Here is a 72,089-nt window from a genome sequence, read left to right on the forward strand (position 1 = left end):
ATTTGTTTGGTACATGAAATGAACCTGACAAGACGTTCCTGTGCTGCACAGTATTCTAGGATTGGATACAGAAGTTTATGTTCACAAGAAGGCCCTCCACCAGTGAGTTTGTATTCTTCAGTCTGATATAGAATAGTTTTGATGCGAATCAGAAGTATTTCTTGTGTTTAGATAATTTATGAGAAGAAGATAAGGCACTGTGTTCATCAAATGAGATCTAGTTAAAACATAAATTAGGCTCTTGTTCTATGAAAACGATAGATGATGTGTTTTCTGTATCTTTTCAGCATTGACAATGTAATCTATATATGATGGATTATAGAGATACTGAACTATTCAATGAGTACAGAACATCAGGCTGAGGAAAGAGTTCAATGGTTGAGGATTTTTTACCATTCACAGGTTCTGGGTTTAATCCCTCAAAAGCAAACAAGCAAAAAATAAAACATAAAAATCCTACAGGAAGTTAACCAAAATGAACCCCAAGATAGGGACACAATTTTTTTTTTCTTTCTTGCTATTGTTTCTAACGTATTTATAAGGTACCATGTGATTTTTTTTGTTGCTCTGTATGCCCCTCCCCCACGGTATAACCCCTGTTTTCACTGTGTTTGATGTCGGTCTAATATGGGGAGGGGAAAAGAAAAAACAAAATGTTTAAATAGGGATACAGGTTGACCCATCGTAACAATGAGATGTATGAGACACAATGCTGAAGAAAGAACTTTACAATTTAGGTTGGGGGGGGGAGTGTTGCCGATTAGTTGTGGAGGTGGGAGGGTAGGGATGGTAGGGGAAAAACAAAGGAGGAGGCAACAATGCTGGATAAGAAATGTACTCATTACCTTGCTCATGTAACTGTAAACCCTCTGTACAGTAACTTCACAATAAAAAACTTATTTTAAAAATCCTACAGGACCTTGACTTTCATAAACATACACTAACCATGATACCATCAAGGAATATTTTGTTGACTGATTTAGGAAGTGCTTTATGTAAGGTATATTAAATAGGTAGGTTTCATTAAGTAGCCGATGAAGAGAATACCACGTGCTATTCAGGAAGGAAAAGAAGTTTATTTATCGAACTGCTGCCCCTGCCATGCATGGTAGAGAGGCATGGCTGAAAAGGAAGGGGTGACCCACCCCTGGGCCAGGACTTATCTAGGCCAGGGATGGGAAGAGGTATGGCCAGGTGGGGGAAGGTATGGCCACATTGGATCTGGTTGTGACCTCAGGGTCTGAGACCCTCCTAAGTTCAGATGGGAGGCATGTGACCAGAGGTGGCCCAGGATGTGACCTAGCAGGAGGGGAAAGTGACTGCTTCCGGGTCTGCCAGTTACTTAGGTAACAGATACTGGGTGGAAACTTAGCTGAGGTATGGAGGTGTCCCTGTGCAGACCTTACACTTTAGAAACAAGATATGAATCACAAAAGAAAATTAGCTTCTTTACTCTATATTCACACTTTGAAAAAAATAAATGGATAACATTTTTTATGCATAGAGGAGACACTGAGGTAAAAGCCAGAAAATTATTCTGTAACTTAAATTTACAACAAGTGCTAAAAATTAGTCACCTGCCAAGGTAGCACCAATCAGAAATATGCTTCAGATGGATGAATAATGTAATGAGATGGACAGTTGCTTTTGATAGTCTTAAAAATCTTTTTGAATCCTAAGATTCTTTAATGATTTTTTTTCAGATTTCAGGTTAATTTACCTATTATGCTTCTGCAATAGATCATATCCCAGAGTAAAGTCACTGCTCCAAAACAAGATAGTCTTGATCCACTGCCAAATACACACATGTGCAGACATGCTGCTGGCTGGCCTGATAGTATTCTCTGTTCCTGAAAACTGAGTGAGCATGGATCAAAGTGGCCACAATCCAGAAGATTACAGTCCAAAGTCATCCCAGTCAGCAAAGTCTGTCAGATTCTAGCTTTAAAATAACCAGGAGAAGAGGGATTTTATGGCTCAAGTGATGGAGCACCAGCCAAACAAGCAAACACAAGTCCCTGAGCTCTAACAAAGGAAAACAAGAATAAGATGAAACAATGAGTGTTAAAAAGAAAAAAAAAAAAAACTGGCATGAAGGAACTCCTGGAGTATTTGGGGAGGACGCATTCACTGATCTCGTGTACTCTGTGCATAATATTTCATATCCCATTTATCAGAAAACATATTCTATTTCATTCTAGTGAGCACTCTTCAAGCTTTTTCTATTACAGATCTCAACTTTCTATGTCTTCTATATATCATTGATTTGTTTTTATTTAAAATTCTTCCAATAGCAGTGAGTTCCATGATTTTTTATTTGAAACATACATGCCATAAGAGTAGTCCAATTCACACTCCAATATCACACGTTCTAGGAACAGAGCTAAACTCTATCTTTACATTTCCCAGGCAAATGAGAGCCCTAAGAATCACTCTTACGTTATACATTTGATTGCTTAATGTTTCATTAGTCATGACGTGAAAAGAGTGGGAAAGTTTTGTATTTGATCAACTTATTTTTTCCATACTTTTCTATTGAAATTTACTGAACAAGGATTACTAATACAGACATCATCTCTGTAAACCAGGCAAAGCATACAAAGAACAGCATAATAAAGAGGTTAAAAACTTGGCCAACTTTGTCATTTGTGTCTGCCCAATAACAATGTTACTATTGCTTACCACTGCTAGGTCTCACTACATTAAACATTTATAAATTCATTAGTTAGTACTTAAAAACTTTCATTTATATTTTCTTACATTATGCACTTAGCAGCTTTTATTCATTTGAAAAAGTTCCACCACATTAGTCTTCAAAGGGATCTCCAAAGAGTTCAATTACTCCTTCTAACTGTGGCTTTTTCTGTTGTTTTGGAAGAGAGCCAGGTTCTCAGTCTTTGCCTTTCCACTCTAACTCTCTTCATCCACTTATTTTAGGGGTTGTGAAAAGAGGTTTTCTTCCCTGACCACCTCAACAGTGAGAGTTCCTTTCTAGCTTTAAAATATTCCAGCTTTTTAAAAAAAAATGTAGACTGGCATCATTATAATGCGTAGCTTTTACTTAGAGAGGAATTGGGTCCACTGAACAATGAATGTTTGTCTAAAGCAACTATTCACAGAAGGTGCTGCCCTTCTGTAGAATGGGGAAAGTTGTACCTACTGACAAACCAGAGAAGCAGAACAGAACAGAACAGAACTATGTCCAGCCCAAGGTGCTTTGCCATTCCAGCTCTGAAACAGGAGCTCAGTGATGGCCCCTCTACTATTGATCTATTATAAAAAGACAGACACCAAGACTATCAAACAAGATCAAAGGGAAATCCAGATGATATCACAGAACTTTATAAAAATATTTTTAATTTACAGATTTTTATAAAAATATTTAAAGATGTTTGAGGCTTAATCCATTGAACAACAGAGATTTATGACTCCCAATTTAACTGCCAGTTTCTGCCAGGTTTAACTTCCCCAAACTCTTCCTCTCTCGATTTGCCCACTCTACTAGGTCAAAGTATGCCTTCTCTAAAGTATATTGAATTAGAAAATTCTGAAACCTATGAACTTGTTTCTGTACATGGAGTAATAGACTGTGTGACTAACTAAAAACTTTAGAAGCAAATGATAACTTAGAATTTTCTGGTGAGCCCAGAATAACCAGATTGTCCTCTGAAAAGTGGGGCTTGTCACTTACAGTGGTCAGAGATATCAATGGCTACAAAAATATGAATGATATACAGTTTTATGCTTTTGTGGCTGGAGGAAATGGTCATAAGGCAAAGCAAGCAGACATCTTCTAAAAGATAGAAAAGATGATGGGCACCGGTGGGTCGTGTTTGTAATCCTAACTACTCAGGAGGCTGAGGTCTGAGGATCATGGTTCAAATCCAGATTAAGAAAGAAAGTCTGAGAGACTCTTATCTCCAATAAACTACCAGAAAAAAAAATTAAAGCTGGAAGTGGAGCTCTGTCTCAATTGTAGAGTGCTAACCCTGAGCAAAAGAAGCTGAGGGACAGCTCCCAAATCCTGAATTCCAGCCACAGGACTAGCTTGCATGTGTACACACACACACACACACACACACACACACACACACACACTCCAAGATGGAAAAGATAATAAAACAGATTTTCCCTGAGAGCTTCCAAGAAGGGCCACAGAACTAAAATCATCTGGAATTTAACCCAGTGGAACTCTTCAGGTACTTCTTAGTTCTAGACTTCTTTTTTTTTATTTTTTAATTGTGAAAATACTGTAGAGAGGGGTTACAATTACATGGGTAAGATAATGAGTACATTTCTTATCAAGCGTTGTAGCCTCCTCCTTTGTTTCCCCTTCCCATCCCTTCCCAGCCTCCTCCCCTCTCCCCCCACACCCAATCCCCCCCCCCCCCCCAAGTTGTAAAGTTCCTTTTCCACAGGACAACTTGTACTTCTCATTGTTGCAAGGGAGCTCACACATTCCTGTGGAGGCTGGAAGAATGGAGGAAGTTTAGCCTGGAGGGAGGAGCAGGAAGGCCTATTGTTGAGGAAGAACACAAGTTAGCCACTTGAGGGACAAGTAGTTATTGGAAAAACCAGTTCTTGGAAGGTTTTCGGAAAACCCACAATCGAAACTGCAATTATACCCCCTAGCAGCTGCCAGTTAGGCAAAGGGTTGAGAAACACCACCCCAGTTCCTGGAAAATGGACAGGTGGGTCAAGTTCCTGTAAAAAGCAGCTGTAGGGTCAAAAATAGTTAAAAAATATATTGTTTCCTAAAAATATATTGTTTCCTACATTCTTATGGTTAGCCTTATATCCTAACCAATGATCTGCTTGCTATGTATGATTTAACCAATCTTGTAATCACTAAATTGGAAAACCCCTACCCTTACTGGAAATGATTATGCCCCTAACCAATGAGCCTACCCTGAAATTTGTCCACGAAATGCTGACCAATTGCTGACCAATTATGTAGAAGCCCATGAACCTTAAACCCCCTCCTATTTGCTGGAAACCCTAAAGAACCATACTGAACCTGTGTTGGGGGCTCACAACTCGGACCTGCTGTGTCAGTGAAGACTTTGAGTCCAGGCTTGACCTTGCGAATAAACGATTCTTTTGCTGTTTGCACTAGTCGTAGTCTCTGGGCATTGCTGGGGGTCTCGAGTTCAAGCCTAACGCTATGTCAGATGTAAATGAGAAGTACATTTTCTTTGTGAAACTAAAATCAAAGAGCATATATATGATTAATGTAATTAAGCTCAGGCATGAAGCCAAAGTTTTAATATTTTCAGAATAAGAATGAAGACTTGGGAAATAAACCACTGTTCTTGTTAGCAATTTGTAAGTAATCTCGAGAGGAAACAAGATGTGATTGCAACTCAGCAAATGGAAATTACACAACTTTTACTTCTCTGGTGGGAGAAAAAGATTTTTAAACTATGTTCTAGAAACAGAAGTGGATATCCTACGGGGTAAATATAGCTTAAATATTTTTGATCTCTTCATTTGTAGGACCCCTTTTGCCCCTTTTCTGTTTTTATTATAAAGGTGATGTACACAGGGATTATAGTTATGTAAGCTAGATAATGAGCACATTTCTTTTGGGACAATATCACCCCTTCTTTTGCAGTCTCTTTGCTTTTCCCTGCAGGCCCACACACAAGTTGTATAGTTCATTTTCTACATAATGTCTTGTGAGTAGCACTGCTGCATTTGTTTATCCTTTGTTTCTCCATTTCTGTGCCTCACCCTAACCACACCCTCACAAAGACCAATAAACAAAAAAGACAAAAAACAGAGCACAAATGACAAAGTAAAAATCTCATCTCCATGTTGGAGTTCATTTTGATAAATATTATTTTATATGATCTGAGGCAGATAGGCATTGCACCTTTCTGTTCCTCCTCTAAGGGGATTGTCCTTTGGTTTCACTGTGCATTAATACCTAGAGTCTCTTCTTTTGTCTGTAACATTTTCTTTTCTGATGAAAAGCAGCAGGAAGATGTGTATTTGTAATTTTTTATTCTTGAAGGGGATTGTCTGTATGCATAAGCTTCAGACCATGGCTCTCTCTGCTTAATGAAAAGTGAAGATCAAAGGAGGTGAACTTTACGTAGAAAGTTGGAAATTAGACCCTAATCCATGGTGTCTGTTGTATTTAAAATGGCCTTTGTGAGGTTTAATTTACCATTCTCTTCCTCACACTTGATTCTAGAACCAAGTAGCTGTACAGATTTTTTTTTAAAAAGGCTCATAATCCCTTGTTGTACTGTAAGGGAAGAAGACAATGAAATAGTATACAAAAGTGTGATGTATAAGAACAGAATGATCAGTTTTAGCATATATCTGAGTTTTTTCTCTTTATTTTTCTAAACTCAAGTGAAGTTAAGCATGGTGGAATACAATGCCAGTACTAAAAAATGAGACAGGAGTATAGAAAACCCGATGCCAAACATGGCTAAATGGCAAGACCCTGTTGGGAGAAGGGGGAGAGGAAGAGAAGAAAAGGAAAAGGAAAGAAGTGGAAGGAAGGAAAGGGGAGTGGAGGGGAAGGAAGAGAAGGGACAGGGAAAGAAGGAGAAGTGAGGAGAGGGGAAGGAAAGGGAGAGAAGAAAGGGAGGGAGAGATGAGAGGGAGGGAGAGAAGGAAGGAAGGAAGGACGGAAGGAAGGAAGGAAGGAAGGAAAGAAGGAAGGAAGGAAGGAAGGAAGGAAGGAAGGAAGGAAGGAAGGAAGGAAGAAAAATAGATGTAAATAATGTGGAAAACAAAAATAAAAGAAAAATTTAAAAATACCTGGGACAGGATCTGAGTGCCCAGCTAACCTGTGCTCACCAGTTTGGAATTCTCTTGTCCTACTTCAATTTGCTGTTGCTCAATTTTTACTCTTGATATTTTCTAATACTCACTTTTGTCTTAATTTGATTATTGCTAGCTCTTAACACTTTTCCCAGCACTTATAGAAATCATTTTATTCTGAGTTTCTTTGCCTGAGATGTCTTTGTCTCATACAATGATGGTGATGGACCACTCTGACTGATCTGACTGATCATATCCAGTGGAAAAATCTATCTTCCCTCTTCTGTGGCCCTGCATCCCAGTGCTCACCTCCAGTGAGCCTGATTCATGTCCATCCTTCCACTGTCACCCAATTACTATGACTCGGCAGTTTGACTTAGCTTATCAAGCGAGAAAGCTCTGAGATTGTGTTCAGTCTTCACCAATGATAATTACATCAACATAAATACGAAATTGAAACTAGTAATATTTGTAAAACAATGCCATCATATTTGTTTGTGCAAGGGGCTCCTCAGCCCAATACCAGAATATTAAACCACTTATTGAAATTTCATGTGTGTAGTTGTACTCGGAAAATAAAAAAAGATTGCTGTGTCTAGCCCAAGAACTTTAATTGATTCTTGTTTGTTAGTTGAGAGATTTTGTATAAACACAAATATCAAACAATATAAGAAAGATCTCACATATTGAGTTCAATGGCACTGAAGGAAAAAAAAATGTTCATTTGTATGCTTGATTTTTACTTTAATTTACCAGGTATGATTGAGCTTTTTAAGAGACAGGGATCTTTTGAATACTTCCCCTGAAACCTAAGCAATTATAAATGTAAGTGTCTGCTACAGAATATCTGTCTCACTCAACAAGTGTTAAGTGATTAAATTTAAAACATTCTAAGTCGAATCAAACCAGGTTTAAAGACAATTATTTAGGTCACAGTGTCTTCGTTCAAGGAATCATCATTTTAATTTAGAAGCACATTATGTATAATAGGAAAATCACCAAGATTCAAGACTTTCAATATTATTTGAACATAGAACATCTAAAAACATGAGTTACAATATTTCCAGTACTTTTGCTCTTCCTACTCTCAGTAATATGTGTTTGTGTGTGTATGTAGGTAAACACAATTACTATTATTCTTTTAAAAATAAAAGTGTTACTTTCAAATGTACACACCCAAGTTAATGGTATTAAAATAGATAAACTCAGTGGAGTCTGCACAATGAGACCAAGACTTATCTTAAGGAGCTTGAACCTAGACAGGGAAAGGTTCATCAAATTTACAAATAGGAGCAATGTTAATTTTTCAGACATTATCTTGAAGAAACCAATGTCAATTCTCCTTACCATTTAAAAATACATCCCCAGCTTCTCTATATTGTAATCTTAAACAAAAATCTCTTGGATGGAAGAAAGTCAAGTGTCAGAGCAGATCCCCTGGAAACTATTTGACCTATGTCTCACAAGGTTAAAGTTGTCACTCTGAGAGTATTCTTTTAGACTGTTAGAATATGGTACTCACAAAAGATCAATCATTACTACCAGTTATGATCTTGAATAGCTAATAATCAAAATATTATCTTTCATTTAAAAAAATAAAATAAAAATACAAGAATTGCTTATAAATTTACTTCCATTCTAAATAAAGTATTTTCAGCTTAGAGCTTTTATGGTCAGGAAATGCTCAAACAAAATAATACTTATAGTTTCCCAGTGAGAGAGATAAAACAAACAACAAAAGGAGAGGGTGAAAGATGAATGAATATGATTGAATGCTTTATAAAATAATGAAACCTATAAAAATTGTTTGAAAGGGAGGTGGGGCAGAAAAAAAAGTAACAGTAGTAGAAGGGAAGAATTAGACCAAAATACATTAGATGAATGCATGGAACACAACAAAACTCCTTTTTACCATTAATAAATGCTAATAAAATAGCAACCTACTAAGCAAATATAACTGCCCTTCATTGAAACTAAAACTTGTTTAACAAAGCATTATAATTTGCCATCAACCAACTGAATAAAAATTTTACCATGTAATAAAGGGAGACTGTATGAACTGATATAATGTAGGTTTATGAAAAATATACTGTTCATATGTGTTTCATTTTTCTATATCCATAAAAACTTAGGAAGAGACAGTTAAATAACCACATTTATAGAAGCCTGTAGACTGTAAAATGCATTATTTTTGTCGAAAGAAACTGTAATAAGTTACGCCTTAATAATTACCTGCTCCAGGCTTTAATTTCCTTCAGTGTGAAATGGTAATACTAATAGCAATGACCTCACAAAGGTGTTATAAGAAATTGATTTGTTAATTCACCTAAAATCCAGTGGATTTATATGCCTAAAACAAACTGGCTTATACATTTAAAGACCAAAAAAGTGGAGTTTGAGAACCCATTAAATCTAAGATTTGATTCATCTCTGAAATGAATAATTTCCACAGTAAAAAAAAATTCTCTAATTCTGTTGAACTGCAGTGTATGATGTGCATGTGGGCAAAGAATGCTGAAAACATGGGGTGATTCTTGTGATTATTATGGGTAAAAAAATATAGGCACTGAGACAGACAAGTATAGAGGATATTCAAGTGAAATCAAATGTAATATAAACCTAATTGTTGAATCTAGGCACTTATCATATATAGCTTTTTAAATATTTTGTGCTTAAAATTTTAATAAGAAAATGAAAATTTGGAGTGTCTACAACTATAAAGAAACAAGTAACAATCTTTGCATGTATTTAGAAAAAACAGTTATAATTATATATTATAACTATATAGCAGATGGTTATAATAACAATAACAGTTAAAATAACAAGCATCTAGGCACCTGTGTCTCACACCTCCAATCCTAGTTAATCAGGAAACTGAGATCAGAAGAATGAGGTTTGAAAGCCTGCCAGGGAAGGAAAGACCATGTGTCTCTTATTTCTGAACAGTCACCAAAAAAGTCAGAAATAGAGCTGTGGCTTACGTGGTAGAGTGCTATCCTTGAGCAAAACAGCTCAGGAACGGCACCCGGGGCTTGAGTTCAAGCCCCAAGACAGGCACACAAATAAATAGCAATCAGTTATACACATAGTTCCAAACTTCTGTCAGGAATTCCTGGTGGGGTTTCTGCTCTTTTATTTCATATCCACAGTAAGTAGTTGTGATGGTAGCTCTATAGTCGTACCTGTGCTTGTCCTGACTCCTGTTTGGACATCTACCAGACACTGCAGGAGGCTCTGATGCCTATGGGCACAACTTGGACTCCAGTTCTGACATATTTAACTAAGCCACAGCTTAGGTTGTGTCACATGCAGTTACTGTGGTGTGGTATTTACTCAGAAGTACAAGTTTGTTTCTAATCAAAAATCACATTCTCTTGAAAAGCAGAACTTTTGAAATGTGTCAGTGATACAATTTGAAAACCATATCCCAGAGAAATAGAACATTTGTTACAAAAATAAAGCCACAAGAATGGGCTGACTATGTGACTTACCAAAAAAATAGTTGGAATGGTCATTTTATTCCTGTTTATATATAAATATACACACACACACACATATACACATACATGCATGCATATATGTATATATACACCTTATACACATACGCATATATACTTAGATACAAATATATATATTCTGGAACTTTTATGACACTATACAACTGAAAAGAGTTTTTATAAGATGATATTAATTTACATAATCCTTCTGTTCTCCTTTTAATCTCAAAGAAAACAGAATTGTGAAATTTTATGGCAATGAAAACCAAAATAATAACTCAGTGTGAAATCAGTTAGTCATTTTGAAAATGACTGTAATATGATTTTATTTTAGAAATAAAAAATTGAGATATTTAAACAATAGCATTTTAAAAGAGAAGATAAAATGAATCCTAGCAACATCTGGCATTCTGGAGAGGAAGTTCCTAGAGGTTTTAGTGATGTCTTCTCCTGGCTGACAACTGTTTTTAATGAGTAGAAAATCAAAATAGGTACCTCAACTGTGTAGTCATTTCTTCCTGTGCAGAGATAAAAATAGTAAATATTTAATTCAGACAAAATAAATTGTCATGTTTTGAATTATACATATCAAAATTTCCATCTGCTGAGTGCTGGTGGATCATGCCTATAATCCTAAATACTCAAGAAACTGAGAACTGAGGATCTTCTTTCAAAGCCAGCCCAGGCAGAAAAGTTCAAAAGACTCATCTCCAATTCACCACCAAAAATCCAGAAGTAGAGCTATTGCTCAAGTGGACAAAGCCCAGACATGGGATCAAGCCCTAGGTCTGGTACACACACACACACACACACACACACACACACACACACACACACACACACACACACGTGCCACTTACTTTGTATTTTCTATATAAACATTACAGAAAAAAAGAATATTTTATTGAATAATGTTTTTGTGCAAAGTTCTTCAGTAGCAAGGAGATTTATTAGGACTAGTAGTCTATATGGGGAATGAATAAATGTTTGTCAATGGAACTATTTTATGTCCTAAATGGTCTCCATAAGTATAGATGATAGAATTTTGGACCCTGGAGTGATCTTAAAACCATACTTTTATGAATGAGAATATGAATTTCCAACAGTTAAGTGGGCCACCCTCTCCAGTCAACCTCCTGGTCACTTGGTTAAATGGCAAAGCTGGTTGATTTGCGTCACTTTCTACCACTTGAAGCTATCAAAGCCTGTGCAGGTTTTCCATTATTTTGCTACCTAGAAGCAAGATGTTGGAAGGAAATCCATACAGAAAATCATTTATTTCAATATAGCTAGAGGTCTATTTACACGTGGGGAATACTAAGTGATTATATTAATTTTGAATTACTTACATGAGTTTTATGCAATTTACATATAGATTACAAATCATATAGTCTATCAAGCACAATAGAGAATAATTAAGAGTGATGCAGTTTCCATCAGCCTGATTTTCTTGGTGTAAAAACACTTAAATAAGAATGTGATAGGTAAAATATGTGTGTCAGGCATTCTTCTGGTTAAAAACTGTCCACAAGAAGTTGGTTGAGATGAAGAAAGCACTGATACTTAAATACATAATATTTACCAAGTTGTGTTTAGTAACATGGATCAGAAGAGAGAACATGGATCCAAGGAAGTCATGCTAGCCACCTACAGGAAAGAACATCAAAAAAAGACGATTTATAACCTCTATGTAACATTATATATACATTATAATACTCAGGAAATTTTTTAAATTAAAAGCATTTTACTTAAGGTCACAATCTACATGCTGTGTATGATGCATGTCATCTTTAATGAAAATGAGAGCCAAATAAATTCGAGAAGGAAGGAGAGAAGCAAGTAAAGAAAAAGAAAGGAAGAGTACCGGTTTGAACTTAGTTTCAGAGGTAAGATGTTCTCACATATTTTAACCCCACAATTATTGTGTAAACACTATTTTATTAATAAATCTAACATAGAAAGAAAGTATATTGTTTGTTCTATAAGATTTGTACACATTTTTGAATGGTTCTAGATGCCTGTGCTGAGGAAGGTGACACAGACTCAGGCAAGTGTAAGAAGGATAAAATCCCTGTCCTCAGAGAGCTTTAATCCTAACAAGGAACAAGAAAAATAAAGACATTTTTGGATGGTGTGTTGTGACCATAGCAGATCAGGATGGTAGAGTGGACTACGGCAGAGAGGTAGCTTGGATAATTTGATAGGTGATTGGGATAGCCTATGTGAGGAAAACGGGAACACCTGGGTTAAGAGCTGGTAAGTAAAGGGTGATGTAGGAAGGGAAAGAAACCATTAATGGTCCCCTTACAATGGGGACAAAGTTTTCATGTTCAAGAAATGGAATGAAAGAAATTGAGGAAGAGGATGGATGAGTGCCTAAAATGAATAAATAGTAATGGGCTTGGTGATGCAAAAAGGAATAGTCACTTTCATGAGCTGATAGGCAGTAATGGACAGTAAATAGCACACATGGTCATTGCAGTGAAGTATCATCATAGACGTACTGCGTACACTCAGAAGGTCGCCTTCTGTATCTCATGTCTGTAATTCACATATCCAGCACTAATCAGATTTTTTCCCCTTGTTTCTTATGACGTCTATAATTGAATGGTAGTCAGTCCATTTAAATTAACATTTCAAGAATACCAGATGAAAAGAAGGATGGCCAATAGACACATGAAGAAATGCTCAACTTCCCTAGCCATAAAAGAAATGCAAATCAAAACAACATTAAGATACCAGCTCACCCCAGTTAGAATGGCAAAAATCAAAAACTCTAATAACAACAGATGCTGGAGGGGATGTGGACAGAAGGGAACCTTACTGCATTGTTGGTGAGAGTGTAAACTTATTCAACCACTTTGGAAAGTAGTATGGAGGTTCCTCAAAAGACTCCACAGAGAGCTCCCCTATGACCTGGCAATTCCACTTTTGGGCATTTACCCAAATGTTCAGAAACAAGACCACACTAAAGCTACCAGCACAACTATGTTTATTGCGGCCTTATTTACTATAGTTAAGATATGGAACCAACCCAGATGCCCCTCAGTAGATGAATGGATCAAGAAAATGTGATATATATACACAATGGAATTCTATGCCTCCATCAGAAAGAATGACATTGCCCCATTAGTTAGGAAATGGAAAGGCTTGGAAAAATTATATTAAGTGAAGAAAGCCAGGCCCAAAGAAACATAGGTCCCATGGTTTCCCTTATTTGCAATATCTAGTATATGTCTGAGTCAAGCAGAAAAGGTCAGGTAAGGTGATGTTAGGGAAATGAACCCTAAGATATGTATTCAAATGTTTTTTTTTCTTTCATGCAATTGTTTCTAACACATTTATAAGATTATTTCTTTGTTGCTTTGTATGTCCCTTCCCCACAGTATAACCCCTGATTTCTCTGTATTTGATGTTGGTATAATTTGTGGAGGGGAAGGGGAAAAACAAATCATTTAAATAGGGGTACAGGTGGACCCATTGCAACCATGAGATGTACAAGTCCTTATGTCGAAAACGAACTTTACAACTTTGGTGCGGGGGCGGGGGGGGGGGGGGATATTGGGGGAGGAGGGTGGGAAGGGGTGGGAAGGGGAAACAAAGGAGGACGCTACAATGCTTGATAAGAAATGTACTCATTATCTTGCCCATGTAATTGTAACCCCTCTGTACAGTATTTTCACAGAACAAAAAGAATACCTACTAGAGTAGGTATCAAACAATATCTACTTTGTGTTCTGAATGAGAACGTTGCAAAGTAGAAAGCCATGATTTGTGCATAAGAAATCATACAATGTAGAAGGAAAGGCAGACATGCTACAATAATGTTGAGTCATATGTTAAATATTAACACAGTTACTGGAAGAAAATTAATTACACTTGGCTAGTGTTTGCAAGAGTTTCCTAGAAAAGGTAGCACAGATCTCTGGGTTAACTAACCAGGAAAGAAACTGTAGTCCATGTAGAAGGAAATTACAAGCCAAAGATAGTCTTTTTTTTTAATCCAGATGGTGCCAAAATCTTTCAAGTCTGTACATCTAAAGCTTGAAGTATGAACTGGTCCCTAGTGAGAAATAAGATTTGGGACATAAACCAGAAACAGAGCAAAAAAAGTTTTAAAGACATTTCTAGATGTTCAAACACTATTCTGAGGTCAGTTAAAAGCCATTGATGGATACTGAAGAATTGATTGGATCCAGTCACAATTATATTTTTAGTCAATTTCTGGCAGGTGGTAGGAATCCTCCAGATACTATTTTGGAAGAGAATATTTATTCAGCTATGCCAAACTTCTTTGAAATTCTTTAAATGCTTCAATTCTTAAATATTATATGCTTAAATTGTTTTAGTAGCTTAAATGATTAAATTCTTTAATCATGTTGGAACAGTTTTAGAAGGGAGTTACCTAAAATTTTCTGTGATATTTCAACAATTTTGTCAAATTTATTTCATACTCTAAATACACAATGGCAAAATGGAAGAATAGAAAGTTGGCTTGGGGTTTGTCTTGTCAGCCAGATATTCTGATAACTAAGCATGATATAATTTTTGTATCTAGCATTGCTCTTGTCTTCCATTCAATATTTGCATGAATTCATTTGGCAGGGATATGACAGGGATCCTCAGCGATTAATATTTGTAACCCTCCTTCATCTCTTGGCTCCTCTGATTTGATTCTATAATTGTAACTAAATTGAAAAACATACCTTTTAAAACCTCATGATTGCCAGATTTTCATTTCTTTTAGTGGAGGGTGTCTAAGGACTTTTTTTAAAATCTGACTTATGCTCCATTTACCTAGGGACCATACTCTGAATCATTCCTCTCTGCTGAAGGCAGGAACATTGGAAGAGAAGATTTGCATTTTAGGCCTTAAGTAGCCTAAGTAGCTACTTTGTCTGGAAATTCTAATACTTTTAGAACCAAAGTCAAGCTTAAATTTTTAGCAGTTTTTATATGCATGTTCCCCTGGTATTACAAATCAACTGATGTTTCATTAATTTCACGCATCACTAGAGTAATTCTATTAGGATCCTCTTTGCTGTTGACGTTTTGTCTTCACAATTAGGTGGGTTAAGTGGCTAATGAAAACAAATGTGGTATTGTTGGTGAGTATATTTCTCTGCAAAGATGATGTGTTACTTTTAAACCCTTCTTCAGAGGTGGTGAATTCTTTCCACAAGAGAATATGAATGAGTGTTTATACAATTTTATCCAGATGGACAAAGCTCATTTGAGGAGTCCATTCTTTATTATGTTTCTTTTGAGTTTCTTGAGCTATGTCCCAAGTTACAGATATCATCTTTAAATATTATCTTTGTTTTCTCCATTCTTTGTTCTTTACTATGCCTAAGGTTTCCTATTTTCCTCCCATACCCACGTGGTTAAATGTCATTGACGTTTTGACCATCAGTTTCTTACACAGTCTAGACCAAGTATTTTAATGACTCCAATGACTTACTTGTGTGTGTGTGTGTGTGTGTGTGTGTGTGTGTGTGTGTGTGTTATGTTCACTTATTTATATGTCCATTATTTTACTTATTTACTGTATTAATACACTTTTTTTCTATGTAACCAAACATTGAAAGACAATCTACTTCTGAATGGACTCCAAACACCTGGATGCAAATACCAGCTACGGACCAACTTTGGCAGATAACGAGACCTATTTGGACCTTAGTTTATGCATCTAAAATACAATTGCTTGAGGATGCTGGTAACCCTAACTACTCAGGAGGCTAAGAACTGAAGATCATGGTTTAAAGTCAGCCACAGCAAGGAAGTCCATGAAACTCAGCTATCCAATTACCTACGAAAGTGGAATTGGAGCTGTTGCTCATTGGTAGAGCAGTAGCCTTGAATAAAAGTACTCAGGGACAGCACCTAAGCCCTGAGTTCAAGCCACAGGACCAATATCATACACACAGATATCACCCAACCCCCCGCTGACAAATAATACAATTTATTTAATCAGTAGCCATTTTTCTTAGTTAAGTTACAAACCTTTTATATAACTGTCAGTTTTACTCTTCAGAAGAAAAATATGCTTCTATCCATATGAAATCTTAAAATGTTTGCGTTTAGGACACATTGTGTTTGTAAGGACAAAGATAATGCACATGTGGATAGATAGATGTATGCCTTCCTGGTTAAAAGCCAGGTTACAAACCATTATAATTCAAAGTTCAGTTCACAGAACAGCAGTTCACATGAGAGTTTGTCAGAAATCCAATGTCTCCTCTAAGATTTGCTGAATAAATATTTGCATTTTAACAGTATCTTCAGGTAATTTGTATGGATATTAAGGTTTGAGAAGCAAAACTACCAAGTTTTGCTTAAATGTTGTTCATGTAAATGCATAAAAGAAGGCCTCACAATGTAGACAAAGTATAGCAAGAATGACTGAGCTGGATGGGATTCAGGCTTTGTGGTTGGAATAAAAAGCCTTCGAAGGAAAGCATACTGAAGGTTCTGGAAGGACAAAGCCTTTCTTTTCCTGATGTTACATTTCAATTAGTGTTAATCATGATTAAATAGGCTGCTAGAACTAACTGGTCATATTACAAAATGGCAATAAAATAACAAAACTCCAAAGTTAGTTTTGATATGAAATACTTCTGACAGTAATTTTTGTCAACCACTTAGCATTTAAGTATGTAGTGAGTAATACTTATGTAATTCATGAGTAAATTCAATTTATCCAATTAACATTGATGTAGCTTTTATTTAATTATTATGAGAAATTTCAGACATAATTAATCTTCATAATTTGTTTCTTTTGCAGTGTGGAATTACGCTGAGGACATTTCATAATTAGGACAAATAAATTCTGTATTAAATGGACATCTTGATGAGAGAAAATAAGATTTTAGATATTAAGGTACTTGTTGCTTAATATCTAAAGTATCTTTATGTCTTGGTACCTTAACATCTATACAGTATAAAATGTATAAGTTCTGGCTCAAAACATAGAAAGGAAATTTCAAAATATAAATATTTTTGATGTTAGTGCCCTTCATCCTGTATATACACTTCTCTAATTCAGGGAGGGGAAAGGAAAAAACAAAATGGGACACAGGTGGACCCATTGTAACAATGAGATGTACAAGATATGTTGAAAACAAACTTTACAACTTTGGCTAGGGGGCAGGTAGTTGTGGAGATGGGAGGAAAGGCTTAGTGGGGGGGAGGGACAAAGGAGGAGGCAACAATACTTGATAGGAAATGTACTCATTACCTTGCTCATGTAACTGTAACCCCTCTGTACAGTGTTTTTACAATGAAAAAGTACCCAAAAAAAGATATTCATTCACTGATGTTAGGCTTCAACTTTCATATTTAACCTACTTAAAATAGTTAACTACTAAGCATTCCTGAGAAAATGCTCTGTAAATCTACAAATCATGTGTCTACATTTTTAAAGTAATCTTGTAAAAGTGGAAGAAACTAAATATACTAGAAGTATGGGATATGCTTATTCTTTATTAAGGAATAAATAGAAATCAAGTAAATCAGAAGAGAAAATAAGATTCTGGGCAGCAAAGAAAGTGTAAATAAGATAAGACTATGAATGTTCATGTGTAAATACCATGTGACAATTATTGATCCAAGGAAAGAACAAAATAATGTGGCTATATATTTTTTAAAGTGCCCCGATACTCTCAATATTGCTCCATCATAAACAAGTAGCGTGTCCCCTCTCCTCTCCTTTACCTTCTTTTTTATATTTTGTATTATAGCACATTATGTTATGCTGGAAACAGCATAATTTATTACAGAAGATGACTTCCTTTCAAATGAGTCTTTAGGACCTTAGTGAGTTTAACTGAATTGATAGTTGTTTAGAAATCTCTGACAAAAAGCTTTTTAAAAAAATGTAGCTCATTTGCCTGTGTTCTCTTTTTTTAAGTGGTTTGCTCATCTCCTGTCATTTAAACCAATGGTATCTTCTATCCCCATCCATTTATCTTAAGCTTCTCTTTTTAAATAGGCAGTTGCTTAAAAGTTGAAAAACACGAAAGAAATCATGGTTAGTTGTTCTTCCTATACTTCCTGTTAAGGGGGGGGGGGGGCTGGGAGGATTGAGTGGGGGGTGGAGGGAGGATGGGAAGGGATGGGAAGGGGAAACAAAGGAGGAGGCTACAATGCTTGATAAGAAGTATACTCATTATCTTGCCCATGTAATTGTAACCCCTCTGTACAGTATTTTCACAATAAAAAAACAAAATAAAAAGAATTTAAAAAAAGAGTTTTGCTTAGTTTCTTCTAACTTTTTTTTTTTAAATCACTGGATTCTTTTAAGCACCACGTTGGGGTACAGGGAGGCATGATTTAAGGTGTGATGCTGATCATTTCTATTCAAATAACTAAACTTCCGTGATAACAGTGTGTTTAAAAAAGGACCATTTTATTCTGTTGTATCTCATATTGATTCATGTTAGTTGATTCATTTGCTAATCTAACTCATTTATCCCACACTGAAATGTTCATAAAGTAGATGAATAGATCGTTGCTGAATAAGGACAATAATTCAACAACGTACACTGTTCCTTACATGATTTACAGTTTCCAGCCCATTTAGATCTTTTATTCTTTAATTTTTTTCTGCCATTTTACTCTCTAGGCAAAATGATTTGATATTGGATCTCATGTACTAGCTTAATCAGGGAGTGCCACAGGCAACTATCTTTTTTTTTTTCTTCTATGTGTGTACCAACACTGGAGCTTGAACTCAAGACCTGGGCACTGTCCCTTAACATTTTCGGTAAAGGATAACACTCTACCATTTGTGGCACAGCTGTAATTTCAACATTATAGTCATTAATTGGAGACAAGAATCTCAGAGACTTTCCTGCCTGGGCTGGCTTTGAACCACAATCATCAAATTTCAGTCTCCTGTATAGCTAGTATTACAGGCATGAGTTACAATCCATCAGTTTCTGGCTCACCATTATTGCTTAATAACAATTTTAATTATAACTTACTTCTTATAATCACAATGTAGTTCTGCCCTTTGCCATGTTGGTATGTGTCTATACTCTGTGTCTGCTTCAGGCTAATATGTTTAGAGGAAAAAACAAACAACAACAACAACAGAAAAACAACCACGAAGAATCCACAGTATCAGGAACTAAGAAAGAAATAAAATACTAGAAAAGTGCTATGTACAGAAGGTGGAAGGCCTTACTTATCTAGGTTTGAATAGTTTTTTTTCTGTCTCCTATTGAGTTTGTTCCTAAATTGAAAACCTTATTTGTATTTTTAGTAAATTTAGAGTTAGTTTTTCTAAATTTAGAATAATTAAATAAATTTTATATATGCATGTACATATATATATATATGTGTGTGTATTTGTGGATATATCACAAGCATGTTTATAATATATAACTATATGTATGTATTTGTGCATTTGCATCTAAGTATATATATGTGTGTGTGCTCCTATTCATCTGGCAGTTTTATACATATGTATATAATTATAAATATTCATATACAGTTAAATATATATATATACATACATGTGTGTTTATATTTGGTATATCAAAAGATGAAATTAAGAAAGTAGATAGTTTTTCTGTTTGGTCAAAAAAATAACACTAATATTCTATATCCTATTACTAGTCTACATTAGTAAAAGAGTGTGTGTGTGTGTGTGTGTGTGTGTGTGTGTGTGTGTGTGTGTGTGTGTGCTTCATGATAATAATTTGAGGATAAAGGCAAATAGACCTTGGAAGATTTGGACAACTTTAAGACTGTGTAATTAATTGTAACCAGTATGTTTTTCTGAATCATGCTGCTTCAACTGAATGTAGAGTTATTTCTCTTTATATGCTAATGTATTCTGTGAATTGCTGTATGCTATCTTAGAGGAGGCTCTGTCTTACCAGGTAAGAAAATGTTCCTATTCAATATGAGTTCACTCTTAGCTGCTTCGACTGATGATTTTAAAAAAAAAAAAAGAATTTCTCTGTGAATCTTGTTTTTTTGTTATGTTTTGTTTTTCGTGCTGGTCTTGAGGCTTGAATACAGGTTTGGGTGCTGTCCCTGAGTAGTTTTCCTCAAAGCTAGTGCTCTACCACTTGAGCCACAGATCTACTTCTGGCCTTTTGGGTAGTTAATTATAGTTAAAAGTCTCATGATTACAATCATGAACTGAGTTACACATATTGAGAAGGAAGAGATTGGTCACTTTTTTAAATGAATGAAATAGTTGAAAAAATATGTAACATATTCTTAAAAGAGAACAATCTCACAGACTTTCTTACTTGGGCTGGCTTTGAACTACCATTCTCAAATCTCAGCCTTCTGAGTAGCTAAGATTACAGCATGAGTCCCTAGAACCCTGCTTCTCTGTGAATCTTAGACATAAAGTGACATAAGTTAGAAAATATTTTGATTACTTTTTCTTTAGTAAAATGTACCATCATATATTCGGAATCTCAGAACAAAGCCTAATACTGCTTTTGAAATTACTAATAATGTGAGCTTCCGTCCTTTTTTTTATTGTGAAAATACCATACAGAGGGGTTACAATTACATGGGCAAGGTAATGAGTACGTTTCTTATCAAGCATTGTTGCCTCCTCCTTTGTTTCCCCTTCCCATCCCTTCCCATCTCCCTGTCCCCTGTCTCCCCCACCCATGTCACAGTTGTAAAGTTCATTTTTCCACATAACGTCTTGTACATCTATTGTTGCAATGGGTCCACCTGTATCCCTATTTAAACCATTGTTTCTTCCCTTCACCTCCACAAATTATACCAACATCAAATACAGTGAAAGCAGGGCTTATACCTTGGGGGAGGGACATACAAAGCAACAAAGAAATCATCGTATAAATATGTTAAAAACAATCGCAAGAAAGAAAAGAACATTTGAATCCTTATCTTGGGGTTCATTTCGCCTAACAGAACAGAGTATTTTGCTATTAAATTTCTTTTCTGTTTTCCTGCATAAAATGTAATCAATTATAGAGAATTTCAATTCCCGCTATTGAGAGCTGAAAACCACATGTAATTGTTCTTAATAGGTTGGGTTCTTTTGCTAGCTACTAGCATAGAATCTTCTTTCTGGGAATCAAAAAACTGTCATGCCGAGTTGAACAGGATGCAAATCTAGCCTCAAGTTTTCCTACAATTACTCTAATAATATGTACTCTGCACCTTCTCCTCAGGTTGCCATTAGGAATAAAAGCATATTATCTCAGTGGGATGCTGTTATCTCTCTGGTTACTCAGCCTGCCTACAGACAGGGCCTGGCTTCAAGCAGAAACCTGAAACAGTGTAAGAACACATGGACACAGAGATAATAGTGCAGTGACCCCTAGTTTTCATAACCTGGTTCATACCAGACAGTTCTGAATGCAGAAATCCTGGGTAAATTATACTGTCTATTCCCATACAAAAAGTTATATTAAATTTCCACTTACAAGATTTACTTTTACTATTAAAATTTCCAAACTGATATTTTTCAAGAGTCTTTATGGTTATGTGTCTGAAAAGTACAGTTTCAGCAAGTAATATTCTATAGATTTACTCAGGTTGTTGATATGTAATATGTACTATGCAATCTTACCTCAATTATATATTTTTCTTCCTGGCTTGCCACCTATGGTCTTCGTACATGCCCTTTACTTTGCTAAAAATTTAATCAATTTTGACAAAAAACAAAACTACTACTTACCTCTAAACATGGAATTAAGTAAAAGCATCTATAATTCAGATGATTTTAAAATGAATGCCATAATCTTTTATAGTAATTGGTGACAGAAATCTGACTTTTAGCTTCCTAGTGGCCATTAAAAAGAAAAAAAACAATGTTCACTCAATTCAATCAATTGAGTAAATACAAACCCTATTTAAAACAAAGTCTAAAAAAATGTCTCTTGAAGATTATCATAAAAAAGTACTATATGGAAAAAACCAACTGAATTGTTATGAAATCTTCATGTGATACGTGCTCAATATGGACTGAAAAAGTAATGGTAAAGCATGTTTGAATAAAATCAGTTCTGAGTGAGGCTAAAATTGCCTCTCCTTGTGCATGTATACTAAACATAAAATAAATAGGAGGATTATAAACTGGAAAGCTGTAGGCTACGCTTGGCTAGAGATTTGTTACATGTGTCTTATGTGTCATTGAATAAGCTAGTTTGAATGCTTGATGGATCTAGGTTATGTTTAATTTCCTACTGATCATAAACCCAGAGATCTAAAACATATAATGATACAATACTAGGAATTTTCAAAAAACTTAAAATAGAAGTATTTAACTTTTGGGTTAATTATCTTAGAGCTATAGTAAATTCTAAGCTAATGTAATAAAGCATTTGATGATTACTTTTCATGATTATTTATAAGCTACTAGAACATACATATTCAATGTACCATCTATGGAAATATCATCATTTGTTAAATAATTAGAGTGTAGTTAGTGGTGCAAAAAAATCACAGATATGTTTTATTCGGTCAATTTGCTACAGTAGGCCATGATGCTGGAGGGGAGACAGGAAACCATACTTATTCTGATGAAGGGAATTATTAGATATTGTAATAAAATTCTAATTTAGAGAGGTTTCATGTGCTCTGGCAAACAATGAAACTTCTCCAAAATATAATTTTATTATCTGCTAAGTAATTTAAAATCTTATTCTAGTACTTCTAGTTCTTTATAAAGATTAATGAAATAAAGTGTAAATACTTCAATGTGAAATGTTGCTATGAATTAGTTTACGTAGATGTGTTCAAATGTTCTGATTTCAATGAATGAAAAGTATGTGAAATAATCTTGTTTAGTGAAGGCACTGTTAGAAAATAGCTAGTATGTAGAGCTACATAATGAAATTTCTTCCATTCTCCCTATAAGAATATTTGCATTGCTTTACATCCCTGCTTCTGCATGGCATGATGAAGTCATTTTTGGTTTTGTTTTATTATTCTAACAGGAGCATACTGGATTATCAGTCTAATTGTAATTTTCAATGATTTTCTTATTAATTACCAAATTTGACCATCTTTTGTATATCTTTGCCAATAATACATCTCCATTGTTGTAGTGACTGCTCAAATATTTTGTAGGTTGTTTTACTGGATTGCTAATTAATAATTGAATTGTGATAGTTCTTTATATACTATTGATATAAGCAATATATATGTGTGTGTTCCCATATTCTACTTTTATTTATGAAGTATTCTATTATGCCAAGTTGAATGATGACTTTCTGCAGAGTTATTTCCACTTTTTTATCGGTTATTGAAAAGAAGATTTGAAATCCTCATACAAAATTGTAGCTTTATCTTTTTATTCTTTTAGATTGATCTGATTTGTTTTTACTTTTTCATTTTGAGCTCAATTCTTAGCTGCACATACATTTATGATAGTAACATTGTTGCAAATCTATTGATTTATTAAAACACTATATAACATCACTCTGTGTTCTTAGAAACATGACCTTTTAAAGTATTTTCTTAATTGATAGTAACACAACTTTTACTAGTGATAACATGATTCACTATTTTCTATATTTTTATTTTTTTTGCTGTCTATGCCTCTAAAGTTTATCTTCTTAAAAATAATGAATAGCTAGACCTTGGTATCTTTATCCATTCCAGTAATTTCTGGCTTTAACTGGACTATGTAGAACACTTTAGTTATTGTTATTGTTTACATAGTTGGATTTTCTCCATGGAAGGAACCAACCCTTCCAAAATGCTGAAGATTTTGTAATCTCACTGAGTTTAGCTTCCTATTGGATTTAAAGAATTATGTTTTTTTTTTCTTGTTCATCTGGCTTATTATTATTATTATTATTAAAGGGATTTATTCTCTGTCCAGCTTTGCTTATTAAAATACTTCCTTCAGTTGATAACTTTGAATTGATGTGAAAAAATCTGTACCACACTGCCCTAATGTGTGAGTGTGTGTGTGTGTGTGTGTGTGTGTGTGTGTGTGTGTGTGTGTATTTGTTTTGTTTTTTATTGTCTGCCGTGGGGCTTGAACTCTGGGCCTGGGTGCTGCCCCTGAGTTCTTCAGCTCAAGGCGAACACTCTGCCACTTAGCGCCACAGCACCACTCAAACATTTCTACCTGGGCTGGCTTTGGACAGCCATCCTCAGATCTCAGCCTCCTGAGTAGCTAAGATTCCAGGCGTGAGCCTGGTGTCCAGCTCTTAATAAAAATTAAGATTAAAAAAGGTGAAATTGGAGCTGTGACTCAAGTGGTAGAGCACTATCCTTCTAAAAAAGGTGCTCAGGGATAAGGCCCAGGCTCTGAATTAGAGCTCCAGAACCAACACATACACAAAAACTCACATAAAAATCTTCTTTTCCAGATGTCAATTTTGTCACGGAAAGTGTAATCCTAATTATATTTTAGTGCTCCCCCTGCATTACTATTACCATTCCCTGCATTATTACTTAATACTCCCAAAGTCCAAATGTTCTAAGTGGCTTAAGAGTTGTTAATTATTTAAGTGGATAATCTAATGATAACTTCCTAATTATCTCATCATATATTTATTTCAAGACTGAAAGAATATTTTTTCAAATTATTAAATGTAAAGAAAACATGATATACACTGAATGAGAATTTAGTATCCACTTACCATCTATATATTAAATAATTGCATATTCATAATATATTTCATACAATGAAGTGCTGAAGATATGATATAATTGAAAGAACATCTCTCTTAGAAGTGTGAGGACCTGAGATCAACTTCCTGTATCATCCAATTTTTTACACAATATGCATAGCAGTTTTAAAGATACGAGAAAATTTAACTTACTATCTAATAGAAAGCAGTTACATGAGACTTTTAATCCAGTTTGTACCTGGTTACAGCTTTGTTTTTCCAGTTGGACTTCCATAGAAGTTTCTATTATGACCTAGTCATTTCTTAGCCAGCAGTATTTCCATAGAATACCTATCATAACAGTAATTTTTGCCTTCACTATTTTATAATTCAGTGTTTGGCCTCCTCTTTCCTCTACAGATTTTGTTATATTATCTCACTATCCAAAATTTTTATCTTTTAGCTGCATAAGATTGCCAGGCATGCTCATGATTTCCTGACAGTTCATACTTCCCACAAAATATACCTGATTCCTATCTAATTTATACTAACCTTCTTTCCCCTTGAATTGCATATGTTATGTGATCTGTATACGTATATGTATGTATCATGTATATTATTTTTATTTAGGAGAAATTATGAAAATTAATTTTAGTAAAAACCCAAGAATTTAGAATTATTACCTTTGCAAAATAGCTTTGGAACAAAATCAAAACACATATTTTGAAGTTACATAAAGAGAAACTCAATAAAAGGGTTGAGTGAAAATGTCCTTCATTTTATCTGACCCTTTAACTCAGATTCATAGAAAGAAAAATGTGTCCAGTAAGTCCAGGCCTTGCCTTTATGTTCTTGTTTCTGAGGTGTGGTTAAAAAATAAGAGTCTGCAGAAATTTATGTGAGCAGCAGACTTTCACATGTTAGAAGAAAACATTATGTCAGAAAATGAAGGAAGAAAATCTTCTGTGTGTCAGGGCAAAAGGGGAAAGAAAAGTAAGACGTTCATCTTTAGTCTCTTTCTTTGAAGGAGGGGAAAACTCAAAAGCTTTGGGAATTTCAACTTGGGGGTTAATTTAAAACATAGAAGGCAACCTGTAGAATGTGAATCATTAGATGATAACAACTAATTTCTTTTTATCTTTATCATCTTTAAGTAGATGTACAAGGGGTTTCAGTTCAGCATGTCAGTTTAGGAGTACAATGCATCTTGATCAATATCTCCACCTCTCTCAAATCCACCCATCTTTTTGATAACTAAATATACTCTTGTGATTCATTGTGTGATTTTCCTCTTTGCTAAAAGATTATAAGCAACATAAAACCTTAAGATCTCACTATTTGTCACGAAAGTTGGAATGAGATGTACACTTCAGATATTCGACTCTTGTAACTAAATCAATGGTTATCATGAACTCTAATATTTTATTTCTTCTAAAAAGCCCTATACATCCTATACACATTCCAGTTTTTGTTCCTCATGGGACATAAATTTCTGAAAGTGAGCATGCTTATTAACATTTCAAGTCACTTCTATAGGTTACTGAATACTCAGGCTTTAGTGGGAAAGGCCAGGTTCTTTGAGTTTGAAGATTAATAAGCAAACAGGTTTAATTTCAGAGGTATCCATTTAAATGTGTAAGGGAAATGTAATGTTTTAGGATCATGTTATGATATATTGTGCCAAAATTGAGAAAAAGCACATGTCCTAGATTTGCTCTATGAGATGCTTATTAGAAATGTTGATAGCTATGATCATTCTTGAAGATGGAATCTAAAAACTAAACAATGTGATATGGAACTTTTTCCTTTCCATTATTTAGAATATATATATGTATATATATACATATACATACATGTATGTATATATACATGTATACATACATGTATGTATATGTATAAATACATACATATGTATGTATATGTATAGTCAGTTGTGGAGCCTGAACTCTGGGCCTGGGCACTGTCCCTCAGCTCTTCAGCTCAAGGCTAGCACCCAGCCACTTGAGCCACAGAGCCACATCTGGCTTTTTTTTTCTGTTTATGTGGTGCTGAGGAATTGAACCCAGGGACTCATGCATGCGAGACAAGCGCTCTACCACTGAGCCATCTTCCCAGCCCTCATTATTTAGAAAATCTTAAGCATAATTCCAAATGTAAATTACTGGCAAAAACAGTAAAATGTTGAGAAAGCATATGGGTACTTTAGTTTTCTTTTTGTTTTGTACTTGCAATGCACTGTAAATACAATAACATATAATACTTCTGTTCTTTGGTGTAAGTTCAAATTTGTATGTATTGACATAGAAATTGTCAATTACTTAATCTGCCCAATGTTGTAAGCTATATAATCATAACAATGAGTCTATTACTGCACTGTGAGTATATTTGTTCTAAACTTTGACTTTTTGAGTTTCTAATCAAGGGAGAGATTCTTCATTCTCAGGTATCACATGATAAAATCATTTTTTCATAAGGAAGTGCATATCATATCTAAAGAACTTGCTAAAGCAAGAATTTATTGAAACCATTTATCATCTTTGGGAGATGATTTTTCTATAATTCTATCACATTTCTGTGCATTTTATGCATCTCTACTTTTGTTTTTAATTATTTTGAAATATGTTTGTAAAGAAATAGCTTAAGGGGCTGGGAATATGGCTTAGTGGTAGAGTGCTTGCCTGGCATACATGAAGCCTTGGGCTCGATTCCTCAGTATCATATTAAAAAAAAAAAGCTGGAAGTGGTGCTGTGGCTCAAGTGGTAGAGTGCTAGCCTTGAGCAAAAGAAGCCCAGGGACAGTGCCCAGCCCTGAGTTCAAGCCCCATGACTGGCAGAAAAAAAAAAAAAAGAAAAAAAACAGAAAATAAGGAATAGCCTAGGAAGACAGAAATATCATCTATTTCTGGAGTCATAGGAGACATGTGTTTTGCCCAAACTCAAAAGATTTGCATTGCTTGTGTTAGAATATTTTCCTTGTAATGGGTAGGTATCACCTTGTCTGCTTCGTGTTGCTTTGGGGAAATTGGGCTTGTGGTAACCAGTACAAAACAAAAACAAAAACAAAAACAAGGGGCTGGGAAGGTGGCTCAGTGGTACCTTGCATGCATGAGGCCCTGGGTTCCATTCCCCAGCACCACACTAGCAAAAAGAAAAAAAAAGCCAGAAGTGGTGCTGTGGCTCAAGTGGTAGAGCACTAGCCTTGAGCTGAAGAGCTGAGGGACAGCACCCAGGCCCAGAGTTCAGGCCCCACGACTGGACCCCCCCCCCAAAAAAAAAACAAAAAACAAACAACAACAACAAACTGCTGGTTGTAGTCTGGCACTGGGGGTCTCAGGCTGTCATCCTAGCTAATCAGGAGGCTGAGATCTGAGGATCGCAGTTCAAAGCCAGCACAGGCAGGAAAGCCATCTCCAATTAACCACCAGAAAACCAAAGTGGTGCGGTGGCTCAAGTGGCAGAGTGCTCGTCTTGAGCTGAAGCGCTCAGGAACAGCACTCAAGCCCAGAGTTCAAGCCCCATGACCGACAAAAACAAAAAAAACTAAAACCAAATATTCCTGTTGCTAGTACTATTTCTATGAATAATCATTGTCTTTAATCTATGACCCAGAACTCTAAAATCTTCTATGAGCACTTGTTGCAACCATGAAAGGTTTTTGTAATTACTTGGCTAGTAATGACGTCTAAAATCCTGAAGAGATTTTGGTAGTTGCTCATAAGTATGAAGTGCTGACAGACACATCACGTGCTTCCTTGAAAAAGAAGGATGCAGGACTTTCCAATCCTTGTATGAGATTTGAGGGAAGTGTATGGGAATGAATAAGAAATGTGCTAGCCAAATTATACGGTCAACTGGGTTATTTTAAGATAAGGGTTAAGAAGTAGGTTATAAAAAGATACCAAGATGTTGTCTTGCTTGTTGCTAATTCTCCTTTAAATGGAGAGACTTCCTGCTGCTTTGAAGGTCAAGTGTCTATCTGCAATATAGTAACTTGGGCTATGGTTTGTGCTCCTTTCAGACAACAAAGATGTGAGATGTGAGATGTGATGTGAGATGAGCATGCCCAGTATAAAAGGTGAGCTTAGAAAAATCCTTCAAGCCCTGACTGGTTCAAATGAGAAAACAGGTGTCATGGAATATGTTAATGATTAAGGAAAAATAGCAAGTAGTAGTCCATTTCACAGCTCAATATATCCTTCAATCCAACACAGCAACATTAAATAAATTAACAATAAGATTTTTCAGTCTTTACAACTGTAAAGAATGATTCCTCTCAGGCAGGTAGTCCTGGGAGGATATCCTGGGAAATCTTGGACGAGTATTGATTAGTATTTGAGCACTTATTGCCCTGAATCGAGTTAGAATGCTGGTCATGTGGAGAATGAGAAAGGTCACAGAAATCCAGATAAAATCTTGAGGTCACAAGCACAATACAGAAAAGTTTTCTTCTCCCTGATGCTGAAACTGGTGAGAATGTAAGAGATATTATCTTGAAAATGGAACAGATGCTGCTTCAAATTAAGATGGGTTCCTTGAAGAAATTCATCAGACTGCACCCACCAGTTTAACCTAGCAAAAACAACAACAGTCTATGGTTTTGAGTCATGGAATTCTGAAGGATGAAATAGTATCCAGCACAAGTCTCGCTATTACTATAGTATTGGGTGGACTGGAGAGATTTTAAATGAAATTGTCTAGGCCTACCTAAGCCCTTATCACCACCTCTGAAACTGAAAATACATACAAAATTTCTCTTCTTTCTTCACTCTTTAATCCTCTCTGCCTCTCTACCATGACCTCAGCGAATTCCAAAAGAGAGACTGGTTACAGGTCAACTACCCTCATACCTTCTGAATATCAAAATAAATATGAACGCATCTGAGTAAACTGAACTTTAAAGACATGTTGGATACAGATACTCAGGTCACATTTTCACTCGTATCTAATGGAATGAAAAAAGACTCCCCAAGATTTGGCAAATCATGGTTCACAGTGCAGAAAAAACAATCTACCACTTTGCAAATGAAATCCTTCAGGTCAATTCCAGGTACTATATATTTTTTCTTCTGCATACAATTTTATAGTAAGTAGAGTGCATCATACTTATCATTTACCATCTATTAAGGACCTATGAAGATTTATCACAGCTGAAGAAAACCATATGTAAGAGAAGTGCTAAAAGCACATGTAAATTATTTTCTGGGCTTTCATCTTTTTGTTTCCCAGATAGTCCTACAGAAGCTATATGAAATCCCAGGAGGAGAAAAAGAACCACAATCTTGATTATTCAATTGAAGGTAGTATGGATGTAAGAGATAAAATAGCTTAGTACAGCAGTCTTGCATGGCTAGTAGAAAAGATGATGAGAATTAGAAGCTTAAAATAGGTTATCTCCAACTAAATCCAACTTTTGGTCCCACAGACCCAGCTGTTCATGTAACTGAATCCATTGCAAGATTAATCTCCTGGAATGCTGCCTTAGACTGTGACAATGATATCTTGACTAAATTACTGGCTTCCAAGAATCAAGACTAAGATACACGCATGTGGCTTGTCCCTAAAATACATTTATAGTTACTTTTCAAGTGATTATAAGTTATCAGAGGGTTCCTTAAATTTATTCACCATTGTCATCAGCATGAGTAGGATGTGAAAGAATCTGTTTCACAAATTTAACTGTACAGATAATGTCTTATGGAAGAGAAACTCACAATTTTCCAATGCAGTAGCATTCACTCTGATACTGCTGTATTTCTACCAATGGGGAGGCAATTAATATGACAAATTCTGGGCTCTGTCAAGTCACATTTCTGGAAAGTTTATAGGCATTTACATAATGTCTAATTCCTCTGGCAATTAAGGTAAACTACATGTTTTCAGGCCTCACAAATAACCAGTATCTTACAGGAGTCTTTTGGTATTAGAGATGACGTATGCATCACTTGGAAATTTTAACTGAACTTTTGCCTCTAAAATCAGGAACCTTAGTATGGTCTTGTTTGTGATCATTTGAGTAAATGCCCCAAAAGTGGGATTGCTATCAGCAAAACTATGTATATTGCAGCATTATTTACCATAACTAAGATATGGAACCAACCCAGATGCCCCTCAGTAGATGAATGGATCAAGAAAATGTGGTATATATATATATACACAATGGAATTCTATGCCTCCATCAGAAAGAATGACGTTGCCCCATTTGTTAGGAAATGGAAAGACTTGGAAAAATTTATATTAAGTGAAGTAAGCCAGGCCCAAAGAAACATAGGTCCCATGGTTTCCCTTATTTGTAATAACTAGTATATGCCTGAGACAAGCAGAAAAGGTCAGATAAGTTGATGTTAGGTGAAATGAACTCCAAGATAAGTATTCAAATGATTTTTCTTTCATGTGATTGTTTCTAACACATTTATAAGATAATTTCTTTGTTGCTTTGTATGTCCTTCCCCCATGGTATAACCCCTGTTTTCATTGTATTTGATGTTGGTATAATGTGTGGAGGGGAAGGGCAAAAACAAACAGTTTAAATAGGGATACAGGTGGACCCATTGCAACAAGAGACGTACAAGTCATTATGTTGAAAAATGAACTTTACAAACTTTGGCCAGGCAGAGCTGGGGAGGAGGGATATGGGAAGGGATGGGAAGAGGAAACAAAGGAGGAGGCTACAATGCTTGATAAGAAATGTACTCATTACCTTGCACATGTAATTGTAACCCCTCTGTACCGTATTTTCACAATAAAAAATTAAAAATAAAATAAAATAAAATGATTAACCTTTGAGTGAAACACAAAGCAATGTATTTTAAGCTGTCCATCAATCTGTAGACTACTCCCTACATTTGAGACCCCGTATTCCCAATTAACCTGAGTATCATTGATTATGTACAAGTATCTAAACAGCTTTACCTAATAGATATTCTTTAAGATGTAAGCAGGTCATACCCAATCTGTAAGCTACTTCCCTACCACATACACCTCTGTTGAAAGGTAACCATTACTTTGATATTTCTCTTTGAAAATGGCCAGCTATTTTATTATGGGCTGGATCAAGTCAGATGCAGTAACTATTGAGATGAGAAAAGGTCATCTGAAACGCACTTATTAAATAGAAATTTTGAGTTAAAACCAGCCCCCCTAACTGTCTGGTGGAATGTTGGCTCTACAAAAAGGAAGAGAAAGAGGAAGAGAAAGAAGAGGAAGAAGAAGGAGAAGGAAGAGGAAGAGGAGGGAGGGAGAGGAGGAGGAAAAGGTGTCTCTTTCAAATTGTTTCAAGGGCTATAGACTTAACTCTCCACTAGATCGGCCGTGTTCCACCATGATTTGATCACTATTCCACTAACCACAGCAAAAAATCTACTAGAAATAGAGGAGAATGGTACGAGCTTCTTCCTTTCACAGGTGAAATGCCTGTCATGATCTTTCAATGCATTTCACACTTCCATTTCTGTAAGACAACTTAGTCCTTTTGTAGGGACAGACAAATGCTATCAGGTTGTTGGTGTGGGCAAATAAAACAACTTGGATCAACAGCTTTCATCCAGTCCCTTCAAAACAAGGAATAAAACTGACTATTCATCTTAGTGGGTTAAATCTCACACTGTCGTCGTAGTTCTTGAAATTCAGTAGGAGGTGACCATTGGAATCATTCAGTCATCTTCCTACAGATCATGGTAGCGCACAATTGTTATCGGCAGCAGGTTTGTTCCCTGGCTCATCTCATGTCCAGTGTTTCTCCGTTTTCCCTTGTTGCTAATTATATAATTCATCTATCTCAGTCACTTTCTTGATAGAAGGAAAGTAGTGAAAATCGCAAGAAAACTGCAAGTAGCCAAGAATGCATAAGCAAAGTCAACAGCTTAAGAATTATAAATATTTTCTCACTCATGTAAAACTAAAATATCAAATACTTGTAGGTAAAACAAAGTAAAAACAAACCATATCCTACATAGAGTAAGCCTGTCCTGTAACATTATTTAGCCCTGTTCATAAGTTGTTTTAGTAGTTATAATATTACAAATTTTTACAACTATAGAAAGAACTGTGCAAGCTAATGTTCTTAAAAATGACATATGACACTTATGATTGAGATGTAGCGTTAGACTTCTCTCTTAATTTCTTCATGAGAATATATTTATCTTTCCAACTCTGTGTCAGCTTCTTTAGCTATTATTGAGTATAAAATGATTCAATAAATGTTCTTTTCTCACAGTAACAAGACACAGAGGGTTTAAATTACCTTTGAAAGTTTGAACATATTTCTCAAACAGTTTATAAGCTACCTATCTTATGGAAAGTATAACATACCATTCTGTATAGGCTGATCTCTTCCTATAAAATCCCTCTGAATATTCCTTTAATACTTTGTCTTAAAAATAATTAACATTTCAAAACTATGTTGAAAATGTAAAATGTGTGTTATTTACTTTAGAAACTGACCTTAAGATTTAACTATCTATTGAGTTTATCAGTATGAAGTTACACACAAACACAAACACAAACACACACATATATATGTCAATTTATACTTATATATATGCATAAGATGTTGCATTGTCCAAGAAATCACTGTTGAAGTTAAAATTAATAGAGGAAGTAAGGACTATTCTTTAAGGAATGGATTATTTCAATGTCAAGCTATAGCCATGGCATATCTCTATCAATTTCACACACACAAATTTGACTAAATGGTACTCTTTCTGATTTGTCTTGGCACATCTTTGGCTGCCCTAGTGAAGGGTTTTTGATGGCTCATTGCTTCTTGTCATTTGTTTTCTGTGTCTCCAGTTAAACACTAAGCTCTCTGGGGGTCTGAACTCTTATCATATGCATGCATGTATCTGCTGTCATTGTTTCAGTTTTTGCCACATAGTAAGACCTCATTAAATGTAGGCCGAATTGCACTCCCAAGAAATTAGGTCATGGAAGCCTTAGAGATGTACTTCTCCATTCAGACAGAGCTGCATCTTAATGGGTTGAAAGAAGGCCAATTCCTTCCACAAGGAAATCTAATGACAAGGTTCCCTCCTCTTCTCCAGAGCCAGCCCACAAGCAGTCCAAGGTCATAGATTCTCCCAGAGGCTTTCAACCAGCCACACTTTTAATAGTTTAATACAAGTATTACCTTTCATAATGTCATTTAGTTACCTACACATATAACCATGCAGTTCTTCTCAGATGAGATGACATTAATGAACCAAGAATACATGTAAATTTTTATTTACTTAAAATACACACACACACACACACACACACACACACACACACATCAGGGGCTTGAATTCAGGGCCTGGGCACTGTCCTTGAGCTTCTTCTGCTCAAGGCTAACACTCTACCATTTGAGCCACAGCACCACTTCCAGTCTTATCTGAGTAGTTTATTGGAGATGATAGTCTCATGGACTTTCCTGATGAGGCTGGATTTGAACTGACATTCTCTAATCACAGCTTCTTGAGTAGCTAGAATTACAGGCATGAACCATTGATGCCTGGCTTTATTTTTTTACCCAATAGTGGTAACAGTTTCTTATTGATTTAGTGATTCAGTTTTATGATTTTGGCTATTAGGGAAGCTAAAAATGCTCGAATGTGTAACCGTGGACTTGGAACTTTGTAAAACAAATTTATTTTCCCAGCCCAAAATAACCAGAGTCTATGAAAGACACAAATGAAAACAGAAAATAAATGCATGTATGCACAAACTTTGTCTGTCTGATGTAAGGATTAATTAAATATACAGATAAAACTATAAGAAACTTTAAGTTTATTTCTAGTTCATGGAAATCAGCATCTAACATTTTTAGAAACATATTCAATCTATCATTTATAAATGCTTAACTGTAAGTGTCCACACAATGATATTACTATAGAAACAACTTGCACACTATATGAATTTATAATGAAAATTATTACAAATATTTAACTATTTTAAGTGGAACAGTTACAGTGTAGTTTACAAAAGGGTTCTGAAGCTTTAAGCTGAAGAATGGGCAGAAAGCCTGGTTGCTTTCAACTGTGGTCTTTACAGGGCCAGGCCAGCATTGATATCGGCCCTGCAGAAATATAGACCTTATTTTACTTCGTTTTCCAATGTCTTTAATATTAAAATAGATTTGTCCCTTATTAATTCTCTAAAATAAAATAAATTAAGGTGAGCTGTCCTTTTTGATTTTGGAGACTGACAGTTACATCATGGAGTCAAAAGACGCTATTTCTACCCACCACTTAGAAATCTTGTCCATAATATTAGTAAAATGACAAAAGTAATATGTGCTCCGTATTTTCTAATCAAGTTCTAAATTCTATGACATCTTTTATTAAGAATATCAAGTATTCTACTTGTAGTCAGGCACCAGTGACTCACTCTTACAACTTCTAGCTCCTCAGGAAGCTGAGATCTGAGATTCAAGGTTGAAAACCAGCTCTGGCAGCAAAGTCTATTTTACTCTTCTCATCAATTAGCCACCAAAATAGCCAGAAGTGGGACTATGCCTAAAGCTGACCATGAATAAGAAAGCTAAAGTTTTCCACTTGCTACTAAATGAAAAATAGTATATTTTATACAACAAATCATAGGCAGGTAAAAATAACAGAATTAAAATGGTGCTTTCTGTAGGAATTTTAATTATATGTTAGAGTTGATTCAGAACAGTATCAATTGGATAAAATTGCTGTAAATTTTGGGATGAATCATTATGCTAATTTTGAAATATTCATTTTTGCAAATTTGATCTTTGAGAAGGCTTTAGCTAAATATGCCCTTATTGAATGAGGACAGAAAGATAAAGTACCATGACCATTTATGCAATGATTTGATATTAAGAAGTGCAATTTGGAAATTTCTCAATACATAAATTTTGCATTTAATTATATAGACACTTAAAATTTGTACATAAAAATACAAGAAGTTGATCAAATGATATGAGAAATTTACATTAATATGTGAAAATATTTTATGTGGTTATTCTTCAATTAATTAATTTTTCCATAGGGCATTCCATTGTATGATTATCTAACATTATAGTTTTAGATATCAGTGTATGGGCTCTTATTTCCAAGTTTTCTTTTAAAATTTATCTCAAAATTTCTTGACTTATTTGATTATACAAATTTATCATTGTGCCTTAGATTTTACAGAATGAAATCAGAGAATAACTTTATTTTTTAAGTTGCATTTGCATTACAGTAATCAAGTAGACTTTTCTTAAAATTCAACTTGGAAAACAGCTGAAATCCAAAGTACCAAATAATAGGATTTGTGGTTAGTTACTTTATTCAATTAATAAATGTAAACAAATATTCCTGAGTTTTATACTTCCTTCCGTCTCTCCTTCTTACTGTTTCCTCTTCCTATCTTATCTCTTGGTCAGACACCCACAACAAAATTGGCTCCCATGCAGTAGTTAGTAATGGTAACTGGTTGATGGAATATCAATTCATATCTTTTCCACAATTCTTTAATTTCTCTTTAACAATGCAAACATTCCATTTTGACCTGTCCTCTAGGTGGCATGTGACTATGAGCCTTGTAGAATATGAAGCAATGATTTTTAAAGATGATTTTTCTGATATCAGTATGCCCTGCCACCCTATGTGTTACATTTGACTGTTTTGCATAGACTTGTTAATGACCATGGAGTTACATCCAGGAAGATTTTGAGTCCCAGCTCACCAAGAAATCTTAACAGAAATCCCTGCCATACTTTATGACAGATCAGTTTTCACTTTCTTAGATCATTCTGAAACCATTTTAATATTGTGACATCAATTAGACTTATGTTAGAATACGCTGCTTTGAATTATCATTAACAGTTATGAGAGACAGTGGATGCCTGGCCTTATTCCTTGCTGTCACTGTTACGCATGGCATGTGCCTTTTTCCATATAGACTCATGACGGCTCAACGCAGTATACATACTAATAATCACTCCATTGCTACCTAAAGGGCAAATATATTTAAAGAGAAATATGATTCAGCTTCCAACTTCACCTCCTAACCACATGGCTTGCCTACATGTGAACATGTACAGCCATTGCACATTTAAATGTGCAATCTTGAATGTTCTTATTAATCAAATACCAAATATAACTGACCAAAATTACAAAAGTTAGAAACCTAACAATAAAGTCATTATTTGTAGACCAATGGCTTCCCACACAGCTGTCCACATCTACTGAAAACCAAAGATTGTCACTGCATTCCTGTTCACGTATACAGAGAATAGGAAAATAACAACCACAGACAGAGTTTTAGCTAAAACAATTTAAGACAGAAATTCCTTAACATTTGAGATCAGTTTTAGGTTAATGCTCACTAAGCGAATCCCTTAGAGGATTGCTAAGTTTTCCCTTCTGATTTCTTGAATAAGCAGAGACTTGCTCTGTTCGGGTGAGAAAACAGACATATTCTCTCTCCACCAACTGCAAAAGCCAGAATGGCAACTTACTCCCCTGCAATTGTTTATAGTAACATCAAGAAAATTATATTGACACTACAGACATCAATAGAGGTACCTTATAAAGTTTCTAAGGTGTGTTTCTGAAACACTTATCGGTACTTGTAGAATGAAATAGTCCTATGCCCCAGGGTTCTATAGTGTAAAATGCCACAAGCTCATGAATATCTTCATGACTTCTTTAAAAACACAAGCCACAGGTATCTGGTGGGCATTATTTTGTTTTAAATGCAGGAGAATTTGCAACTAAAAATATACAAGAGCCTCTCTTCCCACTGGAGCCCTCCACTCCTTGGGACCATTCATTGCACAAAACTACTTTCTCCCAATCAACTAGCAATGCTAAAACTGTAAACCCAGTTTCAGAAGGAAAGGCTTCTTTCTGCCTTAAGCAAACTTCTACAGAGATATTGTTCAGGCAATAAGCCACTGCACCAGGCAACAAGCATCCAGACAATACCAGAGCTTCCTGATAGAAGGCTTTCTAATCTTCCAATATCCCTCTCTCAGCTTAAACCTAAAGAAGAATAAGGGCTTTGGCTTATGGCGATTTCAAAGAAGATTTTAAAGGGTAAATTTAATACTACCTTCTTCTTCAAGAGAAAAAAAATAATGTTTCCTACTCCAAGAGTTGCTGAGCTATCTGATAGTGTTTCTGCTGAAGGAGATTTCAGCTTCCATCAGGTGCTGAGTTCTCAACCTGAAAGGAACTGGTCAGATAGAGGCATTCCCTCTGCTCAGCTAAGAAGGTTGTTAATGAGGAGAAGGAATCTAAGCCGTGTAAACAGTTCTCCGCTTTAAAGCCAAATAACAGAAAGTTTGGTCCCGCCGGGTGTATTTCTGCCTTTCTCTTTCCATAACCAAGCTATCTGTCCCTACATAGTCCAAGTGCAGGAAAACACATTAGTACTGGGGCCAGGATGACCGCGTGTCAATCTCCCGAGGTGACTTGTCAGAAAAGCTGGGGAGGAGGCTTGGTGACAAGGAAATGAGGTCAAAATTCAGAGGGAGGGCTCTTCCCTGGGTGGTGGGGGAGGGCGGGCATGCAGTGGCGGGACAGTGGGCACTGAAGACCGGCTTTGGCTAGGGAGGGAAGACGGGTCGGGGCAGGACTTTGTTGGAGAAGCTCCGTGGGCGCGAGAACTGCGTGAGAGCCGCCGGGGGGTGGGGGGGTGGGGAGTTCGCAGAAGGAGAAATTCAGAAATCCCCTGGCAGACGCGGAAATTCTGAAATTCTGTGAGGACTGAGAAGACCCGGTTGAGGCTGAGCCAGGTTGGGTTGTGTGTGTGTGTGGGGGGGGGGGGGGGGGAGTAGGAGGGGGGGGTTGGATTCCAGGAGCCTGAAGGTGAAGCAGGACCAGGAGCCGCAGGCAGCTGTAACTGCGAGGGGCAGAGGGTTCAGATCGTCTGCAGGTGGAGTTGGAAATCCAACATCCCCGGAAGGACCAAGAAGCAGTATCCTCCCGAGACCCTCTGTGTCCTGATCTGGGGCAGGGGTGGGGGTGGGGGGGAATCCCAGCAGGTGGTTGGGATTGCCTTTCCAATCTCCAGATGTTGTCTGCGCGCCCAGCCTGGGCGCCCGCCACCCGCCACCCTGCGCGCTCTCCTGGCTACTCACCGATCCTGGGGCGAGAAGCGCCATCCGGGGCGCGCGCGGAGGCTGCGCGGCGCAGGCGGCGAGCAGGGCCGGGCGGCGGTGGCGGCGCTGTCCTAGTAGCGGGACTGGAGTCGGGGGACCCCGAGGCAGCTCCGGCGGCGGCGGGGGAAGAGGAGGCTGTGGGCGGGGAGCACCGTGGATGTGGAGCTGCTGCGCCTCGCGCGCGCTCTGCCCATCTCCGTCTGGGCTGAAGCGGCTACGGCCACCGCCGCGGCGGAGCTGGGAGGCAGGCGAGGGGGAGGGGAAGAGGCACGCGGTAGGGAGGGAGGGAGAAAAGGGGGAGGAAGGGAAAGGAGGGAGGGGGGCGAGCCGGGAGAAGACAGGGAGATGATCACCCAGAGTTGGAAGGATGGAGGGAGGGGCATCAGAGCCCAGCCAGGGTTCCCACCGAATGAGATGAGAAAGGAGAAATTGAGGCGGAGGCGCTTCCACCAGCAGCCCCCCTCCCTCACCCCCGCCCCATGCTGTCCCCTTGGCGCCCTGCGCTCTTCCTCCAGTCGCTCCGGCTGGGGGGTTACCCACGCTCGGCCGCAGCTACGGGGTTTAGCCCGCTGGTGCCAGGGCTGAGCCAGGAGGCGGCAGCCCGGACAGCCCTCCGTGCCACCGGCCTGGGGCACCTGTGCTGGCCCACACCGCCTGCTCCGTGGCAGCGGCTCGTACCCGCGCAACCCCCCTCCCCCCGCACCCCTTTCCGGCTGGATTGCTGGGATCACGCACACGTGTGCATCCATGACATCTCTGCCTCCCACCCCCATCCCTTCCCCAGAGGCTGTTTGTTTCCCTGGGCGCGCTTTGGCACAGGCTATCCGACCAGAAGGCGCCAGCAGGGAGCTCAAAGCAGGCAACATTCGCCTGCCCCTTGGAGCTCCTGCCTGGGCCAGGGTGAACGTGTCTGCGGCAGGGTTGCATGGGCATGGCTGGAGATGTTTGTCACTAGGGTTGATCGGCTAAGGAGGACACACGCGCACACACACACACACACACACACACACACAGAGGAAGGGAGAGAGAGAGAGAGAGAGAGAGAGAGAGAGAGAGAGAGAGAGAGAGAAGTTGAACGGATTACCTCTGTCTACATTACCAACAGATGATCTAAAAAGGTTGTAAGTGTGAAGGGCAGACTTCAATCCATTCTCTGGGTCTTGCGCCCACCTCTCTTAAAAACAAACAAACAAAAAACCCTACGAAGGCACAGATTATCACGTTTAATAGAAAGATTTCCCCTATTTTTTCAACATAGAACATTCACGCACACATGCATTTTTCTGATGTTGGCCTCATTTTCTTGTGGATTTCTGTTTGCTCCATTGAACTGTAAATCAGTTTTGTATATTTGCAAACTGCAGCGCTTCAAATGAGACTAGAGACTATATTTAGTACCTTGTACACTATAAGATCCAGGGAATGGATCTACATATTCGGTAAATATAAAATATTAGAATATTATTAACAGATTTCTATGAAACATAATTTTGTTTCGTAATCCTCACGTGATAGTAGGGGTAGGCAAGGAGCCAGTACATTAAGGGCTTAAAAGATACGACTGGAAAAAGAAGTCTAAGGAAAGCTAACTCTCACTTTGAAAGAAGCTAACTCTCCTCAAATAATACTCAAGGTGATCAAATTACCCCCTTTTTGGGGACCTGGAGGAAAGGAAGTTTTGATTTCTTGTGTGTATTTGTGTGTGTGTGTGTGTGTGTGTGTGTGTGTGTGTGAGAGAGAGAGAGAGAGAGAGAGAGAGAGAGTATTGCTTTACAAAATGAAGTAAATTTTTTACCTTCTAAGGAGTCAGTGTTATAAAAGCCTAAAACATTTTAGTCTCTAGAAGAAATAATTTAGGCACTTCATTTTACATAAGCGTGTCTTACATAATGAGTGTACACATATGAAAATAAATACCCTCTCAACTGCAAGTGGAAAATCACTTTTAATATAATAAGAACATCCCCTCTGTCTTTCTGCAGATTTTCACATGGGAAAACAAAATGTCAAATGTAAGTGATAAAGTACTAGTTGGTGATACGGATATTCCCAATGTGCTGAATTGTTCTCATTGACTATATATGCTAATGAAAATATTTGGCTTACATCTTCCTGATGATCTAAATGAGAACACTTCCTCATTAAAAGAACAAGTCATTATATCTTTCACTCCACCTCTGCTTTAAAAGGCATATGCTGCTGTTTCCAGATCTAAAGGTACAGCATGCAAATTCAATGGTTGCCAGTCTTTTAAAGAACACAGAAAGTGGTTAGTGAAGACCTACAGTATATTCATTCCTCTTGGTTTTTTAAAAATTATTATTATAGATGAGTAACAAAATTTTATAGGAAGCCCAGTAACTGCTTGGGCACATGCTAACCAGTAACTTGTTAAATCTCCTTTTTTAAAAAAGAATAGTTGACTCTTACATTCCTCATCCTTTTCTTGGTAAGCTAATTTGCCATTGATTCTTTTAGTATCCCCTCCATCTGATTATGAAATGGAAATCGATTCATCTGAATAGTCACATTTTATCATGTGAATTGTTAAGAGGAGAATGCAAAATTAAATTCCTTAACACTGAACAAAAAGAAAGTAGATGTTTAGCACACTGCAAACGTCTCTCGCTCCAGTTGACCTCCCAATATTTGGCTCATCAGAGGCAAGAGTAGTGTGATATCAAATGAAATGACATTGTAGTTCTGCTGGTGGGTTTGGATTTCAATTAGGTTCTCAAGGAAGATAGAAACTTTTCAGTCCTCTCCAGTAAAGCGTTCTCTGCACTTCATTCTCCTTTCCCTTTCTGTATCTGTCTGTGTTACAGTGAATTGTGCATTGCAACAGGGGAAGCAAAAAAAAAAAAAAACATTAAGAATAAGAATTCACTCAGTTTATCACTCTCTCACTTTGAAATATTGTTAAATCAGAAAGGCTCACAATCTTGTTTGACCAAATCTGGCCCTGGAGATAGGAATTGTGCAGGACAATACTTCCTTTGTTGAATACTTATTTCATGAAAACTCCTTCTGTTCAACTATAGTATTTGGCCTAAAGGACAGTACAGTAAAGAAAATTGCTGGTAAAGATAACAGGCCAATGATTTCATTAAAATATCTGTTATTTAAAAGATACTGAGTGAAGACAATGATAATGATTCAGGCCCAAAGAAAGGCTTACTTCACTAATAGGCATTAAAATAATAGAGATAAAGGAAGATGGATTGGATTACTCGTCTTGGATGTAGACAGTTCTTATCTGTTGAAGAGAAAAGGAGAAAGAGGGGTTGATAACAATAAAGAACAACAACTCAATGAATTAGGTGCAACATGGGAGCTATTTGGGGTGAGGAATCAGTGGGATGGAGATAGGTAAAAGGAGAAGGTTATGGAGGATCAATTATGATCAAAAGTCTTTATATGTGTGTATGCAAATAAAACAATGACACTAATTAAATTTGGTTGGTGATGTGGTATAGAAAAAAAAAGAACAATGGAGGGTGTGAATTCCATCAGAGGACATACTTGTATGTATCACAATGAAAAACCTCTTCATAAAGTAATATACACTAAAAAAGAATATTGTACTAAAATAAATGAAGCAAGTCAAATTGGTTGCTATGTTAAAAATAAAATAAAAGAAAGACAGGAGGGCATTAGCAGCTCACTCCCGCAATCCTCCACTCAAGAGGCAGACATCTAGCTCTAACAGAAAACCCTTACCGCCAATGAACCAGCAAAAAACTGCATGCAGAGCTGGGTTTCAATAGAGAATTAGCCATGAGATAAAAATCCAAGTAGGAATGTGAGGTCCTCAGTTCAAACCCCAGTACTAGTATAGAAAAATGAACTGAAAATAGATGTTTTCCTAGGTCAGTGAAAATTTTGGTGAGCCTTAACTTTTAAAATCAAGTGTCTACATATATGTAGTGGGGAAAAATACAATCATCAATACAATCATCAAGAACTTTATAGTTGTGGAGACTTCTAAAAATTACAGTGTACCACATAACCCGTTCAGCACTAATGAAAACATAGGCTAAAGAGAGTCTGCAGACAGTGGCCAAAGTACCAGGCACCCTTTGTCTTCCTAAAGGAAATAGTAAAGCAACAATGAGAAAGAGAAAATGTCACCATTTCTCTGTTCAGCAAAACCTGAAGAAACACAACCTGCAGGCTCCAGTGCATGTAGAAATGCCAAACCTGGTGAGCTCAAACATCTGATGAGAAAAAGTATAAAGAGCAGAGGGTAAGTCCAATAATACCTTGCCTTACAATGTAAAAAGAAGTGTACTTCTGAAAAGTGAGAATCCACTTGGAAGTGAACAATTTATTTTCCCTGGTTACAATGGATTCAGGAATCAAAAGGGAGCTATAATTGCAAATGAACAAGAAAAGGAAAAACAGAAAAGGAGAAAGGACTTTGTTGTAGCAAATCTCACAAAATCTAAGACAAATAGGATTGCTGAAGTGAACTGTGCCTCTTGGCCTGTGAAACTTACATTCCCTCTTTGCAGTGATCCATGTGGGAACTGGAGTCCATAGTCCATAGGTCTGATGACAGAAGGTAATGAACGTAGCTATGTTTTGCTGGATGTAATGGTGGATTACACAGAGATTAGATGGAGTAGCAGGATTTGTAGTAAACATCCTATTCCTATAGGGCACCACTCTTGTATAGGAGTTAATCTCTGTACATTCCAGAAAACTTTTCATTCTTAAAGAGAAAAGAAAAAATGTAACTCAGTTAATTTCAAGTAACTGCAAGATGGACATTAAATTGATTTGCAACCAATATAAAACTCCAAGAAGAACAGTAAGATGATTTATTGAATGTGTCCTATAGAGGAGCTCAAAAAGTCTTCAATATTCTGCCATGAGTTTTCACAGAGGCAGAAACAAGGTCTGCCTGAAGGGTAAATGTTACAAGGCATAATGCAAAGTCTTGGAGGATGAGACAACAGGGGATGGTTTCATAACTAGCAAATTTGGGAGAGATATGGAAGAAAAAAAATAGAAGATCCATTCATCTACTGAGGGGCATCTGGGTTGGTTCCATATCTTACCTATAGTAAATAATGCTGCAATAAACATAGTCATGCTGGTAGCTTTAGTTTGGTCTTGTTTGTGATCATTTGGGTAAATGCCCAAAAGTGGATTGCTGGGTCATAGGGGAGCTCTATGTGGAGTCTTTTGAGGAACCTCCATACTGCTTTCCAAAGGGATTGAACAAGTATACACTCCTACCAACAATGCAGTAAGGTTCCCTTCTGTCCACATCCCCTCCAGCATCTGTTGTTATTAGAGTTCTTAATTTTAGCCATTCTAACTGGAGTGAGGTGGTATCCCAATGTTGTTTTGATTTGCATTTCTTTTATGGCTAGAGAGGTTGAACATTTCTTCATGTGTCTATTGGCCATCCTTCTTTCCTCTTCAGAGAAGTTTCTCTTTAAATCTTTAGCCCACTTATTTATTGGGCAGTTGTTTCTTTGAGGATTTGTTGTTGGGAGATTTAATTTTTTGAGTTATGGAATTCTATGCCTCCATCAGAAAGAATGACATTGCCCCATTTGTTAGGAAATGGAAAGGCTTGGAAAAATTATATTAAGTGAAGTAAGCCAGGCTCAAAGAAACATAGGTCCCATGGTTTCCCTTATTTGCAATATCTAGTATATGTATGAGTCAAGCAGAAAAGGTCGGATAAGGTGATGTTAGGGAAATGAACCCTAAGATATGTATTCAAATGTTTTTTTTTCTTTCATGCAATTGTTTCTAACACATTTATAAGATTATTTCTTTGTTGCTTTGTATGTCCCTCCCCCACAGTATAACCCCTGCTTTCACTATATTTGATGTCGGTATAATTTGTGGAGGGGCAGGGGAAAAACAAATCGTTTAAATAGGGACACAGGTGGACCCATTGCAACAATGAGAAGTACAAGTCATTATGTCGAAAACAAACTTTACAACTTTGGTGCGGGGGAGGGGTGGAGGGGAGGAAGGGGGAGTGGGGAGGATGGGAAGGGATGGGAAGGGGAAACAAAGGAGGAGGCTACAATGCTTGATAAGAAATGTACTCATTATCTAGCCCATATAATTGTAACCCCTCTGTACAGTATTTTCACAATAAAAAAGGGAAGAATTACAAATTCACCGTGTTCACAACCTTTGTACTACTATATCACTTCATCATCATCATCATCATCATCATCATCAGAAAATTGGAGAATTAGTACAAAGCAGACAGTCAGATAAACAGGAAAAGAAAGAGCAGAAAACAGAAAGGCTTGGAAAATGAGTGGAATTTAAACATAACATGATAAGAGAATAGAAATGATGAATATAAATAAGTAAAAGTAATTCAATGGATATATTACTTACCTTAAATAAGAAAAGCAAAGAATGGCCAAAAAGGAAATAGTTAATGTATTACTAAAGAAACATTCTTGAAATAAGCATGAATACTGTAGTCCTAAATAAGAAACTATATATACTTTAGAAAGTCTGACGTTCATGATTAATAAAAGCATTAATATTAATAATCCATAAGTATTTATAGAAACCTAAAATAAGTAAAGGTAGTAAAGGTTATGTTTTAACCAATATTACAAGCATCAATGCAAAAATCCTTGTTAAATTGATTAATAAATAAACCCTGGCAGCATATAACTACATCAATATGATGCATATACATGTTATCTAGAATGTGAGCATGTCAATATGCCAGAAACTCTATTACTTAAATCATTTTCTTCTCTATAAAATGCAATTAAAATAATCAATACCCTTCTTATAAGATATTTAAAACAATGATTAGAAAAGTTTATCACCTATCAAACCTTTACTGAGAATACCTGTCATAGAGCAAGTAAGGAATCTCTGTTATCTGTTGTACATATCAACATTTATAAGATATTAAAATACTGGCTGTGTTTCTGGTCATACAATAAACCCTGTTTTCATTTCCTTGAGTAAAAATCACCTTGTATTGATTTATTAATATTGCACTCATCTTTGGTCCTTTCTTCTTTCTCCTGTGTTTTTATGTCTTCTCTTGCTTGTGCATCGTTATTAATATCCTGTTAAAAAGTAAAATCAATTTGAAAATTCAGAGTGTACTTAAGACCAACAACCCATTTAAAACAATTTCCAATTATAATAGTAATATATGAATGAATGTATTATCTATAAAGATAGACTTTATTTTTAGAACAGTTTTGGATATATAGCAAAATGGAGTAGGACATAGAGGTTCATCTTTCTCCCTTCCTCCCTACACGCATAACATTCTACCCACTGCCCACATCTACTATCAAAATGACACATTTGTTGTCAATAAACCTACATTAACACATTATTATTACCTATAGTGTACATTATAACTGTTGAAGTTGTAGATTTGATGGATTTTAAAATTTTATAATTCATATCCATTATTGTAGTATTATGCAGAAAAGTTTCAGTTTGCTAATGTTTTGTATTTTATCTATTTAGCTCTCTCTTTCCCTTCAATCATGGCAATTCCTGCTACCTCTCCTATCTCTGTATAATTTTGCTTTTCCAAAGTGTAATATAGTTGAAATCTTACAGTACATAGGCTTTTTAAACTGGCGTCTTTCCTTTAGCTTTATGAGGTTAGGCTCCTCTCTTTTTATTTAGCACTGTTGCCTGTATCAGTAGTTGAAATCTTACAGTATGTAGCCTTTTTAAACTGGTTTCTTTCCCTTAGATTTAGAAATTTAGATTTCTCTCCTTTTATTTAGCACCACTGTCTATATCAAAGTTTAATTATCCAATCGCCTAATGAAGGGCATCGTGATTGCTTCTAAATTTTGAATAAAGCTATAAACATCTGAAGTTTGTTATATGGACGTAATTTTGCAACTGTTTTTGAGTAAATATCAAAGACTACGATTGTGGGATCATATGTAAGTGTATATTTAGTTTTATAAGAAATCAATGAAAGTCTTGTAAATTGGCTGTCCCACATTGTAGTCTCATAGCAGTCAATGAGAGTTCTTGTTCCACATCCTTGACAACATTTGGTGTTCTCATTGTTTTGGATTTTGGCCCTTCTAACATTTGGATAATAGAATCTTATAATTGTTTTAATTTGTACTTCTTAATGGTATATGATGCTTAGCATCTTTATTTGCTTATTTGTCATATGTATATCTTCTTACCTATTTAGGGCTTTTGATCATTTTTAAATCAAATTGTTCATTCTCTTATGGTTGAGTTAAAAGTATTCTTTGTATATTTTGGATAATTTGCTTTGGTTTTTAAAATCAGGTTTGTACCTTCCAAATAGAGGCTCCCAGTCAATGTCTTTTCTTGTCATTATCTTGATATTGTTTTTGTTTGTTTTTTGTTGTTTTTAGACACTGCAGAAATTTTAAGTTATAATGAAGTATTTTATTGATTATTTCTTCTGAATCATGCCATTGTTAAAGTAAAGAGACATTGACATACCCAAGCTCATCTCAATTGTGTTTCTACCTTCTATTTACAATACCACTTTTGTGAAAACCATAATGTCTGGGTGTAGATTTATTTTTCCACATGTGAAAGCAAAGTTGTACAAATCATCTTTGCTCCATTTATTGAATTAACCCTTTGTTGAGATTAGTTGACTATATGTGATTCTTTCTGGTGTCTCATTTTTGTTTTGTTGCATTGGTCTATTTGTCTGTTCAACTATCAATATCATATTACCACAATCAATATAGTTTCAGAAAAAAGTAATTGAATTCAACATTATACTGATGTTTTTGGAAGTTTTGCTTCTTAATATCTATGGTATATTTCTGGGCTGGGGATTGAAAACATATTTGCATTTGAATTGAATGTACATAATTCCTATTTAAGTTGAATATGTGTTTCTCAGTCTTTTGTCAATATTTAAGTTAGGACAAATATGTTTTGTCCTAATTTTCTTAATGGCATATTTTTTAAATATTAGTTCTCCATACATGTATAAACCAGTGGGTTGTATACTTCAAAACCTCTTCTGGGGCTGGGAAGGTGGCTCAGTGGTAGAGCGCTTGCCTTGCATGCATGAGGCCCTGGGTTCGATTCCTCAGCACCACATAAGCAGAAAGAAAAAAGCCGGAAGTGGTGCTGTGACTCAAGTGGTAGAGCTCTAGCCTTGAGCTGAAGAGCTGAGGGACAGCGCCCAGGCCCAGAGTTCAGGCCCCACGACCAGACCCCCCCCCAAAAAAAAAACAAAAAAAAAACCTCTTCTGGTATTCATTCCTCAAGTTCAAATTTAACATTTTAAAATCAGAGATAATCAATTTTCCAATCAAATGGGACTAGAATTGATGAATTCTCTTGACTTAGTTTCAATTTACTATATTTAAATTTAACTATATTTATTTTTTTTTCTTTCATGAGTTTTTCAAGAAATTCTTCTTTAACATAAAATCATATAAATGATTTTAGAAATTATATTATTCAATTTTTACATGGATTTTCTTGTTTTCATTCTACATTCTTTCTCTTCATTTTTTCTAACATGCTTTCAGTAAAATAAAATTCTATTTCCTACATAATGAAAAGTAAGATTATGCTTTCTCATGTTCATAGTGAAAAACTCATTATTTTAATATCATATAAAATCCATTTATCTTGGAATGATTTGTCCACTGTTTGAAGATTTGAAATATTTCATCTCAGAATCGCCAAATTGTAATATATGTATGTGGTCTTTTCTGTGCTTTTAAATTTGCTTTGTATTTAATTTTCATCACAAGCAAAATAGCATTGCTTCAAATTATTTCAGATTTAGAATACATAACAATTGCAAATAATTATTCAACATTCTGTTCATTTCTCAAATTGACTTGGATATTCTTACAAAATTCCTATTCCATATGAATATTAGAATTTCCTTAAAATTATACATTTGAAACAATTTTGTTATAACCCCATAAAACGTATGATTTACTACAGAAAAAAAAAATAAATTTTTCAATGTTAACTAAAAAGACAGCCAACAAACTTGGGAAACAGCTTTACTAGCAATGTATCAGATATCCAATATACATAGGAGCTCAAGAAACTAACCTGCCCAAAGCTAATAAACCAAGCACTAAATGGGCAAAGGAGCTAAAGAGAGACTTTCAGAAGAGGTAAGACTGTCAAAGAAATGCTCATCATGCTCATCATCCCTGGCCATAAAGGAAATGCTAATCAAAACAACTCTTGAGATTCCATTTCACTCAGCTATTGGCCAACATTTGAACAATAAATGTTGGAGAGGATATGAGGAAAAAGGAACTCTACTGAACTGTTGGTGGGGATGTAAATTAGTACAACTACCCTCGACAGGAGACTGGAGGTTCCTCCAAAAAACTAAACATAGATCTTCCCTAAGACCCAGTCATACCACTCCGAGGCATCTACCCTGACCATCATAAGCACGGATATAACAAGGACGCCTGAACATCCATGTTCCTTGTCTCAGTATGCACAAAAACGAAGATATGGAAACAGCTCAGATGTCCCATCATAGATAAGCGGTCCTAAAAGTGTTGTACCTATACACAATGGAATTTTGCTCGGCCATTAGAGAATAAAATAATGTCATTTATAGGGAAATATATGGAACTGGAACAAATCATGTTAAGTGAGGTGAGCCAAGCTCAAAGAAACAAATGGTACCTGTTTTCTCTCATATGCAGAGATTAGACCTAAAATGCACTAGGATATGATAAAGTATACAGGATTCTAGATACACATCGTGAGTATACTCTTAGAAGAGAAAGACAAATACAATGCCTATGTGCCTCTTCATATTTATATAAAATAATATACATACTGAAATGAACTCTAAGATATGGAAACAAGAGACCTGTATTTTCCTTTTTCTTTCTGATTTTTGTTTTTTTGATGATTCTGTCTTCTATACCTTATGTATGGTGTATTTATTCCAGTGTATATCTTCAGAAGGGTTGGAGGGGGACATACATAACTGGAGGGAAAAAGGGAGAAAAGGTGAAGCAGTGGAGCTCACTGGCCATTGATGAAAGTGAACTATATAACTCGTGGGAGGAGACGGAGGGAGGGACTGGGAGAGAGTGAGGGAACAGAAGACACTGAATAAAAGGAAATGTACTAATTACTTGACTCAAGTAATTTTAATCGCTCTGTGCATTACTTCTACAATAACAATAAAGTAAATTTACATTTAAAAAAACAAATAACTATTTAAATATTTATAGGGGTTTATTTGACTAGCATTTACACTTTTCTTAGACTTGCGTGTTGTTGCTAAATTTTGATATTTGCTTTTATGAAATATGGAAATAATATTTTTCTACTGATTTTATTTTTATTTATTATTTTATTTATTTGCCAGTTCTGGGCATGAACTCTGGGCCTGGGTTCTGTCCCTCAGCTCTTCAGGTCAAGGCTAGTGCTCTACCACTTCAGCCACAGTGCCACATCTGGCTTTTTCTGCTTATGTGCTGCTGAGGAATTGATCCCAGGGCATGCAAGGCAAGCACTCTACCACTGAGCCACCTTCCCAGCCCCTTCTACTGATTTTAAATGCATAATTGGATTGTTTATGTGTATGGATCGCTAGTGTTTTAAATATATTTTGACCTGTGTTACCATCTAGAAGTAGTTCAGCAAACAATTGTCACACATTCTTTTTAGTAGTTCACATTGTTTAAAATGTTGGCCCTCGTTTTTAATCTTTCAATCTTAACATAGTCCTTTCTTATTTTGTTTTTCTGACTGGTCTTACTCCTTTTGTTGAATCTTTAGCAAACATAGTCTCTTTGCTTGCTATTGACATGGATGGTAGTTTTGCAGTGTTTAATTTCAAGTGAAAATTACAATAGAAAGCATATGGATATCTTGAATCAAGGTAAGGGAACCTTTCTGTGTTTCCAGGGTTTCAATGATAAATATGTCCTATATTTGATCACATTTCATACAGTTTTGAAATTAAGTGGTTTTAGCTTTAATCTCCAATATAAATTAAACTGTATTTCTGTATTAGCTCTGTTTGGTCATTATTTCTGTGCAATTCATATTGAATTTAATTTGCTGCTATTGTATTTACTATACTTGATTCCATTTATAATATCAACACAGTATTTTTTATAGTTGTTGAGAGGCTTATTTTTCACTTTATTTTTAGATTGAGACTGAGTATTCTGGATAAAGAAGTTGAGAATTTTTCCTACCTCTTTTGTAATCTGGAGAAAATAAATGTGGTAAATAAGCATGCTACCCTTGATTATAGACAGATAGAAAGATAGATAGATAGATAGATACTTGTGTGTGTGTGTGTGTGTGTACAAACTACTTTTACTATAGAGTTCAGGCCTTGCAATTACAAATCTCAGAATATTAATAGTAATGTACTGATTTCTTGTTTTCAATTATGTAGAAATTTATATCAAATGCTAGTCTAAATTTTAAGCAGACTACCTATTTCTTCTTTTTTTTCTTTTTCTATTTTTCTTTTTTATTTTTTTGCCAGTCATGGGGCCTGAACTCTGGGCCTGGGCACTGTCCCTCAGCTCTTCAGCTCAAGGCTAGCACTCTACCACTTGAGCCACAGTACCACTTCCAGCTTTTTCTGCTTATGTGGTGCTGAGGAATTGAACGCAGGGCCTCATGCATGCAAGGCAAGCACTCTACCACTGAACCACCTTCCCAGGCCCCATACTACCTTTTTCTTAATGCCTACTATTAGTAATATATTTTTCATCAGCCTCTGATATGGGACTTTCATATTTTGTGTTGTTTAAATTTGTTAGTATTTTCCATTTGGAACTAATTACTTATTTGGGTCCATAAAATTATTTATATTAATTTTTAAATGCATTTATTTCAATTGAGATATCTATGAGATTAATATAAGTGAAGAAGTAAGATAGTATATCTGCTTTCATACAATACTTGTAGGCCTTTGGGTTAAGATTGTTCTATAGTTGATCCACAATATCTTTAAATGTGGTCTTTAGAAAGTGATTTATTTTTGTGATTAAAGGTATCTTTGCATGTATAAAAGAATGGACTGTGAAATTCTACAATACCATTGTTGTTGACATGCACCTGGTTCTATTATTAGACTCCAGATTTTCAATGACTATAATCTGTTGCTTAGTAGAATACTCTCGTGTGAACAGTTGCTATAAAAACCTCAGTCTCTAATGACTGGAAAAGATTTCCTTGAGCAGAGACATTTTACACAGGTCCCTATTGCACTACTTGAGGGTAAACATTCTGTGTTCAAACACAAGACCTAGAAGATTTTAATTCATATGCTTTTCCTATTCTGTATTTTTGTTACAAAATATTAGTCATAAATATAATGTTGGTTACAAATAATGAAATATGTGCTGTTGAGATTTCCCTAACTCAAAAGATGTTAAAATATTGTATTCTGGATTCTATATTCTTTTAGTTTTTCAATTTTTTATCCTTCTTCTATATATATATAGAAGAAGAATATATATATCCTTCTTCACTATATTCTTTTAGTTTTTCAATTTTTTATCCTTCTTCTAATTTAAATTTTTTCCAACTAATTTTCCATTAGATTATATCTGGCCTTATACATAACTTATAAACTTACGGCTCTTTTTGTTTGTTTCAGAAATCTCAATTTGTTCGCAAAATTCTGCTTCTTTTGCGAACTTGTCTCTTCTTGACTTATAGGTCCTTGTTTTTGTTACATAGTCTGGTTTCATAGATGTGGTTATAAATTTTATGTAGACAATGTATAAGAATATTTAAGATGTATCTTTTTTATTATTTTCTTTAAGTAGCTCTACAAAAGAGTTACAATTTAAGAAAGCAGTTGATGAATATAATAAATCTTGACTAATATCACCCCTTCCAACATTCTCACTCATCCCTCCCCTGCCCACCCTTTCCCTAAGCCTTCTTAATTTTTTAAAGTATTATTGGATTCTGGACTGTATTCTCCCCTCTTCTCTTCATTCATCTACTCCTTTCCCCTGGGCCCTACCCTACTTCTTTTGAGTCCCTTCTTCATGGTATTTTACTTTGCTGAACTTTGATTTTGCTTTTGTAGGTAATTATAATATTGATATCTCCCTTGAATCTACCTCCTTCACTTAATACATTTGTATACACTTGATATCAGCCAGTGTATTTATTACAAGTTTATAAACTAAACCTGGCTTCCACATATAAGGAAAAACGTGGATTCTTTGTGTCTCTGGCCCTGACTTACTTCACTTTACAATTTACCTTTTTTTGGAAAATGGTACAATATCATTCTTTCTCCTAGATGAATAAAATTCCATGTATGTATACTGAATTATCTTCATTCTTTCATTCAGGTGCATCTGCACTGGTTCCATATCTTGGTTATGGAGAATAATGCTGTAATGAACATGGTGTGCTGAGGGCTTTGAAAAAAATATATCACCTCACACCAACATCAATTCAAAAATTCAACACAGACCTCAATGTAAGCCCTAAAACCATGAAACTGTTACATGAAAGAGTAGGGGAAATATTCTAGGTTCCTAGGCACAAGTAGAAACATTCTGAATAAAGATCCAGAAGCACAGCAAATCAAAAAAAGAGTGGTTAAATGGGATTGCATCAAACTAGAGTTTTTTTCTAGGTAAAGGATAAAGCCAACAACCTGAAAAGACAGCCTACATACAGAATGGGGAAGCATTTTGTTTGTTTGTTTCTTGTTTTTTTTTTTTTTTTTTTTTTTGCCAGATACACATCAGACAATGTCATAATGTCCAGAAGGTTATTTTTGGGAACATAAATTTATTACACCACTCTGGAGGGGCTGGGAATGTGGCTCAGTGGTAGAGTGCTTGCCTTGCATGCCTGAGGCCCTGGGTTTGATTCCTGAGCACCACATAAGCAAAAAGAAAAAAGCCGGAAGTGGCGCTGTGGCTCAAGTGGTAGAGCGCTAGCCTTGAGCTGAAGAGCTGAGGGACAGCGCCCAGGCCCAGAATTCAGGCCCCATGATGGACCCCCCCCCCCCAAAAAAAAAACCACTCTGGAAAGCAGTGTGGAGGTATCTCAAAAAAATTAAATGCAGAACTATGCTATGATCCAGCATTTCTGTTCCTGGGGAGTTGCCCAAAAGGTTATGTTTTTTATATCATGATGATATCTTGTACACAAGAATATGTTGTTTTTAAGTAATGCTCCTTTTCAATATTCTCCCTATTCTTTGCATTCCAATATTGTCTAGAATTGACAAATTCAACAATGAACATCAAAGCTAGATGCTGTGAATGATTGCAATGAGGAGATTCTGAAATGGCTTGAGAAGAAATTAGCATTACGTTTCTCACATGATTGGATAATAGATACAGTGTGCATTAGTATAAATGTTTTGCCATATTCAGATTTGTTATACACAAATTATTTAATGACGGAAACAAAGGAACAAAACCCCATCATATACTGATTTTCCTTCATATTACCAGTGGTCTGTAATACCATACTCTTCTTTAATCCTTATCATTATAAAATGTAGTTAACATTTTGTAGATTAATACTTTCAAAGGGTGTTGGCATAAAATTCCTATATCTGTAACTACTGTTTTTTTTTTAATTAAATAGTTAGAATAGCAAAGATTCTATGAACAAGATACCATTTATCTAGGCCAAGAATATGTAAATTGTTCAGTTTATTTGGCATGTCCTTTATGTTGTGTTAGGAACAATTATGCATACCACATGTAGAATGGATGACTAAATTTTAAGAAACATATTGAATCTCAATGTTGAGTCTTACTACTATAATTTTTTAAAAATCCCACCAATAGCCCTGTCAAGTGGCTGAAAAAAGAGGCATCACTGAAGACTCACTGCCCTATCAAGCCACGTCCCCCCCTGCAGGAACTAGCTCCTTATCTCCTTGCCACACAGTCTACTGAAGTGGAGCAGATGGTTTTAGAGCAGGCTCAGAGATTTCAGTCTGTAACAATAAGAAAAGACTAGTACATGAGTATCCTTTTGGGAGGGGAAATAACTTCCTCAACTACAGGAGACAAGAAGCCTGGCTGGTGAAGAAAAGGTCTAGAATGAGAAACTTCATTAAAATAAAGGGAAGAGATAAATGTAGCCAGTTTGCACATTAATAAATAAGGTCATTGTAGAACTGCTCAAATAAAATTCCCAAATATTTTATTTCTACCTAAGATATCATTATACATATAGGACTCTACTTTCTGCCCTTCATTTCTCCCAGCCGGATAATTAATCTAGTTCCATTGCTCAAGAGATGGTGACAAGTATGAGGACAGTTCCCTATTCACATTCAGAGGTACACCAATCACAGCAGTACAGAAAGCAGCAATGCCTGAGTCCTTACGCTGTGTAGATTAGTAAAATAGCAACGTGTTAAACATTTTATTCTACTTGATTGTGAACTTCATAAAAACTCTGAGGTGCTTTCATTATACTCAATTTAAAATGAGGAACGTGAGGTAAGGGAAGTTAAAATAATGAATTCACATAATCGGTAAATTGCAGAATGTCAAGATTTGAACTCTGTGGAAGCCTGAATGTAAACTCTGTACCCTTGCATTATTTATTGTTTCCCCCCAAAGAAGAAATTACTGAGAGGAAAGATGGCTTTTGTTTACTTTTGAAAATGTGTTTTGTTTTCTTATTTGTTTATTTATTCTCAACTTGGAGCTCATATGTTTCTACATTGCAAAGGAGTTTGTGGGTTGGAAGCCAATTATTTGAAACATTAAAGTAAGTATAGACCTCTTTTATATAAGGAGCAATGGAAGACAAGATCTCTTTTCTGTTTTTGAGAATCTGGCATGTGTGAAATTGAAAATCAGATACAACAACTATTACTGACATGGAATTCAGAAAACAATTTTGGAAAGCAGGACTCAGAATAGATTTTTATTTATAAAATAATAAAGTAATGTGACATTTTTTAACACAAACAATTATGGACCAATACATATCTCTTATATTATTAGAAAAGAGCATGCTGAAATAGAATAGCTTCCACTTTCTACATAGAGTTGAGACATAAGAAATTAAGTTCATTACACAGACCACAATTTCCAATCCTTTCCCTCTTGGATCATATTGACACATCAGCTTGACTCCCTTATTAAAAAGCATTTAAATTCCAGGAGAGTCCTATAATAAAGAGAAGTATAGGAAACAAACAAGAAAGCATGCCTCCCTTATTTCTATGTTGTAAATACTACAAACCACCACTTGAACCACAGAGCCACTTCTGAGACAAGATTTTTAATGTCTCATTATAAATGATTAATGCATATGGTGATTGATAAACTATAGATGTTCATTTAATCAGTACACAATATATGAATTACTGAAAACTCATTATATGTCATAATTTCCCACAATTATTTTCAATTTGAAAAACCCCACAGAAGTGAGTTCCTTGATCATAAGAGGAATTTGCAATGTGATTTGTGTCATTATCTATATCAGATCATAATTAACACAGTTCTTCATCTTTGATCACTCAGTATGCCTATAAGGCAGGGTGATAGGAGATGAAATCAAATAGCTTAGGTAGGTACAAAACACGGATAGTCTTTTAGGTCATGATGAATAGTTAATCTTTTATATTAGTTGGGATGAGAAAGAGATGTCAGTGCTGAATTTAAGCAGGAATGACAATGCCATTTTATTTATATTCATGTTATGCTGTACAGATAATAGAAGACAGAACAAGAAAGAACAGCTACAGTCATCCACCCAAACAGCAACTATAGCCTGGCACTGTAGAGTAGCAATGGATACATTTAGAATAGTCTTTCTCTCTCTCTATATATATAGTATATATGTAGTACATATAAATATATGAGGTATATATTTATAATATATATATTTATATATACTACATGTATACTCTATATATGTGTGTGTGTTGGATAAGAATTAATTATGAACTGACACATTTAGAAATATTATACATACTGAAAAAAGTAAGTAAAAGGTAAATTTCTAAGTGCATGGGGTGGCATGCATATGCAGCACTGGGAGAGAAAACCCATAGGGAAGAGGAAGTGCTTCAAGATTTAAATTTTCTGCAATTTATTTTGAAATGTCTATTATTTAAGTGGATTCACGAAGTTAACATCTGAATGTCAGGGCATATTCTAACTACCTAACTATAATTTTATAGTTTTTGTCTAATCTCTCCATGAAATTTAAAGTTTAGAGAAATCATCAGGGCTAGAAATATAATTCAAGGTTCATCATCAGGACTGATGATTGTCATATCAATGTCAGACTGATTCATTGTCATGGCTTATATGACAATGAAAACCATGGTTAAAAGCAGGCTATCTGTAAATAGTAGATGGAGAAATGGGGCACTCCAGCTTTGAGAAATCTAGAAAGGAAAGAAAAGATAACAAACAAAAATAATAGAAAAGCAAGAAAGAAAGGAAGGAAGGAGGGAGGGAAGGAAGAAAAAGAAAGAGAGAAGGAAATAGGGAAGGGAGAGAGAGAGAGAGAGAGAGACAGACAGACAGACAGACAGACAGACAGACAGACAGACAGGTGCAGGTGGCTTATGCCTGCAATCCTAGCTACTCAGGAGGCTGAGATCTGAAGATCACAGCTCAAAGCCAGCCTAGGCAGGAAAGTCTTATCTCCAATCAACCACCAGAAAACCAGAAGTGGCAATGTGGCTCAAGTGGTAGAGCTCTCCACTTGAGCTGAAGAACTCAGGGACAGTGACCCAGGCCCAGAGTTCAAGTCCCATAGCTGACAAAAAAAGGAAAGAAGGAAGGAAGGAAGGAAGACACAATAATTTACTGTTAGAAGAAAAAACCAGGACTGTACAGAATCACAAAATCATAGAAACATAGAACATATTAGCCAACAGTATGAACTACCACTGAAAGTTCAACTGTAGACTGGGTTGAGAGTTTAGGTCTGAGGGTTTCCTTGTTTTCCAAATTAGAGTTTATGATTTAAAAAAAAGCATTCTTGTACATCATGGGGAATGACTGCAGCAGCAAGGCAGAAACTAGTCATGTAATTATGAAGCAGGAAACCCTGTGAGACTCATCTCCAATTAAACATCAAACAGCCAGAAGATAAACTGTGGATCCAGTGGTAGAGAACTAGCCTTGAATGAAAAAGCTCAAGAACAGTACCTAGATCCTCTGTTAAAGCCCTACAATCCTCCCCCCACCACACACATGCGAAGGAAATGTCTCATCCATTGTAACATAGAACACAATACATGAAAGATAAAGGGTATGAGGAGTATTTGTAGATAGGTCAAGTACTTTTGGTTCCATCATTTACTCTCTTAGCTACTGATTGCACTGTAATGGATGACTCCAAATTTAACGGTTTAAAATGAAAACTTTTATTATTTGTAGTTCTATGGGTCATGCATCATCTGGAACTCTCTACAGGGCATCAACTGCAGTATTCTCAGACTACCATCATTTCAGGTCTTACTTAGGGATAATTTGCTACCATGCTCACTCACATGGTTACCAGTAGACCTTAGGTTCTTGCTTGAAGCTAGCTGAAGACAATTTTCTTACTTCATGAGCTTCTCCATAGCATTGAACATAATACAACAGCTGAAGAAGGATAGAGGCAAGAGAAAAGTAACATGGCTTTATATTTCTGGGTTTTGTTTTTTGTAAGCTAAACTTGGCATAGGCGTTGTAATCTTTTCCCCTAAATCCAATTTGTAAGACAAGTCATTAGCTCCAGACAACACACAAGTAGCTGGATCATACAAAGGGATTAATACAAGGAGATGAGGATTATCACCAGTGGGTTTTAAAGGATGCTTACCACTTAAAAGTGAGAGGGGCAGGGCATTGGTGGCTTACACTTATAATCCTAGCTACTCAGGAGGCTGAGATCTGAGGATCACAATTCAAAGCCAGCCCAGGCAGGAAAGTCGGTGAGACTCTTATCTACAATTAACCAACAGAAAATGGGAAGTGGTGCTGTGGCTAAAGTGGTAGTGCACTCATCTTGAGCTGAGGAGCTCAGGGACAGAACCCAATCCCAGAGTTCAAGCCCCAAGGCTGACAAAAAAAAATGTGTGAGGGGAAGTATTCATGCATGATGGAGAATTGAAAACATTGAAATAATACTCTGCAAAGAATAAAACATGAGTAAATTTAACTTCCTCTTCTTGTTGGGAGTTGATGAATGAAAGCAGCGTTATCATTCAGAGTATTTTACTATACTTTGAGAAAGTGTTGGACTTAGAAAGAAAGGGAAGAAAGAAGAGAAAAAAAGAAAAGAGAAGAAAAAGGAAGAATATTCAGGACCATAAATCATAGAAACAAAGAATCTTATAAGGAGATATTAGCCAAAAGTATCTGGGTATTTGCAATATTGATCTCAATTATTAATATGTGTATTTCAAACTGGAATTTGTTTCTCTGGTGAAGTCAAATAACACAAATTTTGATAATAAGGCATCAGTATCAAGAAGATTATCAGATAGGACAAATAATTAAAGGGATAGAAGGAGCTTTGAAACTGGATAATGAGTAGATTCTGGAAGAATTTTGAGGTTAATCCTAGAAATATGGCATAAAAGGAGATTCTGGTGAGTGTATTGAAACAACTATTTAATGGAACAGTAGGAAATGTGGCTTTTAAAGTGCTGAGGTACTAAACTGTATTCTAGCATTTTGCAGAAGGTAGAAATACTGAGCTATGAAAGAGGATATTTAGCCGGGGAGATTTCTAAGAAAACTATCAGAGGAGTAGCCTGCCTTCGCTTGACTGCTGGCAATAATTTCTAAGAAGAGGACCTGTTAAACTATAGGAAATCAGAGTTTAAATGTTTAGAAAATCCTCAGTGGATTCTATTGCCAAGAGAGAGAAAGAGAGAGAGGGAGAGAAAGAAAGAGAGGAAGAGAGAGAGAGAGAGAGGGAGGAAGGTACGAAGGGAGGGAGGGAGTATTCAGAAGGAATAGGGCAAGAATGGAGCAGTATGTTCAGCCAGTCCTTCAAGGAAAGGGGAGAAGAATCTTACAGGCAACTAGGAGATTAGCTTCCCAGATTCTGACAACTAGGTGGAAGCTGGTGTCTCATGCTTGTAATTCTAGCTTCTCAGGAGGCTGAGATCTGAGGATCAAGATTCAAAGTCTCTTATCTCATATTGATGCCAAAAAGCTGCAGTAAAGCTGCCATCCTTGAGCTGATGGACTAAGGGACAGCACCCAGGCTCGGGTTCAAGCCCCAGTGCTAGCAGATGCATGCATGCATGCATACACGGGTGTGCGTCTATGTGTGTGCGTGGTGCGCGCGCGCGCGCGCGCGCGCGCGCGCGCGCGCACACACACACACACACACACAGATTCTGACAGCCTGTGCAATCTTGGAAGTAGGGCTTCCTGCAAAGCTGTGGTTGTAAGATTGTCTTATGGAGTTACAGAATAAAGGTTTTAGAATCTCCAAGGTTTGACTTCTGCCATGGATGTGAAACCACAATCTAAGTCATTTCTGAGAATTGTCTCAGTGGCCCTGGAGTACAGAGTATCGCTCTGACAATTATTCTTATGCCTACCATCCCCTGGTGTTTCCTTTGGTAGGTTTTGCACTTGTTTCGGATTCATTATCCTGGTATTCATTCCAACAACTCCCCTTTTGAGTGGGAATGTTTGCCTACCCCATCACTGTGAACTTAGAATAGCAGATTGTAACAGATTCATGACTAGAAAGGAATTTCGACTCATTACTAACAGTAAATTCAATTTCACACATATCTGATTTAGATGATATTTAGGCGAGATCTTCTGCTTCGTATTCAGACTTTAAAGTCAACCCTGGAATGAATTGAGACTCTGGAGACCATTGGAATGGAGCATATATTCTGCATTTGGAAGAATAAAAATATTGGGAACCAATGACAGAAAGTGACTATATTGTTTGCCCCTTAAACATATACTGAAGTCCTAAACTCCGTGTGAATAGTTTTAGATAGGATTATAAAGATAAAGCCATCATCAAGAGACTTACTAGTGTCCTCCCTCTCCTTCTCCCTTTCTTTCCTTCCCCCCTCTCCTCCATTCTCTTCTTCCTTATCCTCTTGCTCTCTTCCTCTTCTGTATGAAAATACAAAGAAAAGAAGGCCATCCATGAGCCAGAAAGAGACTGCATTGGAATCAAATCACTGATTTCAGCCTTCCAGGCCTCAGAACTGTGAGAAGATAAAATTTATATCATGTAAACCATCCATTACTTTAATGGAAATCTGATTAGACTATGTCAATACGTACTCTTAATTGCCAAGTCTGGTTCAGTTGACCACACAGAAGTTACGGGATAAAATCATTTAGGCAAGCATCTAGTCAAAATCACTAAATGAAAACATGGTAAAGTAGCAGGGTGGGTAACTCTGCCTCCCACATGGCCTCAAAGTCTTTCTACCTAAGGTTGTTCTTATGAAACAGAAGAATAAGCCTCTAGCTCTGCTTAAAGAAACTATTGTGTGGTCTCTTAATTGAAATGGTACTTTGAAACATACTATCATCTTAACTATTTATTATGTGTTGCAATACATATAATACCAAATTTAAATAGGTATGTAACGCTTCTACTACCATTTAATCTTTTGAAGTTTATGTGTACTTCTACTTTTTCTTAGGTGTTTGAATTGTACACTCACAGAGAATTTTCAGTGATAGATTATTTGGGGGAATTTTCCATATAGTACGTGAGAATCTAAGGGATAGATTTGTACCTCTCCAGATCTTATCCTCCATGATAAAAATCATATCATTTCAATGCACGTGCAATTAGATTGTGTAAAAAGTTAAACTAGTAGTTTCCGAAGGAACATTCTGAAATACAATTACTGGATGAGTTGTGAGAATTTGCTTTCTCTGCAATTTTACTTAGAAAACTGAAACATACATTGTGAATTGATAAACTGATGTGTCACTAATAAAACTCTTCTCTTTAAGTGACTATGTATACCCATACATAAAGACACATGTACGTATCTATATGCACATGCATAAATTTGTTTGTTGTCCAGTCCTATATTGAAAAAAAGTCACATGCTTTTAGTTGTAGGCAAACATTAAAAAATGGAGCAAAACAAAAGTTTAGAGATATTATTGAGGAAATTGATAACAAAAAGCACAATAGAATGAAGCAGGTTTTTTCTTTTCCTGGAAGAAGCAAGCAGGCATCAACATGTAATAAGAAATCATGAAGACTTAGTGTTCCAGGGAAGTGTCCCTGTCACGCTCTTCCTCTAACATTTATAGGCTTATTGTGAGAATGTGCTGGTGAATGTGTGGGGAAGAGGAGAAGAAATAATCAGATTAAACAACAACTGCTTAGAGAGTTGTGTTATCCCCAAACCTAGAATGCCATTTTCTCACAGTGCTAACAATCCCCAGGAGCCTCAGAGAGTGATACCTCTCCATCTATTGACAGAACACCCCAGAATATATTCTGCTGTGACTTTGTGCTTGTGTGCGAACTATTTGTCTCCATAAAGGTCCAAAACAGAAGATAAAGGGGAGCCAGGACTTTTGATTATTATTGCCTGTGAAAACTGTTGCTTGGGTCATTTATCTCATTTCAATCTGATTCAAAGTACAGCAAGCATTGTTCTGATTTTACACACCTTTCTCAATAAAGTAAGCATTCCAATTATTTTGAAGTCTGTGCTTTTGATACAAAAATAAACAATTGTTGCCCAACTGTCTTAGTATTGTATAATAAGAAGAATATTTTTTTTGGCCAGTCCTGGGGCTTGAACTCAGAGCTGAGGCACTGTCCCTGAGCTTCTATTGCTCAGAGGTAGCATTGTACCACTTGAGCCACAGTGCCACTTCCAGCTTTTTCTGTTTATGTGGTACTGAGGAATTGAATGCAGGGCTTCGTACAGGCTAGGCAAGCACTCTACCACTAAGCCACATTCCCAACCTTTTAAGCCTCTATTATTTTAATTAAGATTTATAATTGTCAAGAAGCATAAACTTACTTCAGTAACATGGTTTTTATTCTACTGTCCTTGAAAAAATAGTTTTCTAAGTAGGTTTGAATTGATTTGACTCACAGCAAGATTTGATGGTCATCAAACAAACCCTCAAAGCCTGATAGGTTAGAGCTCTAGTTCAGGGCTTTACTCTCAACCCATGTGTTCATGTATGTGTATCAATTCCCTAACTGCATTTTAGATCTATATTTTCTCTGTGTGGTCACCATGGTGACATTCTCTTTGGTGGAATAATAAAACCATCATGGATTTCATTAGTCAACCAGATAGCTCTAATATGAACTGTTTTCAGTAATTAATCTTTGAGATTGGTGGTAAAAGCCAATGACGATTTTAGTTTATAGTAAAGAAAATTGGCCTGATACAGATAATCCATTGAGTCATATACCATTACCTACGAAGAAAGAAAAATTAAGAAAACATAAACTTAGCGCAAAATGCAGCCATTGCACTTTTGATATTTGCCCAATTGATTTGAAAGCTTAAACATACACAAATGCTTATTGCAGCATTAGGCTGAAATGCTCAAACTAAAATTCATAAAGATATTACTTAATAGTGAGTAGGCAAACAGTATATTCATTCACATGGTTTACTCAATGATAAAAATATATGATTTATTAAGCCATAAAAGACAGAAAAAGCTGTTTATATTTTTGTATACAAGAAGCCATGTATATAATACCCTAAAAAATGAAGAATAAAAAGCTCAATTGGAGCTTGAGGTTTGTGTAGGAAAGCTAAATAATTGAAGTATGAGACTTATACAAATATGAATCTGTTTATATGATACCAACAATGAATCTGTAACATTTTGGATTTGTCAGAATATACAGAACTCTGTTTCACAACATGTAAACCTTAATTTACACTACCTAAAAATCATCTACAAGTCCAAGTTTCCCAGGAAAGAATGAAAACTATGATAAAAATTCAAATTAGATTACCAATACATAAAACAGCCTCACTGAAGGAACTACATGGAAAAGGTGTAGAATTCTATAACATTTAAAGTGCGTGTAGTACTATTCACATGAAAGCAACAGAATGTTTATACATAGGCATTGCATAATACTAGGTAAGAGTTTATTCTTGTGAGGTATCAGTGAAAAAACTATGATATGGCACGGAAACTAAAAAATTAAAATATATGGGCTGGTGGTTTCTTATTGAATAATGGGAATTTAGAGAAAAATTAGTGAGTTAGGAAGACCCCAAATAGTAATAGTTTAGATTTACAGGCATTGGGAAAATATGTCTAACAAAATAATCACAGATGGCTACATATAAAAGTCATGAGTTGAATAGATTGCTTTTATTCATGGTAGTTTGATTCAATAAAAATCATCATAAACATGTAACTGGTAGAAGCTAACACATTGTTCCTAGGAGAAATACAGGATTAGCTTCCCACAAGTCTCTGCCAGTTTGGTCACTTAATCAATTACATAGATTGTTTATGTCTATTTCTTTTTTAGTCAATGAATTTTAAAGTCAGCAGCACCATATATAACATATTCATGAATGAAGCGTATCTAACATATGTGTTTGCTTTAGCACACCACTGTCCTCTTCCAATGAGGAATGCTAGAAAGTATTTGACTGCTACATTTGTAGTCAATTTTCAAATAATTTTTGTTATTATTATGGTGTTGTATAGAGGGATTGTTATTTTATAAGTCAGGTAATGAGTTCACTTCTTTTCAAATACTAAGATCAACAACATTGAGCACAAAATTGGGGGAAATGAGAAAAATAGCTAGGATTACAGGCCTGAGCCATTGTCACCTGGCTTACACTTCTATATATTATTAGAGCAAAATAAGGAGGCAATGTCTAACACCATTTAAGAAGTGCATGTTGATGACTTTTTGCACATACATATAAGACTGCAAGGGTCCAGTGAGCATTGATTTCAGCAAGTAGGGAAATTCACAAACATAGGATCTAAAATGAGGATATACTATGCATACAATATATAAACATGTTTCTTCATATTTATATCTATATATTTATATGTACTCAGCTGAAAAAGCAAAAAGAATGGAAGCATATAATGAAAAATGGAGCCAATGCTGAGGTTTTAGCTCTCTCTTTCTCTCTCTCTCTCCCTCTCCCATCTGCATTCTTTCTTTGTAGGTACCAGGCCTTGAACTCAGGAACTTCTGTTCTCACTCATTAATACTATGTAAGCCAAATCTCCAGTCCAGCTTTGTGATGGTTATTAGGAAATTGATTGGCATAGAATTTTGGTCTGGACTAGCTTTGATCCTCAGTCCTCCAGATCTTTGCACCCTAAGTACCTAGAATTTCTAGAGTGAACCACTAGTGGCTGGCAAGATCATAACTTCTTTGATTATTTTTCTTCAATGATAGAAACTAGAGCCTTTGGAGAAATGGCAGATTCTGGTACAGGGGTAGGGATTATTCCAGAATATTCTGCAGCATCTTGAAGATCAAGAAAGTAATGACATGCAACAACAAAACAAAACCCTGAAAACTACACTGATGGCTATTTTCAAAGGTGGGGAATCTCCCATGGCCAAAATAAGAACAATTGGAACAACAAAACATCAATAAACATCCATGAATAAGATTTACAATAATGAAATATTAGATATATTATTAAAAGGAAGAGAGATGTCTCTCCAAAATGCAGAACTTCAAATAATTTATATATGTCCCCCAACTTTATGAGAATATAACTACACATTCCTCAAGTATGGACTATAATTTTCAACTTTCTTCCAGAAATGACAGTATGAAAATGGAAGAAAAAGAGCAACTTCGTGGCAGATAACGCTGGGACTCATTGCCTTTGTCAGGTTATGAAAATCAGTAATAGATCAGGTTATTTTTACCCTTGATAAAAATCTGATAAAAACTTTGCCTCTGTGATCTTCCATCCTAACCCCATAACTCAAGTCAAATCATGAGAAAAACTAAGGACAAATTCTACTAGGGAGACATTTTACAAAATACTCAACCAGCAATCCTCAAAACAGTGTTATGGAAAACAAGAAAATCTTACTATCTCTCATAGCCCCAAAGAGCATAACGAGACAGAAAAATTAAAAGTGAAGTATTATCTTGGGTCATGTCTTAGAACAGAACATAGATATGTAGTAAAAATTGAGTATTTTATATTTTTATTTCATGTGTTTATTAATATGATATATGTATAAACATAAATATATGTATATAAATATAAAATGTTGATATAAATATATTTATATAAAATTTTGATATAAATATGTATTTATATCAATATTTTATATTTATATCAGTATTAGTTCATGAAGTGTAGAACACAAAAAGATGCTCACAATGGGAAAACTGGATGTGAGTTATACAAAAACACTCTGCTTTTTTTCCCCTTGTATTCTTTATGTAGTTTTAAATTGTTCTGACAGGTAAAGTTTCTGGTACTTATTTAAATAAATATTTTTGTCACCTCTGTGCCACTTTGTCTTCAAATTCTTATCTTTTTTTTCTTTTCATCTTACTATTCAAAGGACTGCTAGTCCAAATAAAATCTGAGGCATGCTGGCATTAAGGAAGAAAATCCAAATGAAGAAATAAATAATTCTGGCCATAAGAATGTCTGAGGCATTAGACTTAGTTGAGATTAGGAGACACTCTGGAGACAAATAAATCTCCAATGAGAAGTCAGTTCTCAGCAATGAAGATTAAAGAGCAACTGTACCAGACACTTACTTAATCACATCACTTATCTATGTGAAATCAATACAGAATTTGCGCCAAAAGTGAAAAATTTCATTTTATTTCTAAATAGATTAAAGGAATTGATGTGTGAAGTAAAACAATTTACCTTTCATGGGTAAATGGCGGGAGCTTTCCAGTGAATTTACATGTTTTCTGGAAGAAAAAGGAAACAAAAGGCGGTTGCAGTGACAAAAGAGAAAGAAGAAAGGAAGAGGAGAAAAGGATGGATGGAGGGAGGGAAAAAGGAGGGATGAAAGCAAAAATGACCAGAGGGAGAGATGGAAAGGCCAAGAAAAGACTGGTGACATTCAGCCAACTTAAAATGGCAATTGGTCATTTTTTGTTGTTCTACCAAGTCCATTGCAGAAATGTTTGAAGACTTATGTCAAGTAATGGGCAGCAAAGATATTTTAGAACTAAGGGAGTAGATAACAAAATTCAGGGTTCTTTTTGCAGGATAGTTTAAGCCTGTCTACAGTAATGAGGATGTTCAAGACATAAAAGGACCTGTATATAAGACTTTAAATAATGTTTTTAAGCAATGTGCATACAGATATATAGCTGCAAAGTGGCCTTAAGAGACAAAAATAATGCGTTTTGTTCATGTGTATTAGGTTTTGTTTCCCCAAAGTGGGTGAACATCTAGACAAAAGCCTCCAGATTCCCCCCCTTACTGAAAACTGCCTGACTGAAGGCTATGAACACATGGAAACGTCAGATGGACAAGTGAACAACTATGCATTCAGAGCTTGTTTCTCATGCTTAAGACCTCATTATTCCAGAGGAAAATCTACTAGAGAACTAAATTTGTCTATTCTGTTTGCATTTTTTCCGCTTGACTCTCTCTGATGCTTCTGGTCATGAAAAGCATATCCTATAACTTAAGAAAAATCTCTTGGAAACAACTAATAATGCAAATTTATTAAACATCGGTCATTACAAGCACAACACATGATTATTTTTCTAATATTTTGACCCTTTTTCTTTCTTTAAAACTTCCCAATTTATGTGCCATTTTATTGTTTAACAGCAATATAGTTACACAAAATTTAAGAAAAGGACTTACGATTTTCAAATCTCTTCAATCTATATTTCATAGTTTACACATCAACCTCAAATATTTTCAACATTGATTCTTCTACAAGCTTAAAAAAATCTGGTATTTAGAAGAACTCTTGGAATTTCAGCATATATAGATTTTTGTGAATGTTTAATTTCTAAGAGGAATATATTTAACTTCAATATAATGAGTTAATGTTCATGATTACATTAATGGAAAAGAAATTAAAACTTTAATGTAAGTTTAAAAAAGATAATGAGAGGCAGTAAACTCAATGCAATATTTTTCTCATGGCAGTACCACTCACTGCTGGTTGATTTCATTTTTTCACTTATTTTAGTGTGGTAGGGCACATGACATAAACTCTGTCACTTTAATCAGTTCAGATGTGCAATATTTTGGTACTAATGATATTCATAGATTTATAAAACAACCATGGCTGTCTTCAAAACTATTTGTCCAACTTAAATAAAACTGGCCCCATTACTTTCTGTCCAACCTATTTCCAGGCCTTATAACATATTATCACATTTCTTACCTTTTATGAAGTTGCCTCTTTTGTGTCAGTGAAGTTGTACATTTTTTTTGTTTCAGGTCATTTCATTCAAAATCGTGTTTTTGAATCTTAATAATGTATATATCATGTACTGTAACAACTTTTTGTGGATGAAATGTGTGTGTGTGTGTGTGTGTGTGTGTGTGTGTGTGTAATTGCGTGTGACACTACTTGAAATTTTCCAAATAAAATTATTGGTTGAAGAAAATGTTAAACAATGAAAGTATATATTTTGTCTTTTATATTTGCTCAAACCTTTCAAATTATAGAAAGCATAGGCCATCAAACTCCAAAAAATAAAATGTCTACAATTTTTAAAGAAAATCCTTGGTGGAGAAAAAGTTCAAGATAAATAATAAAAACATTTAGTTTGCTTTAATATTTTCTCAAAGCTTTTAAATCCGCAGAAGAAATCATAGGCTATCAAAGTCCAGAAAATGGAATACAACTTCTGGATTTTTCACGGCTATTTTAATGTTGCTCAGTCTTTTCAGAATACTGTTGCTCTTGTAACATAAAACATAGTAATTCAGTGAGAATAAATAGAACAAGACAAGTTATAAACTTCCCTTCTAAGCTTCCTATGATAAGTCAAATATTTGTGGCATATACATAACTCTTAAACATGACAACAGTACAAAACCTTCTACTCAGGATGGATCATAAAACTTTTAAAAGATCTATCATTGTGTATATCTCAGTGTATCAACTACACAGAAAATTCTGCACCAAAAATACACATCTAGGATTTATAGTAGATTGTATTAAAGTGCCAGTTGTTTTTAACTATCATAAGTTTGATACAAAGAATGTATCTTATGCTATAAACAATTAGTGAAATATATAAAGCTTGGAACAATGTTGGAAGAATTAGTTAGGTTCAATATCAATCCTGCTATTTGATTTATAGCCATGTCTTAAAATTCTTGGTATGTATAGCAATGTAGTTTTCAATTTTGGGGGGTCTACAAATATTTTTACAAATGAATTTAAAGAGTACTTTTCATCTATTTATTCCCCAAAACTTTAGTGTTTCTTGACACCAACTTTTGTTTTTCAAAGCAAGGACTGTTATTACCTAGGTTTGTACCTGGAAGCAGTTTTCTAGTGGCAGGTTAGAATCAGAAATACTAGTTAGTTATTTCTGAATTGTACATTAAGTGACAAATAGAAACTTTCATTTATATGCATTCAGAGGGGAATATGATCTAAAAGCTGACAGAACTTGAAGTTTGAGGAGTGCAGAAGAGGTTATGATTATTTTGATAAAGACAAAAATCTGGATTGGAAACACCATACACAGGGTTTAAAATATAGGAATAGAAATATTAGGTACACCTGTCTGAAGAATCATGGAATGCTCACAATGCAGGCAATAATGAAGTTGGAGCTTGAACGATCTTTTGGGGAAAAAAATGAGTTTGGCTACCAGAGGAAGGGACTTAGAGTGGTTTGCATTCTGGGCTATTTTTAAGTTTCTAATTCTGGGAGAGATTGGAAAATTGACGATAAAAACTCACAAGAGAGAGCATCCTCTGCATGTGCGTTAGCTATTCTCACCTCTGTGCGGAAGAACAGTTTTTTTTGTTCCCAGTTTCAGAGAGCTCAGTCAGTCATGGTAGTGAAGGCATGGTGGAGCAGCTCCCTTTATCACAGACTAAAAAAGTGGAGCAGAGCAGAAACAAGAAGGAGTCCGTCCTTGAAATCAGCCCCAGGATAGTCCCTCCGGGACCTGCCATTTGGGGCCAGGTCCCACCAACCTGTTTCAGCAACTTCCAGTAGTCAAATTTTGAATCCATTATTGAATTAAATCATTCATTAGGTCAAAATCCTCCTGGTAGAATTGCCTCTGGAAATGTCCTCACAGACACACCCATCAGTGGGCTGCATTAATCTCTTATGAGTTTCTAAAAATAAAGTCTAGTCAATAAGATGAATGATCACAGGACGCTTGCTTTCTTGCCTACGTTCGTGATCATGATGAACCTGTACCCAAACTTTTATTCAGAGATAAAAGCCAGATTGAGAATGAGAGTTTTGTCAATACCTAAAACTGAATGAAATGGTATCCAAATGAACAGTAGATTAAATGGCTATTTATAATTTGATATCTTTAATAAAGCTTTTCTAACTCAAATTTACGTTAGCTAATTTACCACAAAAATTAAAGACTACTAAAAGGAAAAAGAAATAATGCCAAACCCAAACAAACTTTGGTGAAATACTTCAATGGAAAAACCAACATTTCATGTTCTGCCAGTAAAAGACAGTGATGTCCAAATGAAAGTAATAAAGTTAGGAATTCCAAACAATGATCACTTTCTGAAGCTAGGAGGAAGTACTAACCTCACTCTATAAGCTTCAAACAATTTCTATGAACCTCATTACAGATGACACTTTTATGAAAAAGTTGCCAAATACTGAAAACAGGCCTTTTTAGGAGAAAGTCAGTGAGAAAAATCAAATACCACGTGAAGTAGTGGCAATTTGAAAGGATGAAGACAGGAGGAAGGTGGATGATGAAGAGATGGAAACTATATTAGTTTTAAAATAAGTTGATATAATAGTCAACAAAGTTCCAGTGCCTTCAGAAAGCCAGTTTCTTTATCATTTCATAACCCTAAGAGATCTTTGGGTAGGTATCTGAACTTCTTTTATCCAGGGAAGGTTTATGGCTGTTCTACTGTCTACATGTGGATTCCATAGTTCTCAGGGTTATTACTGTCATCCAGAGGAGGGAATAGAAAGCAGGGACATGTTCGTCCATTTACAAAACAACCGTACCCAAATATAGGGAGCTTAAGAACAGCATAGTATGTATTCCCAAAAGAGATTACAGATATGCGTTTATTTGTGTGTGTGTAATGTTTTGTGAACAGCTAGTTATCTCTGGTATTAGTCTACTTTTGTACCATTTGATACAAATTACTTGAAGCATATTGAAGAAAATCTCATATAGAGTTTTCTACATTATATTGCAAATTTCTCTAAAGCAAATATGCACTACTAACATAGAGGTTTTTAAAGGCATGATTAAAATTGTCCCATATATCCTAATTCAGAGTATACTCATTGGCAATATGTGTATATATGTCTTTTTAATCTCTCTCTCATCTACATATTATCTATTTTCATCTATCTAAGCTATTAGTGCTTCCACCAAACATTGTCTCATTTAACTTCTCAACAATTTTGTTAGTCAAAACCAGAGCCAATTCTCAATTTTCTAAGTGAAAAATCAATTCATTTTTAAGCTATTCTATTGACACTAGGAATATGGGAGTATCAGGTTTTCATGTCACCTAGGCAGGAACATTGCAACCAGAAAAACAGTCCAAACACTGATCCAGAAAGTTCTTTTAGGGACTGTAGCTAGATCCTCTTCCTCCACATTGATCATAACAGGAAAACAGAACAGCAAATTTTACCATAACTGCTTCAGAAAAACCAAATGCTCTCTATCTCCATGTTTAATGTGATATGTGAACTTTTCTATGTTGAAAGTATTGGACAGAATTAAATGTGTATCCAAAGTGGAATATTTTGAAATTACAGATATAAAATTTTGAGTTAAATTTTAATCACTTGTATAACACAGGAAGGTAAAGTAGGAGTTGTTGAAATAAAACTTGACAGAGATGATGTCAAAAGTTTTCTCATGGCATCGCAGTTATAGTTCTTACTGATTGCTTATAGAAACATTACCTCTGTACATGAACTGGTCATCTACTGAATTCTATTTTAGCACCAGGAGTTTTCTTGTTTCTTGTTTATTGCTTTTCAAATAGATACCATGTGTGCTGTAGTATTTCTTATTCCTTT

Source organism: Dipodomys spectabilis, unplaced genomic scaffold (genome assembly GCF_019054845.1).
Source record: "Dipodomys spectabilis isolate Male_0828 unplaced genomic scaffold, ASM1905484v1 ptg000053l, whole genome shotgun sequence".
NCBI lineage: Eukaryota > Metazoa > Chordata > Mammalia > Rodentia > Heteromyidae > Dipodomys > Dipodomys spectabilis.